We start from the raw sequence: 65,413 nt of genomic DNA on the forward strand, positions 1-65,413 counted from the left end.
TAATAAGCTTTTCCTTCTATTGCTGTGGAATATTACTTTAACGAGGCAAAGGTGTGTTACATTGGTTTGTGTCGCCTTTGTTTAATGACGTAAAGATGTGCCGCTGTTTCACCTTGCCTGCCTAAGGCACCTGACTGGTCTAATGAAGAGCTGAACGGCCAATAGCTAGGCAGTAGGATAGGCAGGGCTGATGGGCGGAGAGAATTTTAAAAAGTTTAAAATTAATATTCTGTTTGCTAAGAAGCCCTCAAAGAACTTTCAGCTCTCACAAATGTACCCTGTGAGCCTATTTCTCTGCTACACAGTTATCTTCTCACAATATGTTATCCTCGTGGGTAACAAATCTATCAATTTAATATATATTGGATCTTAGCCAGCAGAGGTGGCACACACACTTAACCCAGCACTCGGGAGGCAGAGGTAGAACTCTGTAAGTTCAAGGACAGCCTGGTCTGCAGTGCGAGTTCCAGGATAGCCAGGGCTGTTACACAGAGAAATCCTGCCTTGAAAACAAATATGTGTTGTGCTATGTGTGTGTGTGTGTATATATACGTATATATATGTATTATATATTATATGTGATATGTATGTATGTATGTGTGTATATATGTACGTGTGTGTGTGTGCTCTTTTCCCAGTTTTTTTTTTTAAACAAGGTCTGGAACTTACTATGTAACTCAGGCTGGCTCAAACTCATGATCCCCTGTCTCAACTTGCTAAATGTTGGGGATTACAGGCGTGTGCCACCAAAGTCAGCTAAATTTGATAAACTTTGAAAAGAAACTACCTCATTTGTTACAGTAATGAAATATTTATATTTATGGCACTTGTTCAAAATTACATTAGAGCATTTAATATGAAGAAGTGGTCATTGAATTCCAAATTTCATTCAGTTTTATGAACAATATGGGTACAGTTTTCTTTCTTCTTGTCTATTTTATTGATGTTCTATTTATTGGAATGCTACTGCTTGCTGAATTTAAAACGAAAAACTATATCCTTTTTGTCATATAATAATTTTTGTTGTATTTAACAAAAGTTCTGGTCCACAGCTATTGGAAATAACCTTTCATTCTACCAGTTTGACCAGTCTGGTCACCGTCCCAACCCCTGCTGGCCACTAGGTGGTGCTGAAGGACCGTCTCCCTGTTGCTCACACTCCAAGAGAGGGTGCACACTAGAGAAGTCTCAAGGTCACATAGCAGGTCCTCTCCAGACGCCCTGCAGGGAGCTCCCACGAGAATGCTTGCACAGTATTAATACACACCCTGTGGTACTTCTAGCTCCCTCAGGACACACCTATCTTTAAACTCTATTAGATCTACAAAAAAAAAAGAACAAACGAAAAGTCCAAATTTTCCAGTCACAGATACTCCAAACCTGGGGAGCCCAGCTGAAGTGTGCTAACAAACACTTCCCCATCCTGATACTTTTATAAACAGTCAAGACCTATTTATTTATTTATTTATTTGTATTTTTTTTAAAAAAAATAAATACCAATCCAAGTTCCCACTCCCTCCCCTCCTCCCATTCCCTCACATACCCTCCCACCTGACCCCCATCTAATTCTCAAAAAGGATAAGGCACACTGCCTTGTAGAAAGTCCAACTATATCTAGGCTGAGCAAGGTTAGTCAAGACCTTTTCAATGGATTCTTCCTCTGTGAAAGATGTCTGCACCAGATGGGGGAAAAATGAAACTGGACTACAGCCAAATGTAATACCACCTCGTGTATTAAGGTTTCCAACCAGGCACTGGGGACCGGGAGTCTGGTTTCCACCTTGAATATCTCTGCTCTGACCACATTTCCAGCTTGCCCAGACTCGGATTTCCACATTTCACTAACTTCCACTTTGCTTGCTCGGGTAATCTGGCAACCAGGCTTGTGGACTGAACATGGTAGAAGCAAACTCTGCCAACTGTGACCTTGAAACAAACCCTGTCTCCCTTCAGCTGCTTCATCAGAGTGTTTAACCACACTAACAGGAAAAGAAACTGGGGCACTCAGTAAAAGCCGAACTAAGTGCTGGGGCTCCGAGACCTGTATTGGTGAATACAGGAGGGTGGAGCTCTCAAAGGCAGCAAAGATGCTCCCCCAGCCCTTCCTTTGACTACTCCCAAGTTGTAGAGTTGCCATAAGCTAGTAATAAAATAAAGTGCAGGAGTGCAAATTGCTCCGCTCAGCACCGAGCTGACAAAGCAAGAGGCTTGTGAATGTGAAGCCACGCTGGGCTGCACAGATGACCTGTCTCAAAAGGAAAGCTAGCCCAGCAGATGTACTGTGATAACAGTCCCCAGGGGATTACATATTGATCTGCAAATGGAAGGCAAGGAGACTAGAAAAGGCCTGGATTTCTTTCAAAGTCTGCCCCCAATAACACACCTTCCCCAACAAGGCCACACCTAATCCTTCCCAAACTAGGAACAAAGTATTCAAACATATGAGCCTATGGGGCCATTCTCAAACCACCACAGAAAGTTCTGGAAAAGTACTTTGCCTCCTAATTGTTGAAGCAAAAACATCTAAGCATTGTGTTTGCACACATATTTCTACAATTCATTTTCAAACAGCAAGATAAAATATTGTGAAATGAGTAAAGAATGTTTCCTAGATTATTTGTTTGAAATTTTCATAAGTTTGAAATTTATGAAGGTGAAAACAAGTCCAAAGTAACTAGGAAAGGAATAGTCCAAGTGGCTAGTAAATTTAAGAGTAGGGAGTTGGGGGGGGTGTTAATAGCTCACTTGGCAGAGTGCTTGCCTGGCGATCCCCAATAGCACATAAATTGAACGTTGATGCTGCACATCTATAATCCCAGCACTCTGGAAATGGAGGCAGAACAGAGCATGTTCAAATACAGCCTTGGCTATATGAGAATCTGTCTCCAAAAAACAAACACTAGAGTTGGAGTGGGGTCATCTGTGATGTGACTGCCTTGGTAGAGGCCCTGCCCTCAGAACTGCCGAGGCTCCTCAGTACAGACTGGACAAGGCTTACCGTCCCTTCTTTCATTGGAGACTTTCCTGCTAAGCCCCATTACTCCGCAAAGGCAGTTCCTGGGCTAAGTCTAGCTAAGGAAGAAGGAAGGGGAGACATGGCAGTTGCTTCTGTAGGCAATAAAAGTCCAGGAAACTCTGGAGGTTTAAGATTCCCAACCCAAATGTATCCATCTTCCCCTCAGCCATCACTTTACTTTAACATAACAGACCACCCCTGTGGGAGAGGGAGTCCTTAACCGGAGTTTGCCAACTCTGACCTGGTCCCAGAACTGCTCTGCAGCCATTGAAGAACAATTCAAAGTCACCAGAGGTTTCTAGCTCTTATTTCTATGTGATTTTTTTTTAATTCCCCTAAATTCCAATGAAGTGCCTAAAACCTAGTCAGCCCCCTCCCCGATGGAGGTCGTGCCATCTTGCCGCAGTGTCAACCTGACTAGATTAAGAGAAATTCACTTAACTAGTTAAGCATGACAGTGTTTCCAGAAAGAAGGAAGATGCTCTTGCCCAAAAGGGTGGGAGGAATGAATATTCTCTCCCCGCTTTCTCTCCTGAGGTTGAACAGCATCTCCGCTTGCTCTTGGACATCAGAACTCTAGGTGCCTAGCCCTTCAGCCTTAGACAAAAAGCTTTACCATTAGCCCTGGCCCTCGGGCCCTCAACCCTTGTTAGCCTCGCTTCTCTGCTTCTCCAGCCTGCAGATGGCCTAAGCAGTTCAACTTTCAAGTTCAATTGTTGCATGAGTTCTAATTGGTTTTAATAATAAAAACCCAGAGCCAGATATGCGGGTAAATGCTGAAAGAGCAGAGAGACAAAGCAGCAAACCACAGAACTCCTCACCGGGAAAGGATTGGGCTCGTGTCTCCTCCACCTCATAGTCCTCTCTGTTCAGCCATATCACTTCCTGTCTGTACAGACCCTCCAGACCTCTATGGTTAACTAGTGACTAGCTCCACCCTCTGGTGGAGGCAAGCTTTGTTTGTTAGAGCATAACAAAATATCACCACACTCAATAATCAGGCAGACATTAATCCCAGCAAGCAGAGGCAAGAGGATCTCTGTGAGTACAAGACCCAGCCTGATCTACACAGCAAGTTTCAGGTCAGCCAGGGATACACAGTGAGACACTGCTTTAAAAATAAATAAATAAAATGAAATGGAATAAAATGAAATAGACCTTATATGAGATACCTTTCCTCTCATCTTTTGTTTTTCTGGAGAACCCTCACCAAAGGAGAGAGCTTTATAGAGACCATCTAAACAATGAAGAATATTAAGCAATATTAAAGTAAGTAGACCTCCTGAATATTTTAGGTCCAAAAGAACGGGCAAGGGGGTAGCTGAAGGAAGTAAGTTGAAAACTGAGAAGGTAGTCATTCTTGGAGACTCACAGACAGCAAAGGTGGACATGAAGGGAGGCATAGAAGCCAGAGGAACAAATGTCTAAATTCACGTCCCTCCCTCTCTCCGATTTCCTACCAGAGCTCTACACTGGCTGAGGCAGAGAAAAGCTGCCAGGCAGGAGTGTGTGGCCATGTTCATCCTGGGCAGTTGGCCAGGTATGAAGAATTAAAAAGGAATCTGAAAGGTTCCAGAAGGCACCCAACTCACTGTAAGAGCCTGAGTCCATCCCCAATGATGGAGTCATTATTGTTTGTGTCACAGTGGAAAGAGGCAGCAAGGTCAGAGGTTTTCTACTTTTCTTTTTCTCAGCATCATCTTCGTGAATAAAAGCTTCTCCTTACAGTCACAATGCGCAGGATCTCTGGCTTCCAACAGAGACCAGGACAAAAGGAAAACACAGCCTATATATTCAAGTATAGTTCCTCCTGGTCCCACTTCATTAGCTCTGCCTGGGGACAGAACCTGACAGGGCAAGTCAAATTTCTCACTTTAGTGTACAACACCAGTTCCCAATCTGTGGGTCGTGAAGTCTTTGGCAAGCCTCTATCTCCAAAAAACATTTACATTATGATTCCTAACAGTAGCAAAATTAGTTATGAAGTAGCAATGAAAACAATTTGATGGCTGGGGTCCCCACAACATGAGGAACCGTATTAAAGGGTTACAGCATTAGGAAAGTCTAGACCTGCTGATCTAAAGGCTCAGCAAGGGTTCACCTGAGCTTGCTGGAGGTGGAAGACTGGACAACTGCTGTTTCTGCTGCTGCGGGGAAATGGGAGATGACTGTTAAGAAACCCAACAAGATTATTCACTGGGTCAGATGCTAATCCTAGCTCATGATTCCAGACAGTGAAAACTAGGGCAAGGGTTACTTCAATAAAGGCCATTGCTAAATCAATGAACAGAGAATTCTGCCATTCTCCTGGGCCTGCTACACAAGGATGTAAGCAAATACGGGCTTAGGGTTTGGGAGTTGGACAGAGTTCAAATCTCACCCCTGCCACTTGTGCCAGTTATTCTCTGGAAACCTCGACATTTCTGTGTACTAGCTGTTGTTTAGTTCATTCCTTTCTCTACAACAAAGAAAATTAAACGGAAAAACAAATCCCCAATACCTGCCACTATCTACGTTTCTCCACCCTGGTACTCAAAAAATGAAAATTCAACCCTCACATATGTGTACCAGCTCTCCACAGTAAGGGGTAGGTTATATAAATGTTGTGATTCTAAAATTTAAAAAAAGTCAAGCCTGAGTCTACTTAAACTTCTTTTCAATGCTCAAAGGAAGGAGTCCTAAGTATTCTTAAGTTCCAACCACCTACACACCCCCAATTATTGCTAGAGTTCAAAAATAAAAGGAAAAAAAAAAGCTGTGAATCGGGCATGGCAGTGCATGCTTTTAATCCCAGCACTCCAGAGGCAGCATCAGGGGAACTTCTTTCTGCTCATTCCACCTGTTCTACATGGCGAGATCCAGGCCAGCTAGGGTAATACAGCGAGACCTCCCCATCTCAAAAGATAAATACACAACTATAAAAACAAGTTAGTAAATCCAGTCTTGGATGCAATTTTAGATTTTTTTAAAGACTATTTATTTATTTATTTATATGAATGCTCTATCTGCATGTATGACTTTATTTCAGAAGAGGGCACCAGATCTCACTATAGATGGTTGTGAGTGAGGCACCATGTGGTTGCTGAGAATTGAACTCAGGACCTCTGGAAGAGCAGCCAGTGCTCTTAACCACTGAGCCATCTCTCCAGCGCCAATTTTAGATTTTTTAATGTATATGTCCATCAACCTTCCCAAGGTGCTTTTCTGATAGAAATGGCTTGTATTTCAAGAAGCACCTTTATGTAAAGGGCTCAAATGTGCTGAAACTGTCAAGTGTTTCTAAGAGCCTCCTCTGCCTAGGAATCAATGGCTGTAGAATGAGCGGGAAGTCATTTCTCATATTCAAAAGCAACAGGAATGAATCACAGGTTAAAACACAAATCTGGAGAGATGGCTCAGTGGTTAAGAGCACTGGCTGCTCTTCCCGAGGTCCTGAGTTCAATTCCCAGAAACCACATGGTGGCTCACAACCATCTTTAATGAGATCTGGAGCCCTCGTCTGACATGCGGGATGTTGTATACATAATAAATAAATAAATCACGAATCTGGTTATGGATGCTTGGACACCAAAAATCCTTTGTTACTAAGAGCTCTGAAGAAAGCCTTGGGGCTTCTGAAATTATTTTTTAATGAGTTAGCCTTCAAACTTGAACCCCAGGACATACTTTAATACCTGGGGTATAAAACGGTTCAGGTGGCACTTCAGAGTTACACCAGAAAAACACAAAAGGAAACATAAAACTAGCTGTAACCGTGTGATAAAAAGAAGGCAATGTCACCCTTGACCACACTCTTCTACATCTTACATATCCACATACACATCCCATACTGAACCTTACAGCCTAACCATCCAGCCACGGTCTTTCTTCCTCATTGAACAACCTCCACCTTTCCCCCACCTGTCATCAACCCAGTGGTCTTCACTTTAAGGAATCTCGGATATGACACTTGTAAAAGTCAAGGAAAACTTAAGAATTGCCAAACTGAAAGGCATAATCACATGATCCCTGACCCTAGATTGGGAACTTTTGCTAGAAGCCATTGGGACAACAGACAAAATTTGAACCGGATGTCCAAGTGAAGGTGATTGGAGGGTTCTCTTACCATTCTTTTACCAATGTGTTTTTGGAAAATAAAGCTGTTGTGGTTTGAATATAAAATGTCTCCCACAGGTTCATGTGTTTGATCCCAGCTGTTGTCCTTTAGATTATGGAGCCTTTAGGAAGTGGAGCCTTGCTAGAGAAATTATGTCAGTGTGAGGGCTTTGAGGCTTTTTAATTTTTAATGCCTTTTATTTCATACTTGCATACAATATATTTATCCTATCACCCCAACTTCACCCAGATCTGCCCCTTTTCCTAATTCATGTCTTCATGAATTTTGTAACCCCCTAGTACAGTTTGTGCTGACCTGATTACTTACAGATGTCAAGACATCCATGGGAGCATGGTCGACTTAGCAGGGGTTACACCCTTACACCTGGCTCTCCCTCCCCCACAAGTTGCTGGATGAAAGCTAATGAGCACCTTCTTTCTATGCTGGGATGCTGCCTGGCTCCATCTAGTGCAGGCAAGCACAGCGCTGAGTTCCTGAGAGTGGTGCTCCTGTGCAGGCGAGGTGGTTTCACAGTGGCCTTCTCTAATCCCTAGTTCTTTCAATCTTTCTGCCTTCTCTTCCAAGATGATCCCTGAGACTTGGGGGAAGAAAGTTGTTATATGGATGTTCCATTTATGGCTAAGTACTCCACAGACACTTACTCTCTGTACTGATCAGTTATAAGTTTCTGCATTTACTAATGTCCACTGTACAAAAAAACTTCTCCAAACCAGGCGGAGGTGGCGCCCGCCTTTAATCCCAGCACTCGGGAGGCAGAGACAGGAGGATCTCTGTGAATTCAAGGCCAGTGTGGTCTACAAGAGCTAGTTCTACAGGACTGGCTACAAAGCAACAGAAAAAACAAACAAACAAACAAAAAAAACTCCGATGAAGACAGAGCTGAGCTGCACTGATTTATGGAAGAGCAAATTTAAGAGGGCATTTTTATACTATGACCCTTTAGCCCAATAGCAGAAATGTATCCACTTCTGGGGGCTATGAACTTCCTAGCCACTAGTGCTTGGTCAGATCTACAGAACCAGGTATGTTTCCTCCTATGGGTCGTTTCCCCTCACCTGCAGTAAATTTCTCCCTCCCCATTACACTATAAAGCAGGTTTGGGAACCTCAACTAATTAACAGGAGTCTCTGTACGCAAGCCCTGACAATGAGAACCCTATTGCAGCTGTTTCCATGCTCCTATACAAAAATGGAGAGCCCTGTCCCATGCCAGAAAGGGCGCATGAACACCATATGGACAATAGAGGAGAGGAAAGAGGTCACCAGGAGTGGGTTCTTGAAACCAAATAAAAACCTAGTCCTTCTTGTCAGTGATTTTCTAGCTCTAGGACCCTTCTCAACCTCAAAAGTCTATAATGCTTGCCAATAACTTTGCTCTTCATTCAGACTTTTTCTGTGCCTCCTCACTCTTTAACAGTCAGAAGAAAATAACCTGAACCCCAGCCTGCAACAAATTCTAAGGAGCCTGTGAGTAAAAGGTAGGGATAGGCAGGGTCAGGTCACTATTAATCCAAGACTAAGAGTGTAAGAGCAATTCTAGAGAATATGAACTGAGGAACTTACAGAAAGCAGGAGGGGTGGGATAAAGACTTCTATGTGGTAAGATATTCATCTAAATGGACATCAACAGACTGTTAAGTGGTACATAATCTAATGCAATTTATGCCATATTGTAAAATCCCATTTGTTCTATTAACTTATTTGACCCATACTACAGAAATTTCAATTAGTACTTATTTTTCCTTCTGACTGGACATTCATGTTTTACTAAACCCTGAGGTTGAAAATGGCACAAAAGTCCTAAGTTGTTCTCCATGAGTCCATCCCTAAGCAAGTCTTAAAACAGAAATGCAAATGAGCTCTCCACACAACTACGCAAATACAACTTGACCAGGATGAGAGTTTATAGATCTGGATGAGAATGGCCCACAGGCTCATGTATTTGAACAATTCATCCCGTCAGGCAGTGGCACTACTTGAGAAGGATCAGGTATGGCCTTGTTGGAGGCAGTGTGTCAATAGCTGTGGACTTCGAGGTTTCAAAAGCCCTTCTGGATGTGTAACTCTCAGCTATTTTACCAGCACACTGTCTGCCTGTGTGCCACCATGCTCCCCTCCATGTAGAGGATAACTAAATCTCTGCAACTATAATCAGGTCTCAGTTAAATGCTTTCTTATATAAAAGTTGCCTTGGTCATTATGTTTCTTCACAGCAATAGAACAATACTAAGACATAAACCAAGGCATCAAACTGCAAAGCATTTGCAGGAGGAAAAGAACTTGATGCTCTGTACACCTGGGCATTTGCATTTTTTCCACTTGGAGCAAGTGGATGAAAAAAATAAGTCTACACCAAGTCCCAGAGGCCTTCAGATTTAATACTGTAAAGCTAATACAGATTCTAGAACACTCACAACGGAAGGTTATCTGCTACTAAAACCCATTCGACAGATAAAATTGCCCATTCATCTTCAGGTGTGTGAAAATGGGATAACACAAAGGGTATATTTCTTGTTTTTATTTCAACACTTAAAATATTCACAGGCGAAGTACTCGGTTCATTGACACCTCCAGGGAAGATGTACCAAACAAAGAATACAGCATTCCACAGTTATAGAATTACACACTTCTCACTATATGCATGTTTTACACTACAGTTTATCTGGAAAAAACACCTTTCTTTAAAAAAAATTTTAGTGTTTCTCTACATTAAATTTCCATAAAAAGTGAACCACAAAGAATTCCAGAAGAGATACTAAATATCACTCAACAGTTCTTAAGATTTTCAAGCTTTCATGGCAAGCACTGTGTTAACATTCCTGTCAAGAACACTTACATACATGTTCAGTCCCCATTCCTTCCCTGGAGCCAGGCCAGGATGCATTTTCCTCCACGATTCCCTAAGTTGCTATCTCTAAGATATTATGCAGAGGAGATTGGTTACCACGGGATCTTGGCTTGGTAATGAGGTAGTATTTCCCAAGATTTTAGCATTTGTAAAGCAAACAAAAGAAAATACAGTTTTTCTTTTTCAGCAATTTGTTTAAATGAAATGCCAAGGGCACTGGAAATTGGCTGAAGGCTGTTTTTACTCCAAAAGACAAAGAGGAAAACCCATTTGGAAGCCTTGCTACCAAACGTAGTAAAGGGCAAACCCTGAAGGTAGGTACGAATTATTTCAGCATTACAAAATAAGTAGTAAGATATTTATGCCTCAAAATATCAAGCCTTCTTTCTGGGAGAACTCTATGATGGTCAGTGTTGCCAATTTAACAGAATCTAGAATCACACGAAAGATGGGCCTCTGGTATGTCTGGAGCATTATGTTGAGTCCTTGGAGGTGGAAAGAAAAAGACCTGCCTGTCCACTGTGGATGGCATCGGTTCCTGGGCTAAGCCAAAGATTACAATGAGAAGGAGAGGAACTGAGTATGCATTCATGCTCTCAGCTGCCTGACTATGGATGCAATGTGGCCAGCTCCTGCCACTGTGACTCTGCAAAAAAGGACTGTAACCTGACCTGAGTCAGAATCTTCCTCCTCCTGTGTGCTGCTCTTGTCAGGGCACTTTGTCACAGCAACAAAAAGAAAACTAAGACACTGAGGAGAGACAGGAATCGGAACGCAAAATAGATGGATTGTACCCTTTCTGTTCAGTCTGTCTGAGTTTTAACTCTCTTAACCTAATTCTCCTTTTCTACACACATAAAGAAAAAAATTAGTAACTCTGGTATACTATCTACTCTGTAACATTAGTAAGTGAATTTAGCTATAAACCTAACAAATTATGCCAGAGAAAGTTTTCCACGTGGAGATGTTATCATGCTAAGCAGCTAGTAATGCCTAGATAACACATGACAGCACTACCTCTACAAAGTGGAGGGCTGAAATGCATACAGACCTCTGAATTCACGGCCTAGGAAACTTACCTATTATTCCCTCTTCTTCTACACTAAAACTGAAGTTTCTTTTCTAACTACCCTTTCTCTAAATGGCAAAATACTTTACAAAATAAATTATGTTAATGAAATGCAACACACACTATATTCCAAATAAGAAGAGTAACCCTTAGGAACAAGTAAGGTATATACAATATTTCTTACTTTGGTACCTATCAAGGCAAAATAAGTGAGATTTCTTTATCAATTTGTAATAACTAATATACTAAAGTTACCTAAAGAATATCTGTGAGAGAGCAGGTTAATTATACAAGGCCTGGCAGGTGGATTTTTAAATTAAATCCTTGACAATTCTATAAAATTTTTAGACAATGGGAACCGAACCTGGTAATAAGATAATGCAATTCTGATATGGCAGCCCTTATTGGCAGTTAGTATTTACAAGTCTTTAAACCATTCTTGTTACTTATTATTCTACCTACCACTGTCATATTGCTGTCACCAAAATATCATGTGCCTACCATTTAATTTCAAGAGAATTCCTTTCTCATCACAGGCCAGGTCCCTTCAGTGTGGTGAGTTTCTTTGTAGGCACTCTTTCCCTAAGGAACACTGCCCTATTCACTGGGGCAACAGCCCTGAAATCTATGCCTGCCTATCATTGTGGTTAAATGAAAACCAATCAACAGTGTCAAATTTAGTTAGCATGAAGTCTAGGAGTCTCTTGTACAGATTAAATAGCCAAATCTTAAAAACTGTACACATAACTTACCATGACAGTAAAGCTCAGTGACATGTGTACATATAATCCACATTCATTATTAGAATATAATAGTAGGCCAAAGTTTCACGAGTTTTACTAAAGTCTAATCTAGTCTAATAAGGTGACTTTACAGACACCATCCCAGTGTGAATAGTGTACTAAGTGAAAGCTCACCAGTACATCAAAGTCACTATGTTCTGTAGTCTAAGCAACACCTACACAGAGATATGAGTAATGACATACACTTGCTTGACATTCTCATACAAGTCATGTTACCAAACTACTATCTGCTAATATTAACACAGTAGACTTGGAAGGCAGTAACAACAGTTTGACTTTCCAAACCAGCATAATATACCCAAATACGGAGTGATGTAAAAATTGAACATGAAATAATACGTTATGAGGGAAACTGAAGAAAAAGTAAAGTTTTGTTGTGTAGAACAGACTTCAACAAATTTGGTTGAAAAGGAAGATACTGAATATTGCATTTTGCAAAGCAATTCTCTAAGAAACTCAATGTAATATAAATCCTTCTGAATATGCTTATGAAGGTTGTTCTTTTGGCCTTAAACAATAACTAATCTTTTGATCAAAAAAGGCTACAACAGTAAGATTGTAATGATCTGGCTTTATTTTACACTAGGTAGGGGGGCACAAAGCAATCCTCTTTAATAAAGTTGACATTTAGTTTCACTCAGAACATTTTAATAATGCACATTTAAAAAAAAGTATTCACCTTACAAATTGTTCTGCAATCCAAATATACAACAGCTTGGAAAACAACATTTAGAAAGCAAAAGCCAATGTAAAAAGACAGATTAAAACAACAACAACAGTACAGTTTGATATGGCTCAGATTTTACAGCTTTCTTACTGCATCGTCTATGTCAGAAATCTGTTCCTTCAGCTGGCTCCATTGCTCCATGTTTAAAGAAATACCTAAACAAAGTATAAGAAATACAAGGTGAAAATCAAGCTGCCTTGGGGATTTTGATATTCCCAAATCCTTTATCAAAAGTGACATTTTACTTATGTATATTTTTTAGTGTTGAGGACAGAATCCAGATTTCACACATGCCACATACACCCTCCTCTAGTTCTAAGCTACTTCATCAGCCTCAAAACTGCCATGTTGAATGGCACAAGACTAGACTATTGAGGTCCTGTGAGAGATCTATATTGAAGTATTAAAATCTTTTGATAACCCCAGGTTCAAGTTTGTATCCAGTGCATCTGCATACTGTACTCTGACGAAAAGAACTAATGATGATTTAAGATATTTCACACATGTGCAGACTAAGAGTCAGGACCCAGATTAGCATAAGAGACTGCCATTATCCACTATTTCATCTTGTCACTGTCAACAATTGTCCCTTATTTCCACCTTAACTCAAGGTGTTAGGTTCTGTGTGGGAGTTCTTCCACGAGCATCCATTTCACTCTGGGAAACTGCCTAGAGAGTGACTCCTAAGAAGCATGGTAGAATGCAGAATACAGATATAGGTCTGAGTACACTCTGGATTCCTACCAGGGGCAAAGCCCAGGCTCACCTTCACTAGCTGCATTTTCTAGGCTTACTTTCCCAATCAGTAATTGATACTTACTAAGAAAAATTATAATATATTAAAATGGGTAATATGAAACCTTAGTATATTAACATTTAATATACAATACATAAGCAAACAACATATTTTCTTAGAAAACTGCTGAGGGACCATGAAATTGCAAGGAGAATACAATAATGAACAGCATGTAGTAAAGGCTGATGCCAAGTTCCTTCAGTAAATGTTTGAAAGAACGAAATCTGGCATTAGCCACCCAGAAAAATCCTGAATGAAAACTAAAGACAGGAATTAAACAGCAAACATAAAGAGGAAGCGTGAAGTAAGTGCTATCTGCCACCTTTGACAACAGCAGAATAGTACTGGAGAAGGAACCATATTTTGTCCTTTTATTAAAAATCTGTCATTTATTTCATGGGTGCACACATGTGTACATGTGTAGCCCACCTGTCCAACAGACTTTACAGCAGCATAGGTAGTATCCACTCTCTCCTTCTACCTCTTGGGCCCTGGGGAGCCCTGGGGAGCATCAGGCTTGGCACTTCTTTACCTGCTAAGACACCATACCTTACTGGCCCAAGATCAACCTAGAGCACTTAACTATACAAATTTAGGTTGTGTAGTAGTTAATATTTTTTAGAAGCTTTACTAATACACAAAAAGTCTATGACATTTTCGTACATGTAAATAATGTATTTTGATGGTGTTCACCGCCCACTCCCTTCTCTAGCACCCTCTTTCCTACTCCTCTTGATTACCTTCCTCTTCCTAACTAGCGTCCTACTTCTGTGTGCATGCCTTTAACAACAGGTCTCATTAGTGTTGCTCCCTAGCGCAGGAGTGACAAGCTAACAGTTAATCTTGACTATCAACCTGACAGAACCATCATGAGCACAAGGCTGGGTGTGTCGAGGAGGGTGTTTGCAGACAGGCAGGTTAACTGAAGGAGGAGGACCCACCCTAAATGTGGGTGACACCATCCCACCTAAGACCCCAGGCTTGATAAAAGGGAGAGACCAAGCAGCAGGCCCTCATCTCTCCACTTCCTGACTGGGCCCCATGTGCCTTCAAACTGAGCCAAAATAAATCCTTTCTCCCTCATGTTGCTTTTGTCCCATATTTTATCACAAGAAAAGTAACTTAATACAAGTCGGTTCAACCAATGTTTTCTAGCTGCTTGGTGACAGAATAAAATGTTTCTACATGCTAAGAGGCTTGCAACTGGGTGAATCACCAATCTGAAATGGACAGAGACCTACTTGAAGAATTCGATCCTCAAGAAGAGTCTGGTGGAGCTAAATACAAAGGAAAACACTAAACCCAGGATTTTTCTGTTTCTCATTTTAAGATTTCCCAAGTAGTAACTAATCTGCCTAAGAAATGATATAAAATCAAAAAGAAAGTAAGTTAACAATCAATTTAAAGTGGATTCATTACATTTCATTTTAAAAGGATCAACTGAGTAATGCCAATTTTTGACCTGTATTCACCCTGCATGCAGTCAACACTAATATCAAACTGAAGAAATAAAACTTTACCTTTTCTCCCTGGTTTCATTTCACCTTCTGAGTCCATCCAATATTCTCTAATATCAATTAGAATTTTTCCTTTAAAGTCCCGAACACTGACGTATCTCATCTTCCCAATCTAGCAAAGGGGAAAAAGAAACTCATAAAGAAAGCAATTCACAACTTGCTGCAGGTTAATGGCACTTATAATCCTGAGAGTAAGTACTCAACTGTAACCAAGGGAAAATCACTGCTTAGAAAGACATAAGGAAACAAAGCAAATCTCCAATTCCCACATGGGGGAATAACATGCGCATGTGTCCACATATATGACATCCTGACAATCACTTTTAGGCGTCTTTCTCATTCTTTGCCTTGCCTAGAAGCTCACTGTTAAGGTAAGTTGGCTGGCCACAGAGTACTCAGGATCCATCTGTCTCTGCACCCCAGTGTTGGGAATATAGGCATCTACAACCAAATCCAATTACCTGATGCTGCTGCTGAGGACTCAAACTTAGATCCTCATGCTTGCACAAGTACTTCCACCTACTGAGCTCTCTCCCTTCAGCCTCACTTTTAAATTTATGGAAATTATTAATAAAATAACACAACTGATAAAGTAAATAGAACAGATGCCCTGTGACAAAAACAGAGACATGCCATGTTCCAATAAGGCCACTTTGGGGTATAGAACTCTCAAGTACTACTTAACAGACTGGGTAGATTCTGAGAAATGCATGCTCAGACGAAGTCTCCTATGTGAACATCAAGTACATGTGAGACAGCATACATACTGTGGTACCAGTCCTATAGGACCCATATTGTAAACGTGCTCTATCACTAACTGAAACATGAAGAGGTACATAATCATACATCCAAAAGACTGGAAGTAGGGTCTCCCAAAAGGTATTTGCATATCCATGTCCTTAAGTGCACTATTAACAACAGTTAAGTAGATAAAAACACAAACAGAATGTGATTTACACATGCAATAGAACACTAGTCAGTCTTTATAATGGACATCCTGCCACATACTATAGTTCTGTGCTAAGTGAAATAAACAGTCATAGAGTAACAATACTATCTAATTCAACTTAAATGAGATGTCTAAAGTATAATGCAGTCAATCTCAGAAATCAAAAAGAAAAACAGCTCAGAAGGCAGAAGCAGATAACTCTGTGTTCAAGAACAGCCTGTTTTACACATAGCAAGTTCCACACCAACCTGCCTACTAATAAATGAATGAAAGAAAGAAAGAATGAATGAATGAATGTTGGCTTAACACAAACTGTGTTTTGAGCTTCCCCACTTTCTAGATTCAGTAAATGTAAGGACAGTATGGTACTAAAGCAGATAGACACAGATGGAGAGAACTGAACAAGAGGCACCTTAATCCTTATCTCACACCATACAAAGACAATTTTGTATGAACCAACACGAAAACTAAAACTATACAATTCCTTACACAAAAATATTGGCAAAAATGTTGTATCCATGAGGTAAGCGAGGTATCATTAAAAAAAGAAAATAAGCATTAATCACACAGGAAAATACTGATATAATAAACTTAAAAATTAAAGCTTTTCCTTAAAGAGAACTCAAGTAAGATAAGATTAACCATATACCTAAAAAAATGCATTAGTTCAGTCTCAACCACAGGAAATCAGGTCTTCTAGGTGAGCGTGATAAGCAGGTATAGGTTTGCTCCAAAAAGGCCTTGGGCTCAACTTATCTATCTACAACACAATTCCTGCATCTATGACTCAGGGATCATTGAGCAAGAGGGGACAGAAAAATTAAGAGCTGGAGGAACAAAGTCTTCTGTAAGATTATGTCTCTTAGAAATGTCAGAGACACAAAACACATGAAATCTCATCAATGTGGCTACCCAAACAAGACCTGAACAAGGATACAAATAGACATGCTAAGACAGAAGCATGAATGTTCAGGAGGCCTCAACCCTAGACAAAGAACTAGAGGCAACCAAGGAATACTGAGAGTGGAACAAATAGTCTTCCCCAGAGAAGATCATCCCAATTAGTTATCCAGTACCAATGACCAGCCCTGAAAATATACATACAAGTAGCATTATACAGACTAAGCATGTTGTATTTATATATTTAGGTATATAAGAGAAACGAGTGAGTGTGTGTGTGTGTGTGTGTGAGAGAGAGAGAGAGAGAGAGAGAGAGAGAGAGAGAGAGAGTTTTAACAACAATTTAAGAAGAAGAAATAGAGGTCATGAATCTGAAAGAGAAAAGGGGAAAGAGGAAGGGTTGGAGGGAGGAAAGAGAAGGGGGAAACTAAAAAATTTATATATTTTTCAGAGCAAAAATAACAATCTAATGGGCAGAACAAAAGAAATTCAGGACTTAAAAATCTGAGGATGGGGGGGTAGGGAAGGTAGCACATTTGAGACTATTGCAACATCAAACATGGTCTCAAGGTCATTTCTCAAAGGAAATAAAACTTAGCAGCAGCAGTAATCATTCTTATCTCTATGTGTATGACTGAATTAAAATTTAAACAATACCTATGCTAATAGACACATGATTTTATTTTCAGATATGTTAAAAAAATAAGAAAACAAAAGATCAAGGGGCAGAAGACAAAAAGGACAACAAAGACCCAATGTGAGACCTCATCTCCAAGATGGAGACCTGACACCTGTCAAAGGCTCTGACCAGCAGAGGCTTGCCTTGCTCCTGTCTGTGTGAATCCAATCCATTTCATTACATCTCCTGAGTTGTTTCTTGATTCATTTTAAACTATAATGCTTTTAAAGAATTTCATTTTTTTCCTAAGCTTAAAAATAAAAGATCACTATATTTAGTACAGCAAAAGGTAACTTATATCCAAAATACAGCCTTATAATTCAGTGTATCAACCTAGGTTGTTTTGTTTTGCTTTTAAATAAGAAAAAAGAAAAAGAAAAAAACTGAAAAGAGACACTGTTCCCAAAAGAATGTAAAAATAGTCAAAGAACATGATCAAATATATATATATGTATAAAAAATCAATGCAAAATAAAATCACTTTGAGTTCCCAATACATACATTTTAAACTAAACCGAATAAAAAGGAAAAGACTAAAAACACAGAAGATATGCAGCAACTGGGATCTTATACTGCCAATGATAGAGTAAAATAATACAACTTACTTGGAAGATAGTTTGATGGTTTTGTATAAAGTCAAATCATATACATATACATATATATGTATATATACACACATATATACACATAAATATGTATATATATGATTTAGCAAATATTGTTGTTACCCACAATAAAGAATACATGAAGATTTGTACTAAGAATATTCACAAGATCTTTATTCCTAGTAGCCCAAGACTAAAAAAATGTTTACCCAATGTAAATGGAAACACAAATAATAAAATAATCCTAAGAAAGGGCATTTTAGTATACAACACAGTATTAGGAAGCAATCTTAATAAAATAATTACTTATCTGTAGGAATATATGTACTTTCTTGATAAAAACAAAAAATACAGAAAATATAAAGCCATTTAACAAAATAAAAACCAACAAAAGACAGTGGGCTTACTGTCTCCTCTTTCAAAACCCCATCCTTTATCTATCTTCCTAATGCAATGATCAAGCCACTATTAGTAATAAAAATGCAGGTCTCCTCTAGTACTAAGCAATCAATAGGTCTCTAAAAACCAATGTGAAAATAAGAACCATGGCTCCTCCTAAATACACACTTTCAAAAAGATCCCTGTTGAATGTCCCTAGGCCCTAGGATTCACAAGAACCTTTCCACATGAGGATTTAAAAACCAACATGATTTTTCCTTAGTGAGAAAATCATTCCCCAAAAATAAACCCCACCCCACTCCCACCCCCAAAAAAATCTACAAAATAACAAAGCCTTTAAACTGTGGTTCCTGGTTTCTTTATAAAATTAGGAAGTAGAATAGGAAAGATAAAAATCTAGAGATAAGCCTATTGTGGTATCACACACACTTGTGATCCCAACTTTGGAAGTTTGAGAGGTAGAATAACAAATTCAAAGCCTCACTCAGCTACAATAGCAAGTTCCCAGCCACCATAAATAAGAGGTACTATGTGAAAGTCCAAACCAAATTAAAAGGATAGAAATGAACAGGACACAGTAGCTATGTCTATAATCTCAGCACCTGAAGGAGGCAGGATTGCAAACTCAGCCTATTCTATACAATGAGTTCCATATCATGTTTGATGTTAAAATAGTCTTAAATGTGCTACCATCTCTAACACCCCCTCCAGCCAAATTATATATATATTTATATAAATATATATCCATTTTTAATAGGTCTTTTAATAGTAAAACTCAAATGACCCTGTAAGATCTGCCTTTCATTCCCTTCGCGAATAGCTGATACTCAGCTAGACTTCCCAGGCTTCCACTACAAAGGCTCCGTAATTCATACACAACCCAAGCTCTGTCCCACTTCAAGATATTAACTCAATTTCCTGCTCTTGAAGGCGCTTCCTTTGTCCATACACTTTGCATAGCTGACTTAACCTTCACATCTAAGATTTAGATGACACTTTTTAATGAGATTTTCACACTCACTGTCTCAAATAATCTGACCACTACTTCTCAGGCTTTATTGTAATGTTTACTATGCATGTGTGTGTAATTATGGTCCCCTTAAACTCCATGAGGTTACAGATCACATTCCATGCGGCTTACCAGAACTTGGAAAAGCCTGAATGAAATACAGAGCACAGTAAGCATCCAATTTATTGCTCAAAGCAGTAATAGTCTTTAATTCCTCATCACATACCTTCACCTATGTTCTTGATCAAATTAACATACTTTGCCTCTAATTACACAGAAGACAGGAAATTTAAACCTGTAACTCAGTAATTCTACATTTTGTCTTTTTCTTGCTTCCACTACTTTACTTCTAGTTTTCTTGATCTCATCTTGCATCCTCATTCTTCTCTCAACCATCTGAAAACTACTCAGACACTGTCACCCACCTCCTCTCTCTGGTTTACACTTTCTTTGGTGGATGGCTATTTTGTGAAGCATGTGCAGACTCCAACAAGAGTAACTCCCAGTCAAGCCTTCCAGGTGCTCCAGAAGACCCTCAAGTGACATTCACTGTGAGTTCTACCTCTTCACTCATGGGTCTGTCCTCTGGAAATTACCTTAGCAATTTCTCAAAACATCATTTCCTCACAAAGCCTCATCTCACAAGTAATTCCTAAACAGTGAAGCAAATGCTGAGATGCTAAAAACACCTAGTAAACTCAAGCTGTCAAACAAGGTCTTTCTTTGGTTTCAAATCTCTTCTATTCAACCCATTTTCCTCTTCTTTTTCCAGCTGACACTCCTACTCAAGGCCTAAACATGCTACTCAAGCACTTTACATGTAAGCTATATCCCCAGGCTTCTGCTTCTTATGAAGCATAAGTTAGGTCATTTTTCTCAAATACTATCAAACTTTTACTTTTGAGACAAATACTCAGACCTACTCAAATCTGCTTCCCAAATGTGCACTATAACATTTAGGTTTGCACTGTTTAAATATAGCAAAACTAAAGACTTCTAGACTTTAACAATAGTCCAGAACTGAACAATTTGCCTTCATTTCCTACTTGTTTGTTAATAATCATTAGTCTGGGACTGGAGAGATGGCTCAGCAGTTAAGAGCACTGGCTACTCTTCCAGAAGTTTGGAGCTTAACTCCCAGCAATCACATGGTGGCTCACAACCATCTATGGTGGGATCTGATGCCCTCTTCTGGCAAAAAGTCAACAGGGCACTCAAATACATAAAATAAATAAGTAAAAAGTTTTTAAAAATAAAAATAATCAGCATTAGTCAAGAGGATTACAACACAGAGACTACAATGTGCTTCAGATTCAAGACATGTCTAGTGTTCTTCAGCTCAAGCAAAGCTGCTGCCTCTAAATGCAGTCCAACTGTACCTGAAACATGTTATCATCCCTGCTGCTGCTACTCTGCTTGGAAGATGCCAGCGCTCTAGACGTCTCACCAGGCTTTTGCTTCTTCACAGGCTTTTCTGGAACCACTTGCTTTTTCCTCTTTAACTTGAAAGAAAAGGTAAGAACACACACATGTCAAGTTCAAAAGATTTCATTACCTTTAAAGAGTTAAAGAACCAAAAAGTTTCTTGATTCATTAAAAGAAATACATGAAAAAAATTAACATGACTCTAGTCTGCAATTACAACTAAATGTGTCTCTAAACTCTTCTCAGAATCTCCAAAGATACTTCAGATATTACAATAGTGATTTTGTGGACCAGAATTTATACAATACTTCTTGGAAAGTAGCCTACAATGAGCAAACTTTTGGAAACCACAAATCTACCAAAAGTTTTCCTTTACTTTAAAAAAAAAAGTATGGTGGTACACCCTGTAACCCTGAGGTTCAGACAGCAAAGCTGAAGATCAAGGACAGTCTAGGCTATAGACAGTGACTGTCTCAAAAAAAAAAAAATAACAATAGCATATCTATGACTAAGATATAAATATTTATTAACTCTTTGTCAATTCCAAAAGGAATCTGAACTGTTCTCAAGAATGTATGCTTCACTTCCAGTCTAGTCTACACAGCAAGCTCCAGGCTGCCAGGCATACACAATGAAGCCCTGTTGGAGGGCTGGGAGAGGGGAGTGTTGCAACACATGCTTAGGAAAGGGAAGTTATTTTATGCCAGGCACTGAAGCTCAACAACTCAGAAACTTCAACACAAAGAATACTGAAGATAGGCAGTAATATGTTAAGACTAGCACTCAATCTTATATTTTAGAAGCAGCACTAGCATAAAAGCATTAAAAGAAAAAAGAAAGAAAAAAACCATGTAAGTTCCCAGCCCAACAGTAGAGGGCAGACATGTTCCTTCTTAGTGGACAAGTACAAACTACTATTTCAACGTTACTAAACTTACTATGTTAAATTTGATAAAGCTAGGTTAAAAAACGCACTTAAGTAAGCTATGAAATAAAAAGCATGGACACATTTAATATAAATGCGTACAGAATTAACAGTACTATGCAAAACAAACTACAAAACTCAGCTCAGCTAGCAAAAGGCAATTTTGTGGACCAGTGCATGCCCAGCAAATAACGTCACTATAAATTACTTACATAAACATACTTAGATGTCACACTGATACAAATTTTAAAGTGATTTCTTCAAGAATAGCTCTATGTATGAAGATTGAACCCTTCTTCATTTTAACCTTATAAATGGTACTATAGTCTATCTCCACTTTCATAGGCTCCAACTTCCCCAAATTTCCCCTATAAAGAACTTCCTTCTGTTAGGTAGTACAAAGTAGGCAGAAAAACAAGATAGATAGATAGATAGATAGATAGATAGATAGATAGATAGATCGATAGATAGATAAAATTAAAAAATTAAAAATTAAAGAAAAAGGAAAAAAGAAAGGAAATGAAAGAAGCAGGGAAGAGGGCAGCTGTTGTTTTAAAAAAAAAATTCATAAAACAGGGTCCCCAGTATCCCCGGTGACCTTGAACTTCTGATTCTCCTGCTTCCATCTCCACAGTGCTGGGGATCAAACCTAGGGCTTCCTGAGGTAGACGAGCAATCTACCAAAACTGAACTACATCACCGTCCCTGCTTGCTGCTTTTAAACATTTGCAAACCATAGGTCAACTAACTACTCACTAATAACTTTTTCCACAAAATAAGTAAACAAATAAGGATGAATGCGATTTGTTCGATTTCCAGGATATGAACGTTTACCCAGATATAAATTTCTATCAAGATACAGCTGTGTGGAAGGAAGTCTTGACCACAAGATGGGCTGCTCCGTTACACTTCACCGATGTGATCAACTAAGTGGAATGAAACTGACAACACTGTGTCATCTACTGCAGAAAAAGCTTATTGTGACAAAATAGACAATTTTGTGTTTGCTGTGCTGGATGACTTTAATAAAAGCAATTATCTTTCAAACTTAAAATGTATTAAAACTCAGTAATGTACTAAAACTCAGTAATGAGGGGGGAGCAATGACTGAGAAAGTCATCAAAAAATGCTTTCATTCAAAACTTCAGTCATGCAGCCCAATAGTGATGACTTACTATCTACACATTAGGCAGATTTTTGGAAATTTTATTTATTACTATATTTTGTGCGTACCAAACTTGTGATGCTTGTATGTGGTACATGAGGTCAGAGGGCAAATTTGGCATAGCTGGTTCTCTTGGTATCGTTGTAGACGAACAGGGACCAAACTTAGGTAGTCAGGTTTGGTGGCAAGGGCCTTTCTTTACCCACTGAACCACCTCAACAGCCTAGACTAAGCAGATTTTTGAATGACACAGATTTCTAAATAATGGTAAAGTAGTGTCTTCAACCTTATTAAAATTCTAGTGCTCTAGAGTCTAAGAAAACATTCCTGTGACTTTAGGTTACTAAAGGTGCTCAATAGAAGACTTGTCTGAGCTGGGCCTATACTCATAGCTACTCATGAGATTAAGGCATACAGACAAGAGTCCAAGGTCAGTTCGGAGAACTCATTGAGACCCTGTCTTAAATAAAAAGTAAAGAGGGGGTAGGAACATAGCTGAGCTGTGAGCACTTGCCTGGGATGCACTAGAACCTCAAGGACAGCACAAAGACAACCTCTAATACCTGGTTTAATGCCTACAGATGAGTTTGGAAGCTCATACTCCACTCAAGTGGTCCATCTGCCATCTACCTTTACAAAACTACCCTTGCAGATTCTCTCTCTTACATTCTGAATCACGCATTGGTCGCACAATTCCAGAACTCAGGGAAATCTGAGGTGGTTGGAGGTGGTAAAGAATATGTAGCAAAACATATCTAAAAAGACTACCTAGTTTTTCACTTCCAAACTGGATTATAGAGGAATTAATGTACTACAAATTTGGTACAATAAAACTACTTGGTACAGTAAAATTTACCTTTTTTTCAACCTCGCTGTCAGAATCACTGCCTGAAGAGCTTGAAGAAACAAGTTCCTTTGATTTAGGCATTCTGAAAGAAAATACATTACAAGAATAATTTACACGATGCTCTATTACCTTCATCTTAGCTCTCTTTCAGTCAAAAAAAGTTCCATGGCTCATTCTGCCATTTTGTGGTACTGGAGTCATTACACACTGGACCCATGTCTAAATTGCAAATAACAAGCACAGCCAAATACTCTGAACTCAGGGCAAAGAAATAAAAGCCATGTGCACATTCCTTCACCTCTTTCTCCAAGTCAATGGGTCTTTTCAAGAACAGATTTTAGAGGGGTTATAAAATTTATGGGTAGACTGCAAGAAAGCAGCTGAGAACAATTACTTTAAAATCAAAAGACATATAAGTAAGCAATTCCACTCACACTAGGGTAAGAACTGATGTAGAATTAGAAGACTAGCTCCAACGTAAGAAAAACAGCTTGTCTATGAAAGTGTGATACCTAATTAATTTCGCCATTATTAATCATCTCTTACCTGATTTGTAAACACTAACTTTCACCTTGTAGCCTGTACCATCAGAGTTCATAATGTTACACACAGTTCACAGCATTTTGCACTGCTTTTTCTACTTTAGTAAATAAGTAAAATTTGAGGGTTCTGTGTGCAGAGCAAAACCACCAGAGAGGCACACAGACCAGCGCTTGCTGTTTACTTAACGCCCAAGCATAAAACAAAGGGCAGACTATCTTAAGTCTAACCCAATTTTCAAGGAATCCTAAGACATGTCCTAATTCCTTTTCAAAATTCTTATACCAGGTGGCAAAAAGCTAATTACCAAAGTATGTATGGATTAAATGGCCTAATAACACAGCACACTTTGTAAAGAAAAAGACTTCAGATTTCCCCTCCCAGGTCAAAAAATTATAACCCAGCTCTCTAAACCAAACTGGCATTCAATGTAAAAACCTGTAACCCAGTTCTCTAAACCAAACTGGCATTCAATGTTCCAAAACAGAAGATCAAGGCCAAAGTGTGCTATCCAAATCCTGATCATTAAATTCAAAACGCTCAAATCAAGCCAGCACGACCATACTGAACACAACTGGCAAGGCGCATAACCAGTTTCGTTCGCTTTTCCTCTGGCTGCTCCATTTCACAACCCAGTCGCCAAAATCAAGTTAGTTTTGGTTTCTCAAGGTTGTTGTTCACGCAACTACCCAAAAACCTGTTTTGAAAAGATTATTAAAGTGAACATACACATTTTTTCATGTAAACTGCCACCTTATCTATCTGCCATAACGAAAAGCTGTCTAGGGAACTAAAATTGTTTCAAAGAACCACGTCATTGTCTAACCTAAATCTACCCAGTAAGAAAACAGTGGAATGGGAACGAAAGCCCGCCCTTCCCTTAAACTTTGACTTTTAACTTTCATTGAAGCTTTACTGGGTTGGTTTCTTTGGAGGTCGGGGAGCTTTGTGATTAGAGCAAATGATAACTAAAGGGGAGACTGTAGCGTTTACATGGGATCATTCGGTGACTTGGGGGGGGGGGAGGTGACAACATCGCAGGGGGCAGGGCACTCGAGAGTGGGAAGGCGCGGGGCGCGTGGGGGTCGCGGCCCGGAAGCTCCTCTAGGCCCCGCGGCGAGGGCTGGGGCTCCAACCGGTCTGAGGAAGGGGGCGTGGGGCGCCGAGAGCGTGCGGGCGAGGAGGGCCTTGCGCCAGCGCCATCTTATCCTCGCCGCCCCGGAGACCGGCCTTGTGCGCCGAGGCGCGCCCCCCGACCCTCACCCCGCCGCCCGGGGCCGCCGTCCCCGAGGCCTTCCCGAGCCGATGGTCCGCGCGCCTCCGCCCGGTGCCCCGCCACATTGTCCTAGGAGCGCGCGGCCACCGCTCGCGCCTCCCCGCCCGCCTGCCCGCCCGTCCGCGCCCACCACCTCGGTTCGGCTCCCGGCGCCGCCGCCACACGGGGCCCGGGGCTCAGGGGCGCGGGGAAAGAGCGGAGGCCCGTCAAGGATGCCGTTTCTCGCAACCAGGGCGGGCACAGGAGCGAAGGCTCCGCGGCAGCCCGGCGGGGAAACGGGGTTGGCCCGGCCGCGGCCTCGAGGAAGGGGTCTGGGGGTCCCGCGCACACTCACGCTCCGCTCCTGCAGTCCAACAGCCTCTAGCTCTCTCCCTCGCTCGTTCGGGACTGACAGAGAGCCGGAAGTGACGGCAACTTAGAGGCTCTGGCTCCGCCCCATGGCACGGAGGACACGTGACGGGGCGGGGCCTCTCCGCCCAACCGGCTACCGGCCCTTTCCAGGGCTTTAAAGGGACCGCCGCAGATCCTGAAATGGATGCTCCTAAAATGGGAGAGGGCACCACACCACAGTGAGATGCCAAAGAGATTGGGCCTGACCTGAAAGATAGTGAGGTACAAATGAAACATGAATGAGGGAACTTCGTGATTGCTAACTAAACGCTGTACTGAAATGAAGGAGCTATGTTGATAAAGATCGTGTTGACCCATTTGCCCACAAACAATCTTCCTGTTCCACCTTTAATCTGTGACTCAGGCTGCTAAAATCCAAAGGAAGCAAGCCAGAGGCTCAGGATTTAATCCTGGAAGGTCCAAAAAATCTTGCAGATCTCACACGCCACACAACCTTCTTCCTAAAATGAAGTTCTGGGGGTACAAAGTAGTTGTGGTTTGAATATCAAATGCCCTCTGTGGGCTCACGTGCTGGGGACCTTGGTTGTCAGCTGATGGCCTTTATAGAAGATTGGCTCCTTAGGGCTCTGTCCTAATCAGTGAGTTAATGCTCTGATATAGTCATAATTTGAGGACCTTATTGCAAGGCGGCGAAAAGTAAGTAAAACCTGGTTGGGGAAGGCCAGGGTGTTTCCTGGGGGAGGGGAGGCTCCATCTTACCCTGGCCCGGTCCTGTATTCCCTTTCTTCCAGAAGCTTTCTCCTCCACAGGTTCCCCTGGACTTGATGCCCTGCCTGTCACCATTGGTCTAGAATAACAGGAGCTAAGTACTGGAGACCATATCTGGGAGCCATACCGAATCTTCACCCCTTTACATTGTCTGCACACGGATACAGAGTCACAGATGAAATCCATTCCACAAGCAGATTGTTAAACATGTGTTTTCGATGGTTTCCTACTGTAGCCAGCAATGAATATGGAGCTGTTTATCACAAAGATTTACCCTGAAGCATTTTACGGATACTGACTATCCTAATACTCCAAAGTTGTAACATTGTCTCCTGTTACACAGCTACAAAGTTAATAAATGATTCAAACCCTGTCTTGACTCACACTACCTACTAAGGGTAAGGAAGTGCGCGGCCCTTCCCTGCTGAGTACAGTGCCCAGCTAGAGAAACAAGGGAGAGTTCCTTGTCTACGAAGCTCTAAACATAGGCAAACAGACACACAGGTTACCCTGGAGACAAACAGACGCACAGGTTACCAGGTTACCCTGGAGAAGATCGCTGTGGGCAATGAGGAGGGATCTGCCTGGTTCTGAAATACCTTCATCGGGACTGGAATTCACAGATACAAAGTTTCACTTAAAATTTGTGCCTGTTTTTACATTGTATAGGTATACTTCGATAAACATTAAAATAAAAAAATAAACAAAAAATGTAAACCATTGAACTGTGCCCTGGCACAAAGACAGTTGCTGCAACTGTAAATAGAGAACGGAGGTGCCTCACTCAAGGCCAGCCCGATCTTGGTGAAATTGCCTTTCAAGTCAACTTTACAGCAGCCGACAACGAAAGACCAAAGGGGAGAGAGAATAAGGGCCATCATTTTGGATTCTGTAAATCAAACTCTTCACAATTTTAAGATTCAGAATGTGGGGCAAAGGGGGGGGGGAGTCAAAGGGATCCAAGAGGTGCAGAAGAGCAAAGGGAGGGAGAACGACCTGGAAGAGAAACCCTGTTGCAGACCAAAGGTGCCAAAGAAGCAAGGGAGGGGCGGTAGATGAAAATCTGAGGGAGCGCTGGAATCTTCTACATAGGGAGTTACCGCAGTCCTGTGACTCCCACCCACTCCACCCACACGGAAGAAAAACGCTATACTATAAGGGGAGCTGCGGGGATGGAATAGAACAGTGTATGTTAAGGGAGTGAAAAGCAGAGAACGGAGGAGACTGAGTCATCGTCTTGTGCAAACATCCATCTCTGCTCTTCAGAACGGCTTGACTTAGAAGAACTAAAATACAACAAAAATCCAAATCAATTCTAGCATCTGGTCATAATAAAAATGAGCCCTACAGGACTGGGGAGATAGCTCGGGGGTAAAATGTTCACTGTGCACACATGAGGACCTTGAATAAATGCCCTGCACCTATGAGCTGGGTGTGGCAGCTCTTATCTGAAACACAGCACTGGAGGAAAATGGGGGGGGGGTAGACAGGAGGGTACCTCGTGCCATGGCCAGCCAGACTGGCTGAATGAGAGTTGCATCCTCACTAAAAGAGCCTGTCTAAAAACTAGGATGGACAGCAATAGAGGAAGACATCCAAAATCAACCCCCAGCTCTTATGCATGCACACACGTGTATACCCACGCATACATACACAACACACACACACAAAACAACACTAACTTTAATGGTGCCTGATGAAGTCGAGGCATAGAGTTCCCTGTCGACCTGGAGTTACAGGTGGTTGTAGCCACCCATTGTAGGTGCTGAAAATCCAACTCTACTCTTTTGCACAAGCAGCGCGTGCCTGTAACCCCTGAAACATCTCTCCAGTCCTTAATATTTTAAATCCTTTGAAAAATGTAACTTTGCTGGGCAGTGGTGGTGCATGCCTTTAATCCCAGAGGCAGAGGCAGGCAGATCTCTGTGAGTTTGAGATCAGCCTGGTCTACAAGAGCTAGTTTCAGGACAGGCTCCAAAGCTACAGAGAAACCCTGTCTCGAAAGAAAAAGAAAAAGAAAAAATGTAACTTCGTGGCTGGAGAAATGGCTCAATAATTAAGAGCACTGGCCACTTTTCTAGAGGACCCAGATTCAATTCCAGTACCACATGGCAGCTCACAACTGCTCCACTTCCAGGGCATCTGACACCTTAACAGGCATACGTGCAGGCAAAACACCAATAATAAAAAGTAAATAAAATAAAAATCTTTAAAGAAATGCAACTTCAAAATCCACCTAAATCATGTATAGAGCTAATGTTGATATGCTTAAAATTTCTGAGTTCGATGGTACTTGTGTGTAATCCCGTCATTTAGGAAATCTGAAGCAGGAGGGCTGCCGTGACTTTAAAACCATTCCAGGCCAGAAAGATTGCACTGGACTCCCCTGGAACTGGAGGTACAAACACTTGTGAGTTACCTTGGGTGCTGGGAATCAAACCTGGGTCTTCCAGAAGAGCAGTCAGTGCTCTTCACCACTAGGCCATATCTCCAGCTCCCAAAACCTTTATTTTATTTTATTTTATTTTATTTTATTTTTAACTGGGTGGGTAGAAATGTGTGGGCACATGAGAGCAGGTGGCTATGGAGGCCAGAGGAATCAGATTCCCTGGAGATGGGATTACAGGCAGCTTTCAGATGTGGGCTGCCCAACATGGGTTCTGGGAACTGAACTTGGGTCCTCTGCAAGAATAGAAAACACTCTTAACTCCTGAACCATCTCTTCAAGTCCACCTTTTATTAGTATAAGTTTGTTTCGTACTCATTTGTCCTGAGATTCTTGTTTTACGTGAGTAGAGGTCTCAGAACTCTTTATGAGGTAAGTAAGCATATGGAATAGCATAGTACTTGACTGGGAATATACACACACTTTTAATAACACATATGACAGCTTAAGTCTCTTAGTGCGCTATGAACATGCACATCTCCATTAACCTAATTTAGACTCCCACCTGTGCACTGCAGAGACCACTCAGCAGTTAAAAGTACTGACTGCTCTTCTAGAGGACCCAGGTTCAACTCCTAGTACCCACATGGTTGATGTAGGAGAGTCTTCTGTTTTGTGTTGATTTCATTGGTTAAATAATGAAACTGCCTTGGCCTTTTGATAGAGCAGAAAATTAGGTGGGTGGAGTAGACAGAACAGAATGCTGGGTAGAAGGCAGTGAGGCAGACACCATGGCTCTCCTCTCTGAGATGGATACTAGTTAAACTCATGCCGGTAAGCCATAGTCAAGTGGTGATACAGAGTATTAGAAATGGGTTATAAGAATATGTAAGAGTTAGCCAATAAGAGGCTAGAACTAATGGGCCAGGTAGTATTTAAATAAATATAATTTGTGTGTTGTTATTTCAGGTTATAAGCTAGCTAGCCAGGCAGCTGGGAGCCAGGCTGTGGGAAGCAGCCCACCACTCCTTTTACAACAAATGGCACCCATTGTGGATGACTGTATCCACATAAAGCCTGAGACAGCTTGGGAAGCAATTCTAGAACAAAATGACAACATTGCACATGGTTTCTTGGTAGCAGCATTCTCTTGGCTGGGCTCTGCTTGCTAGAGGCAAACACTCTCATTTAAGAGAGGCTTCCTGACTCAGCTTTAGCTGCAAAACCTTGCAGCTCTTTTAAGAGGTCCTACCACGAAACACTTAAATGGTGTTGATGAAAAACTGAACACATGCCTTTCAATTTTCAGCCGTAGCAGGAAAAAAGCTGCGTCGTTTTAAAATGCCAGCTTTCTGGACTGTCCTGCCAGGGCAAATTCTGACTCTTTTGAGCAGGCGGTCCCAACTACAGAGATTTTGAGTGTTGTTTCTGGACACACTGTTGCAGATTGCTTGCTGGCAAGGACCTTAAAATGCCATAGAGTTATGACAATAAACGTGGCTACAGCCGGTACCTCAGCCCTGAGGTTGAAATCGTAGAAAGTTAAGAAATGGGCTGGATCTAGCTGTCAAAGCCACGGCTTTAGTCCTACCAATATTGCTTGGTAAATTAAAGACTCATGTAGTCAGAAAAAGAGAGATATACAATAAAGAGAGATTCAAAGACGAAGAAAACTTCTCAATGTTTTACAGTGTGTTAAAATATATGCAGGTTAAAGGTTAAAACTCTTAAAGTTAAAAAAGAGAGAGAGAGAGAGAGTAGTTGGGTGTGGTGGTACATACCTTTAATCCCAACACTTGAGAGGCAGAGGTAGGTTAACCTCTGAGACTTCAAGGGGCAGAGGTAGATTGACCTCTGTGACTTCAAGGTGTGGTATCACACACCTTTAATCCCAAAGCTAATCTGTGTATCTCCACGAGGCTGTGGCTTACCAGCAAGATTCTAAACGGCATCTGTCTCTGATGGGAAAACATGGCTTTTCTCTGACTCTGCCCTTCTTTCTCCCAGCATTCAGTTTAGTTTTCCCTGCCTAGCTCTGTTCTATCCTATCACAGGCCCAAAACAGCTTCTTTATTAACCAATGGTATTCACAGCATACAGAGGGGAATCCCACACCAATGGCACTTTATTCCCACTTCTACACAGGATTTAGAAGGGGGAAGAGTCAAGACTTTGACCCAAAATTAGCTAAGAATAAGTTTCCTACACTAACTAAACAAGTGATTGTCAATGACGGTCATAGAAAACTCAAGGAAGTCACGATTCTTGAGAGTTTAGATTTGTAGCAAAGGAGCTAAACCAGCAATGCACAGAGAGGAAGAAGCAAGAACTAAAGGAAGGACAGCTCGTGTTCTGGGAATCCAGTGCACATAGATGAGGTAGTTCAGCAGCCTGTGGTTCCACTTCCAGGCTAAAACAGGAAGGCAGATCTCAGCCCAGAGAGACTAGAAGAACACAGCTTCCTCCAGAAAACCTTGGAGAACCCTAGCAAGACTGGCTGCTGAAGGGATGGTAGCACCAACAGGGTCATCTGTACATTAAAGGATGTGGTGTCTCTGGATGTCTGGAGACACCTAGGATGGGCTCGTCTGGATCATACAGAAGGAAAAAACAAACGGAAGGCCTGTCCCCCAATGCAGACATTCTGAGGAGCTGGAAAGAAAGAGAGCGCAACTCACAGAGCCAATGTTTATCTCTGCTCATTCATTCCTTGAAGTTCTAACTGCCAGTGGGGTGCTATTGAGAAGGAAGACCTTGGAAGATAATTCCGCAGCCAGAGAACGAAAATGAAAATTCATCTCCTAAACAGCATGAAACAGGGAGGGAAAACTGAAAATGGCATGAAGCCTGTCTCCAATGGCATCTTTCCTCCAAAAGGCTGTATCTCTTGCGCCTCCACAAATAGTGCCACCAACAGGGGACATTCGTAGTGAAACCACTGCACTTGCTCTGTCTTATCTGCTGAGAAACTGGAAAATTACAGCGGAGACAGAGGAGGAAGGCACCGGCAAGTGCTATATGTTCACCTCGTGTTACATAGGTTCAGGTTTGATAGACTGTTTCCAGGTCAGAAAGTCAGCAGCCATCAGAAACCAAGAGAGTAACATTTGCTCTGTATTGTGAAACAATGTCCTCTGGGCATGACATGGCCATTGCCCTTTTAAATCTCTCAAAGCTGTGGTTACCAGCACAGGGACTGGACAGCACATCCATGTTCCATATTAGGGGGAGGGCCCAATGGTTTTATAGGCAGTTAACAGTCGGTGGGGGATGGGAGGGAAGAGGCTTCATTCCTCCCATTCTCCCCCCCACCCAACTTCCCCTTCTCCCATAGGATGTTTATACAGTTGAAGATTACTGGGTAGGTGAGAGACGTTTTCTTCAGTGGTATAAGCACTCAGAAGTTGCCCCATATTCCCGTAAATAAACCCTCATTCGATTAGTAACCATAACCTAACTCATTGGTTCTGCTAGCTAGACTTAAGGGGAAGCCTTCTTTTTGGTCTGCCACCATCGCCAAACCTGGGGTAAACTCATGATCATCTACCCTGGGAAAGCTCATGCAACACTCTGAGAGCAGCTGCCGGCAAAGTCCCTCATCTGGAGCCTAAAGGAGACAGTTTTGATAGACTAAGAAGGGAAAAGGAAGATCTGTGGTTATTCCCCAAAAGACAGACCCAAGAATCACTAAAATTTTCGCAAACAAGCTGCTACAAGTTCATACTTTACATGCTCGTGGAAAGTAACTTTCATAGTCCAATGTGAAAAACTTTTCATTCCTAAGGTTTAATGCTCCTTACACAAATAATTACAAACGCGTGTTCTATGAAGGTCATACGCAATGAGTAACAGAAACCATATTAAGGAAGCATTTAATTTTCAAACTGCTGAGCATTTTTTTCCCTAAGGTGACTTTTGTGAATCCGGTACTAAAGCTTTTCTTAGCTCCAGTTTTCATTAGAAATACTGTGTCGCTTTTTATAGGAGAATGCACTTTATAACAGCAAATACACGCGTGTACCGTTGTGAGGGGCGAACAGTGTACGTCTCCTATGAGCTGTGCCAGCGTTATTTAATGTGCTATAAAATAGTGTGGTCAGTTTCTAGTAATGCCATAACTCGCATCTCAAAGGGCTTTCTCCTTCAAGAGTCGTCTTGGAGACTGTACAAGTACCACAATGGTTCTGACATTGGCCAAGGTTAATTTTTTAGAATTCTTTGAGAAAGTAGTTGACTTGAAGCATCATCTTTCTGTGTCCCTGTGACAAGAAATGCTTAGCTTTTGAGGCCATTTCCCGCTTGTAAAACACTAAAGTGTTTTCTAGAAATCAGACCAGTAAAGTGAGTAATGAAGACATTGCTAAGAGAATGAGCTTCTAACGACCCCTAACCGACCCCACTAAAGAGTTGGGTTTTTTTAAGGAGCGCAAGTGTGAAAGCAGTGTCTGAATAAATAGGCAATCTCTCGAAAAGACACCAGGCAGAAGTTCACATGTGGTATTACTTGCAGAATTTTCACAGCCCTTCACTTTTAACATGCATACGATATTGCCACGCTTGTGTTAGTGGAACCAATTGAAAACACCAACCAATATCACTTCTCCTTACTTGGGACCCAACGCTAAGCTAGCATTGGCCAATCGTACCCCTAGCAAGGTCCAGAGCAAGAACAGTGGCCAACACTGCCGTGGGTCCAGTTGAAATAAGGACTTGATCTGCTACAAGCCCTGCAGATGCACTGACCAGGGACAAGAGACCTGAATGACATCTATACTAGTAAACCCAAATAGAATACAGTTGGGCAGCAACACCTCTGGGCTGCTGTGAGTTCTACACAGCTAGATAGGAAGCTCAACTCCAACAATCACAGAAAGGAACAGCTGGGTCAGTGTTACAAGGCCATTTGATCAAATTTTGAGAGCTTCATCTTCAGTAACTGTTGCTTGAAAGCAGTCGACTTCCTCACTTTCTGTTTTGCAGTGTTAACTGTGATCAGTGAACCTAGACAGACAGACAGACTGGTACCTCAGTCTTCTCAAAGCTTTGCTCTTTAGTAACACATCTGTATAAATATCCTTGTTCCTGGGTTACACCTGCCTGAGTGTCAAGAATTAAGTAAACAAACTGTTAGATGCGTTCCTTGAAATGACAACACAATGTGTCCCAATGTCCAAAGGAAGAAACTGCCGCCCACACTGTTGTTGCTCCTTCTCCAGCAGCTCCTTTTCACGCTTTCAAAGGACTGAAAAAGGCCAGAAAGAAGACAAGAGCTAGAGCACTGCCCTCGTCACCACAGGTGGTTCAAAAGAGAACTGGGCTATTTCACAAACAAGAGCAATGAACCATCCCCACAGGTATGGACAGCAATTAGCATTTTGAAACCATGAACCATGCAGAGTAATGTCAAGATTCAGTTGATTATTTTCTTTGATGACATTTACCAACAGCTCAAGTCGAAAACAAAAAAAGAAAAGAAAAGAAAATTTAAACTATTCAGCCGGGAGGTGGTGGCACATGCCTTTAATCCCAGCACTCGGGAGGCAAAGGCAGGAAGATCACTGTGAGTTCGAGGCCAGGCTGGTCTACAAGAGATAGTTCCAGGATAGGCTCCAAAGCTACAGAGAAACCCTGTTTTGAACAACAACAACAAAAAAAAAAAAAACAAAAAGAAAAAAATTTAAACTATTTCAAAGTAATACCTCATCCCAGTCAGAAAATCAGAATGGTCACCATTAACAAATTTGACCAAAAACACATTGGATAATGTGGAGAATGTGGGAAAGAGGAAGCAAAGGAAGCCTTACCCACTGCTGACAGGAAATTAGTACTGAGGTTTCTAAAAAAAAAATTGAAAATAGAGCTGCCAGCTGATCAATCTATACAACTCTTGGGCAACCCCAAGAACTCCACAACCTTACCAGACAGATACATGCATATCTGTGTTTATTTCTGCTCTACTCGAAATAGCAAGGAGGTGGAACCAGTCTTGATGCCCATCAACTGATGGATGGATAACGAAAATGTGGTAGATAAAAACACGGGAAATTCCTTTAGCTATGAGGAAAAATGAAATTTGCAGGAAAATGGATAGATTTAGAAAGTATAATATTAAGTAAGGTACTACTCAGATTCAAAAGTTCAAACAACACATGTTCTTGCCCATAGGCAGTGTCTATCCGTGTGTGTGTGTGCACATGCACACACACACACGCATGTGTTAGGATAAAAATCTAAAACTAGAAAGGAGATCAAGAGAGTAAAAAGAGGTGATGATGTAGGTAGGATGAAGAGTGACCACAAGCTTCTGACAGTTGAGTCGTCTCTCTAGCCCCCAGTTTAAGAATTCTTAAATTATTTAAAAATTAAATTAGAAGATTGGGTGTGGTGGTGCATGTCTGCCTTTAATCCCAGCACTTGGGTGGGGGTGCAGAATCAAGCAGCTGTCTATGAACTCAAGGCCACTGGAGTCTATTGAAATCCACACTAGTTAGGGCTACCTAGTGAGATGAAATTGTATCTCAATAAACAGTAAATACATACATAATTAATTAATTTAATTAGGACCAGTGAGATGGCTCATCATTAAGAGCCCTTGCCACCATGGCTGACAACCTGAGTTCAGTCCAGGGAAGCTACTTGAAGGAAAGGGGAGAACCAATTATCATGTTTTTAAAAGATAGGGGGCTATAAAGATTGCTCCATGGTTAAGAATACTTGCTGCTCTTTCAAAGTGTGCAAGTTTAGTTCCCAGCACCCACTTTATGCCTCTCATTAATAACCAACTGTAATTCCCATCCCAGGAGATCCAGTTCTGTCTCTGGCCTGTTGTAGGAAGCTGCTTGTTTGTTCCCGGCTGCCCAGACTCGAAATAACCACATCGAAACCATATTATTTGCAATACTGCTTGGCCAATAGCTTAAGCATATTTCTGGCTAACTCTTATATCCTAAACTAATCCATTAATCTGTGTTTTGCCAAGTGGCTGTGGCTTACCCGGTAAAGTTCTGGCATCTGTCTCTAGCAGGGCTACATGGCTTCTCTCTGACTCCACCTTCTTTCTCCCAGCATTCAGTTTAGTTTTCTCCACCTAGCTCTACTCTTTTGTCCTATCATAGGCCAAAGCAGATTCTTTATTCATTAACCAATAAAAGCAACACATATACAGAAAGACTTCCCACATCACTCGCCTCCACAGACACCTACACAGCAAGTATCCACACACAGACATATGCATACTAAAATAAAAATAACTCCTATAACATTAAAAGACATGAAATTGGAAGAAAAAAAAACAGAATGCAAGAGAAGGTGATTGCTAGGGTGCATGATAAAAATAACAGAATTTCCTCCTTGAGGGGAAAAAAAATCAATCGGTAAAAAAGCATTTCCTTCTTCAGCTGTGACTGAACCTCATGAAACGCCATCCCGGACGACACACCCTGTGCAGTCTGGCAGGTGTGAAAAGCAGGCATTCTTAGCCAAGAAGGAGAACTAAGCTGTTTTCACTTTGACTCACCCTTGTTTGTGTGTGACCAAAATAATGCTATTTATAAAAGTTTCTGAAATCAAAGTGTTAATCCGTTCAGGGAGCCTTCGAGGCAGTTTCCTGAACGTTGCTTCGGTCTCTGCCCATTCAGAGCCCTCAGCTGTCATGACTGGGAGCCCGGAGGAAGAGGTGCAGGTGAGAAGGTGGGATGCGGAGACTACAGCTACCCTTGCCCAGCTTCCTTCCGTGTCCTCTTACAGAGGCAAACCACAGGCTCGGGACATTACCACTGCATCCTGCTGGTGCTGTAAATGTACAGCCGACGCTATCAGCCATAGCATTGCTGCTGTTGTGTTCGGCCTGCTTGTTATTGGGTAGAAAGTATGCATTGTATATGCATGCTGCGCGCTAGCTGTTGAATAAACAGGAACTGTTTCTTTAGTCCTAGAAGATGAAGTCAATAACAACTGAGCTTGACTGACCTGGAAAAGTGCTGGGCCAGCCATTTGGGAACAAAAGCAAAGCAACTGCTACCGGTGTGACGCTTCCTTCCACAGAGATGAAAACTGAGCCAGGATCCATGGTGACAATGACATTTCTTTGTAAACATACTAAAAGCCTCTAAACCGCGTACTCTTAAAGTGGGTGAACTTATGCTAGGTGAGTTCTATTTCCGTTTTCTAAAAAGACGGTAATTAAAGAGTGGCTAGCATGTGCCGGGATTCTGAGTTAGATTCTGGGTAAAAAACAAAAACAGACAAACAAAAACAAAAAACACACAAAAAATGTAAAGCTGGTCCTTTTGAGTCTCCAACTATGTGTCAGATGTGGTCCTAAGTCCTTTGCAGATATTCTCTGCATTTCTTAAGAGAACAAGGAACTCTTAAAGATGAACAGATGCACAGAGCCCCTTGTTCAAAATCACACATCTAAGACTAGATAAAATCATATGATCTATCACTTAGTAGGTGATTTTGTGTTCACATGTCATGAATTAGATGCTCAGTTAGTTATTTCGTGTGCAAATGTCATCAGTCGGTTGGCCAGCTGACTGACTGGTTGGTGGGTTTGATGCTAAGGACCAAATCTGTAACTTCTCACAAGGTAGACAAGTTTTACCTCTGAGTTACAATTGCACCCCCCACTACACACACCTTTCATTTGTTTGTTTGTTTTGAGATGGGAATCTCACTAAGAGCTCAGGCTAGCCCTGAACTCTCTCTGTAACCCAGGTAAGCTTCAAATTTGCAGTTCTCTGGACCTACTTCTTGAGTAACTGAGATGACAGACCTGACCCAACAGGCATGATATTTTGGTTTTTTTTGAAACAGAATCCTAGCACATAACCCAAGCTATCCTCAGACTTTTGGTCCTCTTACCTCTGCCTCCCAAGCACTGTGATTACAGATATTTACCACCATGCCCAGCTCAAACATCATCCTTTCTTACAGTTCAGCTTAACTGGGAATATGTATCTGTATTCTCATTGTACCCGTCGGACTATTGTATCTAGACTGTGTAGCAAAGAACCACAAAAAGGAATGAGCCCACATCCGTGAATGACAACACACCCCAGAAAACACTTCATATAGACAAGAAGTCAGCTTCTCTGTGTGAACCACAAAGAACTTTAGTTATGTCTGGTATAATGCCTGGAACCACTTGCCCTAACTAATAGACCAGAGCCATCGAACCCCAGTGCTGGCCGTTTAAATCTAATGATAGCTAAGATACAATGCACAGAACACTGGAAGCAACAATAGAAGTGAGGAACCTCCCTACCAATAAAGTAAGTGATGGACCGTAGGGCTAACTCAGCAGAGAACACCAAACGGTGGCTTAGGCAAGTCAGAAGCTTGCAGGCAAACAACATAGGAATGAAGGACTGTCTGGAAGATGCTATTAGAGAACCAAGCTACCCCTAGCACCCTATTTCAGCAGTCATTCTGGGAAGAAAGATTAGAATAACAACAATAGTGTACGCCAGTCAAATCTACTCCCGTTTTTTATTAACTGATTGTTGATTGTAAGACCCATTCTCACATAGCCCAACCTGCCTCAAGCTCACTGTGTGTCTTAGCCAGGGTTCCATGAACAAAAGTGACCCGGGGAGGAAAGGGTTTATTTCAGCTTATGCGTCTGAACCACAATCCATTATGAAAGGAGGTTGCAGCAGGAACCTGGAAGCAGTAACTGAAGCAGGGGCCAGGGAGGAGTCAGGAGCAGCACCTCCCAGTCTGAGCTAAACCCTCCTACATCACTCGTCAATCAAGAAAATACAGCACAAACTTGTCCCCAGGCCAGTCTGGTGGAGTCATTTTCTCAGTTGAGGGTGTCCCTTCTACAAGGACTCCAGCATGCGTCAAGTTGACATAAAACTAGTCAGCACACAGTGTAAAAGGATGACCTTGAACTTCTGATCTTCCTTCCTACAGGCATGTGCCACCATGCCCAGTTTCTGTAGTACTGGGGATAGAACTCTAGGTCTTGTATATGTCCCAGTCCCTTCAGATCTCTTCTGAAAGAGCTGTCTCTGAAATCCCTCTCAGGAATGACCATTTGACAAGAACTGTGGCTTACTCAACACTTTCTAATCCTTCTAACTCTTCCAAACAAGGCACCATCTGAGGACTAAGCACACCAATATATGAGCCTATGGGGCCCATTCTCCTTCAAACCGCCATAGCCTTCCTCTTTTAAAGATATCTGTGGAGCTGGGGAGACGGCTCCACAGTAAAGAGAGCTTGCTGCTCTTGCAGAGGACCAGAGTTCAGTTCTCTGCACCATGTTGTGTGACTGGCCTCCATGAGCACTACACACATGCATACATTCATATACCTAGACACGCATACATTTAAGAAAAATGTATTTGTGATGACATTTAGGGTCCTTCTGATTAATTCAGGAGAATTCTCACCATTTCTAACCTTTAACCTAATTATACCTGCACATCTCTTTTGCTGTATATGGTAAAATTAGTCTCAGACAGTAAGCATGAATATTATTTGGCTTAGTGCATTAATAAGGACAAGAAAAGAGAGGGTGAGATTGGAAAATAGAGAAACATGGCTTAGACAGTCAGCTAGAGGAGTATAAACTGTTTGGATATAAGAATACAGTGCAACAGCACAGAGAACTGGGGAAATAGTCCTGAACTATGAATGGGTGGGTTTGAGGGGTAAAGGGTGGAATCTAAGACCAGGAGACCTCCTGAGGGTTTATCTCCAAGTGAGACGAGAAGATACAGGATTACTCACAACCTTGGACACATCATCGAAGCATTTTGTATCTTTCTATGGTTTTCTCAGTGACAAAACAAACAAACAAAAACCTCTGACCCTTCATGAAGACTGAGTGCTTTATGGCCAGGATACACCAAGAGAAACAATAGAGACCCCAAGGAAATGCTAGTCTGATAATCACTCATGGTAGCTTGAAAGAAAATGGCCCCCAAAGGGAGTGGCACTATTTGGAGGTGTGGTCTTGTTGGAGGTAATGTGCCACTGAGGGGGTGGGCTTTGAGGTCTCTTGCTCAAGCTTCCCTCAGTGTAACTGTCAGCTGACTTCCTGTTACCCACAAGATGTAGCACTCTCGGCTCCAACATCTGCCTGCTTGCCATCATGCTCCTTGTCGTGATGGTGATGGATTGACCTCTGAAACTGTAAACGAGCACCCCAATTGAATGTTTTCCTTTATAAGAGTTGCTATGGTTATGGTGTCTCTTCACAGCAATAAAAGCCCTAAGTAAGATATCTCCCTGACCCGGAACACAGAACACTTTGTTAGGACCTCCCTACTCCTTAAATTGTGTGTCCATAGCATCTCTCCTCTTTACCAATTACATTCTGAGAAACGTATACAAACAACATATTTTCTAAGAATATACTAAGCCTTGTGTGTGTGTGTGTGTGTGTGTGTGTGTGTGTGTGTGTTGTGTGCGTTATCCTCATCAACTGTGACAAAACACTAGGTTAGAAGTAACCTGCTGACATGACAGAAACGTTTGCTTTGGCTGACAGTTTCAGGTGGGTTTGGTTCTGTCACAACACTGGATGGTTGTACCGGCTGAGGTGGGAACACACGGCAGGTACTCAGAACAGAACAGGAAGGAGAAAGAGAATGCAGGCTAGAAACAGAGGCAGGTAAAACGTTTAAAGGCTAATCCCTCGTCACCTACTCCTCATTAGCCAGACCAAAACAACTCCACAGCCTTCAAAATGACACCACAACCTGAGGACCAAACATTCAAACACAGGACTGACCTCCTCAGATTCAAACCATAACAAATCTAAATAATTGAAGAAGGAATTTTTTATATCAAGACACAGTCTCATGTAGCTCAGGCTAGTCGATAATTTCCTATGTAGCTGAGGATGACTTTGAACTTCTGATCTTCTGCCTCAACCTCCCAGGTTCAGGAATTACAGACTTACACTACCATGTCCAATTTATGTGGTAACGTGACCAAATCCCAGGGCTCCCTACAAGCTAAACAGACACTGTAGTAATGAAGCTACATTCTCAGTCCAGAGGAAGGACATTTTAAACTACCTAATTTATGAGTCTTCTTAATATAACCCCAGCAGGCCCCTTCATTCCTGAGTCTAGACAATTTCAATGAAGCAAGACATCCCTTCACCTGGGGGAGCTCTCAGACAAAGGGTGGAGTCTCTCCTACCATTTGTTCTAAGTTAACTTTCAAGACATCAAAGTTCAAGAGTCTGAAGCAGATATAAAAGGAGGTCTCCCAGTGGGTTTCTCCCTGTAGTGAGCCTGCAGGATCCCCCTGAACAAAGCCTCTTTGGGGATCAAGAGAGGAACCTAGGAGGCTTCACACCCCAGCAAGATCTTGATCCTGAGGATACCCCTGCATAACTCATTCACTGGTTTGGTCATGAAATGAAGCAGAATGTGAAAAATAGTAAAGGCACCAATGTCTAAACAGGAATGCTTGTTCTTTCTACATTTCAAACATACTTCGCCTCAAGTCCTTCTCTGCTGTGGGGGCCGCTGCTATAAGATAGTAGGCAGGGTCCTTGGTCTGCATGTGCTGGATGCCAGTGCCACCCACTCCAATCCCAGTAATAACCCAACACTGTCCCCTAAGTATTCCCAAACACCCCTGAAGTGGTAGGGAAATAGTCCTTGACCCAAGCCACAACTTCTGAGAATTGTCATCATTCAGGTTCTGTGTGAATGTGAAGTTTCCAGAACATCACAGAATGACTGCGAACTCTGAATGAGATGGTAACTGGATTCTTGTGGCTGAACAAAGAGCATTCACCTTTCATTCCCACTACCCTAGCCCAAGCTCCAAAGACATATTACGACTGTATTTTTAATATATGATATGGAAGTTGATGAATGAGAATTGGGGGTAAGAGACCTGCTACGCCTCTCACAGAGACCTCTACACCAGCACCCACCTCCACAAACTCCGAAGCAGATACTCCCTCGCTCTGCCATTATTGGCTGAAAATGATGTCAACGATCGCAATTCATCGTGTTTTTTTTTAATTTAATTTATTTTATTTTATATGCATTGGCAGTTTTGCCACGGGTGTTGGGTTCCCTGGAACTGGTGTCACAGACAGTTGTGAGCTGCTATGTGGGCTCTGGGAATTGAACCCAGGTCCTCTGGAAGAATAACTCTTAGCCATTGAGTCATCTCTCCAGCCCAACTCATCATGTTTTAAACTGTATAATTTAGGAAATTTCAACAGTCTATCAGTTAAGAAATTATTTTTTAAGGCTGAACCTTATCTGTACACATAATATAAAAAATTGACATATGTGAACTTCTAAAATATGCGTGAGTGTTTATATTTACAAAATCATTTCGCACAGCAACCCAACAATAGAGTGTTTATATTTACAAAATCATTTCGCACAGCAACCCAACAATAGGAGTCACTGTTCTCTCTATGGAAAACAGCAATACAATGGATGACCGTGTACCTTAGATGCTCTGACACCAGGTGCTCATAACAAGGTGGGAAGTGACTGGCGTCTTTTCTTGTGCAACCTACATCCATGATAGTGACAGAAAAAAATAGGTCCTACACTGCCTCTGCACAGGACCAGGACCAGGCTTCTCCCCTGCCTCCAGCCCCATCCCCTCCCCTGCTGGTTTTGCCTGCAGCTGCTGCACCCGGCTCTCTCTTTCCAGTAGCATCCATTTTTCATTGCTTCAAGCTGGACCTCTGAGCATCTGCAAAGCCGCTCCCCCCACCCCACCTCCTGTACATCTGGCTGAGTGATTAGCTCTGGGACAGGACTGAAATGGACCATAAATTCCCAGAGAATGTCATTGTTTCCTTGGCTGTCTTCCTGAGGAGAACTCGGAGAGTCTGCCGTTTTGTAGATTCCCTGGGAGAGTGAGCAGAGCAAATAGCGGGATGACTGGAAAGAAAGCTGCAATTGGGGGAAATGGAAGTGGTTTTAAAACCTGCACTTTTTAAGGGCGGGATGAATACCTTCCTAATACTTTTTAAAGGGGGTGGCCCTTGTACATTGTGTTTCCTGCTAAGCCTCCCATTGGTTATTCCTGCAGCCTTGTCCCTGTAAGACTGGGCTCAAGTGCCCTGTAAACATCTACCTTACTGCCAAATTTTAGCGAGCACAAACTCTGTATGTCTTTGGACTTTACAATATTTACATTAAATTAATTAGGGTTCTCCAAAGAAAAAGAATCAATAGAATATTTGCTCAGGGTTTAACAGTTCAAGTTGGCAGGGTGGTTCAGCAGGCTGGAAGCCCAGAGAAAAGCTAATGAGGTCACTCAAGTCCAGAGTGGTCAGCAAGGCAGATTTCCAGCTTCTTTTTTCTTAAGGTCTCTGAAGGACTGGGTGAGGCCTCCCCACAGTATGGATGGTAATCTGTTTCCCTCCATCTACTGATTTCGATGATCATCACATCTGAAAACAAGAGCATTCTAACAATATCTAGCCTGAGGATTGACCAGGTGGGCACTAAGATGAACTGTCACAATAGTCCTACAAACCTATCTAACAGAATAATAGGACTAAATCTGAGTCGGAGCTGAGATATGGGCACCTGCCCCTACAGACTGGTACAGCGGTCTGGACTCAGAGCCGCTGTGGAGAGATGGTAGAGTCAGCCTGCTGTGTGTCTTTGCACTCACAGCCTGTTCAAACTACAACTCTACAGGAACCCCGAGTTTCCTTCCCAAATGATCGCAACACAAGGACAAGCTCCTCCCACAGGGTGTGTTGTTGATCTTAGCTGCTACTTCATGGCAGAGAGTGGCCCTCCAAGCGGACCCACATCACAAGTTACTGGAAGCATTAACGTCAGGAACCTGGAACTGTTCTGGAAGGGTCATGAGTTGGAGCCAATAGCTAAGCTAAGAAAGCACAATATAACAGAGAGCTGGTAGACAGGGCCTACAGCTGACACTCATAAATACTAAGTGTAATGATTCAGCCACACAATATGGCTGACACTCCCAGGTTCCAGGGCCACGCATGTGCGGAGAAGCCCTCAGGAAGAAGTGCCTAATGGCCCCGGGAATCTTAAAGGACCCCGTGGGACCCATGTGCAGCTTGGTTGCATCATCTACATAGGCTGTAGCTTTTGTGAGCCCTTGCACGCATGCGTGAGCTCCATCATTCACTAGGCAATCTTTAAAAGCTGGGTGTGCCATCTTCAAGCGCTCTCTCTCTCTCTCTCTCTCTCTCTCTCTCTCTCTCTCTCTCTTTCTCTTTCTCTTTCTCTCTGCACACCGACTTTCACCAGGTCTGTACCCTCCCCCAATAAACTCCTAAGCGGGTTTGTTGCGTGTTCCATGTTTTCTTCTCACTCGCGCCAGGTAATTTCACTAAACACGCTACCAGTTTCTCTATATGAAATGGGAAGGCTGGACCTGGAGAGCCAAAGCTGTATTTTTCCAGCTTTATAGTTCTTTCTTCCCATCACCCCACTGAACAGCAGGGTCTGATTACAGGGTGCCCCACCCACAGCCAAACTGACAACACGCTGGTATTGTGTACACAACACACAAAGAAGCTACAGACTGTACCCCTGCCTCAAGCTGTTTCAAATCTAATGGAGGAATGATTTGGGGATGATGAATTCAGAAAGAGGCAGATGACAGTTTAAGCGTTGTTCAGCGTTATCGGCACTACATGGAGCCTGGAACATTCCGAAAAACCTTTAACTGTGGAGACAGTACAAAAATCTGTAATCATTATGTGTTTCAAGGGACAGATACATAATAGCCACAGTACAGCACAAGGATTTTTAGGGCCCACAAATGTCTCTGTATGACGCTATATTGGTGAGACATATGGTTTCAGGCATTGTCAATACACAGGTGGACAGCACCAAGGTCAGACACAAGGTAGTCTGGGAGATTGTGATGTGTCGATGGAGGTTCCCTAATTCTTGTAAATGCCCTGCACTCATGGAGGGTGGTGGCAGTCAAGAAGGTACTTCACAAGAGGAAGGAGTTTCAGGTGCTTCACAAGAGGCAGGCATTTGGGGGAGGGATGGGGTGTGTATTCTCTTAGTTTTACTATGAAACTGAATCTGCTAGCAAATAAGGTTTTTTTTTTCTTTTTTAATATCTTTTTTAACATCTGAAAGTTAATGGTTCCAGGACTGATTCAGGGCTGATACCTGTGATTTCATCAAAGACACATCTCTTCTCAACAGCCTGTCAGCATCCTGTCCTTAGGTTTGTCACTAGTGGTCACAAGATGGCTGCTCCAGCCTCCAGCTCCCTCTCTTCATCCGAGCCTATGGAGGAATGTGGAGAGAAAGCACACCTGATGGGCTATTTGCCTGATAGGTTCTGATTTTCTTCCCCAGGAAAGCAATCTTAGAAAGTGTACACTAGATGCCCCTCTGGTCTTTTCAACTCTTATGCCAGCACAGGCCCCACCAGAGGCTAACCCTGCTGCAGGGAAACAGAAAGGCTACTGTGACTTATCTGTGAATGCCTTTGTGACCAAAGAAGGAAGAAAATGGCTCAAAGGCTGAGAAAAAAATTGCACACATATAGAAATGTATGTGTACACAGAGATTAATATGTTCACAGGGAGAATATGTATTTCTTTACTAAAGGAAAATTCAGGTATTCATATGTTTACAAGAAGAAAAACATATTTTTTTCTATACATAAAGTCAAGGAAAAATTCAGATTATTGCATAATCATAGGAATTTTAGATATATATGTGTGTCATATATACATACACACACATAAATATTCATATATATATCAAGGGAGAATTAAACAGAACTTCACTCTGTCAGGAGGATAAGTAATTTTTCTCTATAGGTTTTCTTAGTTGGACTATCCACAACAAAAGACTATTATGAAAAGAAACCTAAACAAGCTTATTAATGTGGACTGCACACGCCACACAGAAGAAACCTCAATGAAAAGAGGGGTTAAAAACTCTGGCATCTTCAAAAACAAACAAACAAACAAACAAAAAACCGACAGTAAATTTGTAGAAAAAGGACAGACAAAGAAGAGGGGTTTTCAGCTTCCAGCAGTGGGGAACCATGGGGAGGTGAACACAGAGGCTGCCAAGAGGGGTAGATTTGACTGTAGAACCCTTTGGTTCTTCTCTGGGGTGGTGAGAGCCTGCAGCTATCTGGGAAAAGAGAAAGTACACTTTTACCATATTACCACACGGAGTGGGAAGGGGGAGCTTTTTTCTCTTTGCTTTGGTAGGGATAGATTTTTTTTTTTAAGACAAGGGAGCATACTTGTGAAGTGACCTGTTCTAGTTTCCTTCGCCTCAGGAGAAGGATTTGTTGAGCAAGGCACAAACAAGGAGCCTGGAAGAACAAAAGGGGGAAGGGAGCTTATCGGGAGGAAAGACGACAGCTGGAGGTGGTCAGTTCTCGCTGGTTACTGTCTCCCATCTTTTCCTTTTAGGGCATAACTCCAGGTGACGGCATCAGGGCTATATTAGGCTGTAGGACACGCAGCTGGTGCTCGCTGCCGCTGCCATAGAATTGTTGGCTTACTTCTGAGGACAAATCCCCCATGGCTTTTGAGGTCACCAGGTCTTCTGTGTTGCTGGTGGAGTGAGAACAGAGGAAAACCAGCTTGTTTTTACAGCATTCATTTACTGTTTTTCTTAGTTATACATCCTATGGTAGAGTTTCTAATTCACAAATTCGGAGAGAGATTAGTGATAACTACGGATTAAATAAAATGATTGTAATGAAATTGTATATAGGTTATTTTAAAGGTATGAGTTATTAAGCGACCTTGCTAGTCCACTCCAATAATCTCAGCACACCAGAGGTAGAGGCAGGAAGGTCTCCTCAGCTTTAAAATCATCCTGGCCCATGGCAAGCCCCTTTTCTTCTCTTAAAATAGCAATGGAACCGACGAAGAGGAAGCGTGGGAATTCTCCATTCCTTCCACTAATTAATTCAGTTCTCATGCAAATCAAGGGTGTCCAATCTTCTGAAATTATGACAAGATCTGATGGTTCACCTTCTTAACTCTTCTGAGGCTGGTGAGCCACAGGTTGGACACACCTGTACCAAATAATGGGGTAAAAAATGGTCCAGGTGATCACTTTTCCAGGCGCTGGCCCTGGAAGCTTGTCCCTTATCTCTGAAGGCCAGTCTGGCTCCTCCAACCCTGCCACATCTGGCTAATCTCATCCTATGCATAGTAAGGAGTGCCCAGGCTTTGGAGAAAGAAAGTGCTAAGTTTACAACTCTGACTAGAGAGACTTGGTAAATCACTAAAGTGCCTACTTCCCTTCCCTATTAAAGGACATGGTGCTCATATCCCCCCACAGGCCAACACTGGAAGGGTTGAAGGCAAGAAATACACTGAGCGCTCAACCCGAAGCCTAGCACGGAGCACTTGCCGTGTGTGACCGTTGAAGCACAAATACGATCTGACTTCCCTAGAAAAACTGTAACATTGAAGCATGGACTGTGTCTAGTGTCTGGTTGGCATCTTTCTTCATTGGCAGGTCCCTCTCTGATTGCATGATATGCCCAATGTCAATTAGGAATGAATGGATGCTATCCCACACTCGCTAGGAGGGCTACTATCCATAACACAAAAGCAAAACAAAACAGAAAATAAGAAGAGGCTCAAGACAGCTGGGCGACACTGGAACTTCATGCACGGTTGATGAGAATGCAAAATAGTGTAGCAGACTGGGAACATGATGGTTCCCCATAATTAAAAACAAATATTATGCCGTCCAGCAATCCCACCTCTAGGTATGTACCTGAAAGAACTGCAGATAGGGCCTTCAGCAGACTGTGTATGCCCCTTCCACTTCAATGTTCCTCACTGCGGCCAAAAGATGAAGGCAGTCCAATGTATTTATGGATGGATTGATTTAAAATATAGATAGTGAAGCATTACTCAGCCTTAAAATGGGGGATTCTAACATATGCTACCATATGGATAAAATCTAGATAGCACGATATTATATGAAATAAGCCAGTCACAAAAAGCCAACTAGGCCATTGACATGGCTCAGAGGATAATGGCACCTACTCCCAAGTCTGATGAACTGATCCACATGTTGGAAAGAGAGGAGGCCTCTAGTGGGTAAAGTGAGCTCAGCACATGTACTGTGACATGACCACTCATGCACCGGCAATTAAGGGGCCATCTAGGATACTCATAATCACGGAAACAGACAAGAGATCTGGGGAGATGGGCCAGGAAGATAGCTCGCTGGGTAAGGCCTCATTGTTCAAGCATAAAAACGATTGTTTAAATGCCAGAACCCAGGGAAAAGCCAAGTTCAGCAGATGCATCTGTAATCCAGAGCTGGGAGTGCAGCAACAGGTGGATCTCAGGGACTCGCTGCCAGTCTAGCTGACGCCCCAAAGCTCCATGTTCAGTGAGAGACTGTGCTTCAAATAATTAATAATGATGATGATGATGATGATGATGATGATAAATAAATAATGAGGTGGAAAGTAAAAATGAGACCCATCATCTACCTGGCCTCCACATTCATGAGGGGTGGTAGAAACGAAGTAGCTGAACAGACATCATTTTAATTCTGCAAGATGAAAGAGTTGGAGCTTGGTTGGAGGATAATGCACATATACTAAATATACTAAAGCACACTGATTTAGATGATAAATTTTATGTGACATGTAGTTTGCCTAATCATTTTATTTAGAGAGGAATGAATGTGGTATAAGTGGTATAAGTTGTCCTATGCACCAATCTTGAAAATATTACACTAAGTAAAAGAAGCCAAAACAAGAGACCACAATTATATGGCTATGCTTGTAAAGAAAAATCCAGACAGGCAAAACCACAGAGAAACCTGGTAGATTAGTGACCACTGTTTGGTTGGAAGCGTCACCTCAGCCCCTAACATCCTTATCCAAAACAGTCTGGAATGTTTGGCTAGGGCTTCATCCCAACCCCCTGGCATCCATTTTGGAATATTGGGCAGGAAAACTCCATTTTAAGCCACCACCCCTGGGAGTTGCCTCAATCCAAACTCCACCTCCAAGAAAGCCCTGCAAATGGTGAGCCCTCCCCGGAGAAGGTCCAGACCACTCTCACAGGCTGCTTAAACTGCCCCACATAGAACGAACATATGGGCTCCTCTTTTCCCTCCCCGGTGCTCATTTTGGTTCTCCTTTCCCCCTCTCCATGTTTTCCCAGGGGCCACCCAGGAGCGCTGGCATCCATTAAACCTGGGCCTTTTCTAATTCGGTCTGATCTGGTGTGATTTGGAATATTGCATGGGCAGTTTAACGACCAAGGAAAAGAACTTAACAATCACCAAGGGTCGAAGGGGATGGTGTGGCTGCTAAGGGGTACATGGAATCACTGGGGGGATGATGATGTACCAGGCTACACATTGGAGAAAGATTCCAATGGGTTACTGCACAGTTGGGATCTAGAGCAAACGAAGATATTCAATATGCCCGAAAGAAAGGATGCTGAGTGCTTTCATCACAAAGAAATGATAAACGCCGGGAGAGACAGACTTGAACACTAAGCCATGGATAACATGTGTTAGACTATTTCTCATACTTCAAACACGTGTGTACTTTGTACATATGTATTTTTTTTAAGTAAAATAAGTAGAGGGAAGGAAGACGAGACTGCCTGGGGTCTGAAATGCTGTAGGAAAAAGTTCAACTAGGTCATCTTTGCGAGTTTCAGTTTCTGTCCCAGGAGCCTTAGAAATGTTCAGGTTCACTGCCTGCTGCAGGGCATCAGAAGTGTGGGGCTTTAGCAGCTAGCCGGAAGACCCATCTCTCTCTGGAGACACTGAGAGTCTAACCACGAATCTCCTCAGAGCCTAAGAATAGACCTAGTACAGCATTCCCCCTAGAAACACCCTACAGGGAAATTCAGCTCGCTGCTTTCCTAGTAATGATGTAATTACGCACCACTCATTGATAATGTGCAGAAACAATCACAGGACGGGATAAACAAACAGCTGCTGAGCAGGCTTCCTGCAAAATGCTAAAGGCAAACTTAAAAAAAATCATTTTTAAGATCAGTTTTTGAAAACCTAATACGGTAATCCCAAATGTGAGGCAGAGCAAACGGGGCCGTTCAGAAGTGACAAAGACACATTCCGTAGGGCGGCATATAGTCAAGGCCGTTCAGTGAGGAAACCTGAAGCTGGAATGGGGCGGAAGAAAAGTGTGATTCACTCTCTGGCAGGCATCCTTCCCAACGCTGGCACTTCGCAGGTTTGAAAACACCTTCTGTCCTAACACATTTCACACAGAGCACAGATTCACTTTGCTCCTCCTGAAAACAGAAGGCCAACAGGAGCCTGAAGCGCTTGTTCAGGGAGCAGCATCCAGTCAAAGCTGAGCTATCTTGATGCAGTGGACCACCCAAGACCACATCAAGGCCACCCACTGGCATTGTGAAAGAGCCTGATGGGGATTCTAGAACCCAGGTTAAGAACTGCAAACCTGAGGGTTTGAAAACTAGCAAACCATCTCTGAAGCAGAGATAAAAACATAAGTAACAATGTAGCGCTATAACAAGCACTATTTTGTTTCCCGCCTCCTCCTTGTCTTTGCAAAGGTGCTGCTGAGCTCTTCCCATCCCAGAAGGCAAAAGGGAGTCTCAGGCCAAGGGATCTGTCATCTGAAGCCATCTGCACTCTCTGCAGCCTATGCATGCGCCAATTGAGGCAGGGCAGGCAGGCAGCATTCTCTTACTTCATAGATTGTATACTATGTATCATTTGTCTTTTTGAGACAGGGTCTCTGGTAGCTTAGCCTGGCCTCCGACTTACTGTGTAGTTGAGGATAACCTTCACCTTCTGTACTCCTGCCTCTACCTCCTGAAGCTGGATCTACAGGTATGCCCTCCTACACCCTGTTTACACCATACTAACCTAATCTGTTTCTACATATTGTCTTCTTCTAGACATCTTGTATAAGTGACACCATAAATATGTGAGGGTTTTTTTTGGTCTAATTTCATTTATGTTTTCAGGTCTATCCATGCTGTTGCATAGTCAAGGCCTTGGTTCCTTTTTATGGCTGAGTAGTATTCTTCCATATTTGCTCTACTTTTTAAAATTCTCTCTCTCTCTCTCTCTCTCTCACACACACACACACACACACACACACACAGAGAGAGAGAGAGAGAGAGAGAGAGAGAGAGAGAGAGAGAGAGAGAGAGAGAGAATATTTTATTCATTCATTAGTTGAGATGGAGTTGGGCTGTTTCTAATTAATTTTGGTCTTTGGGCTCTGATGATGTGTACTTTTGTATATAGGTTTTATGTTTCCAGGTCTCTTGGGTACCTGCCTAGAAGTGGAATCACTGAGTCATATGGTGAGCCCTGTTTAGCTTTTTGAGGAACTCCCAGAGCAGCTGCCCCACCGCGCACCCTGCAGTTCTTATTCTGTGGAGGTGGCAGATTCTTCTTGGTTCTTGTTCGTATTCTCTCTAATTTGACCCCAACCCAAGATAAAGACCTGGAACCCATCATGAGACATCAAAGAACAAAGCCACATGCCAAACACTGGAGTCACAATTTCTATGCTTATATTTTTGTTGCTGTTGCTTTGATTGTTTTCGCAACCCATGTAGAGACTTGAGGTCGGTATCTCTGTCCCTATTTCATCAATGACAAACCTAAAAAGCAGTTGCCGGCTTTATGTCACCCCCACCCTGGACCCTAAAAGCAGAGGTTCCCAATCTGTGCTGCAGAACTCTGTAGCAGCCATAACACTTACAACCAAACAACAGACTCTTAAGGCCCAGAAAGCTCTACTCTTCCTTCTAAACTACTTTAACTACTTTGGAGTTCTGTGAAGAACCTGACAGTCTTGTCCACTCTGTCTACCCAGGGCTTAGAACAATACATCGGTAGCAGACAGTAGCTGTTCAATAAGTATCAACCAAGTGAACGAATTTTTTTCTGATAAACTAAAAAAATTGCCAAACTAAGATGCTTTCAACATTTGTTGTGCCAAGGTGTTGCTTCCCAAAATGACTAAGAAAAAACTGCACAAGAGATATATTAAAATATAGTTCACAGGGGGAAAAACTGCTACGCATTTGCATTTGTGCGCACACGCGTGCACTCACACACACCCTTCACCAGGCCCTTGTGAGTCAGACTTTCAGGTGGGATTTAGATTCACTCTTACCCCTCCCCAGATGATGCCAGCAGCCCTTTCTACAGAGTCACTAACCACGCCCCTGTTCAGAGAGGCACTGACCTGGGGGTAGCTCTGTCTAAGGCTACCTTCCTAGGCTGGGGAGATCTCCCTCTGAACCAAAGCCACAGCTCAGCAAATCCACAACCAGGAATGTTTTTCTGGATTCATTGCCATTGAGTCCACTGGCTGCTGCTGGCTTCACAATTAGACTGTGAAAGCTGCCCATACGAACATGGTGCTCTTTTCACAGACGCAAACCAAAGAGTAAGGAGAGTGGGGAAGGAGGGTCCTCCTGTGCACACACGGCTGCGATAAGAACCATCACAAAGGCCCCTGAAGGGCTCTAATCAGAACTCGGGCCTGGAATCAGACCCTTTACAAAGGGCTTTACAAACTGTACCTTGCTACTTGAGTCACAAAGACGTGTAAGAGCAAGTGCCTGGTACACTGCCCATCACTGAACTGACGTCAATTCCCACAATAAGTCCATAATCAATGTTCCCTTCAGCTCAGAACAACTTGTGTCCTCCCCATTTTACCTTCAAAGACCCTTTTCTGTCTGCCTCCCTGAGTGCACCCACAGTTGCCATGACACTGCTGCTTCCTGCTCTTCTCCATCAAGCCTGTGCCCGAGGAGAGCCATTCCGTGTCATTTAGGTTGACAGGAGCTTTCAACATGCCTGGTGACTATCCACATCAGAAAGGGGCTACAGGTCAGTTTCTCTACTTCGGGCTTGCTTTCTTATTTTTAGCTCATGGGGTCAGAAGTTATAATGGTGTGCAAAGGAGAAAACCAGCTCCTTAATCACTTTTCCGTACTTGCTCAAGTCTCACACACCCACTTCGCGGAGGAGCAAAGAGGACTTTCTCATATTAGCAAATCAAAATCTACAGTATTCAAATCTTTGTCTACAGATCAAGTAGATCCACAGAATGAGAAGCCCGGGTATGGGAATATGGGCGAGCAGAGGACAGGTGAGTGTAAGGGACCAGGGCATAAGGAGGAGACGAACATGGGAGTCAGGACGAGCGCTAGTAGAGCCTTATTGACCACACATGAGATGGGGTGGGGAGCAAGCAAACCACGGGCATAGGGAACTTGAGCCTTGCAGGTACACAAAGATCATCAACACAGACTTTGCTGCCACAGGCGCGGTCCTCCAACCAAAAGCCACAACCGCACTACAGTCAGGCGTGAGCAATCTCAGTTCCCACCATTCACCTGCATCATTTGAATGCACGCTAACTTGCTCTAAAGCAGCTTGATACAAGTGTTGTTCACTATTGATTCAGCTGGAGCTGGGGTACGGGAGCTCTCGAGCACTAGTGTGTCTACAGATTGCCTAGAATGCTCCTGACAATCAACTTGGGCTGTGGTTTTAGGAAGGCCACAGACGGTTATGATCCCAGAAGTTCTAACAATTAGTGCCAGACAGATGCCGTGAAGGTCCCATGGACATGCACACAGCATGATATCCTTGACTAATTGTTTCATGCTTTCCATCTTTTTCCTGTTGCTCATTTTCCAGCGGATATGCCAATGTGTCCACTGCCACTTGGCGGGGGTATGAGCAGAGGGAAACTAAACAAGACTAAAGGAGCTAGAGACAGGCAGGCAGGTGACCTCTCTACCAGGCTGCAGCTCTGTGTTGGTATTGCCTTAGAGCAGACATATGTTAGGGTTGCCCCCAGACACAGAATAGCATCGAACCCCGAGGAAAGGCCACGCAATCCAAAGCACCAAGTTGACAGAGATGAGGGTCATCCCAGGAGCACCCTTGATGAGCTGGTATGTGGGGGCGGTCCTGTGAGGTGCCTGCATGGACAGAAGACTCAAAGATCCAAATAGGCCTTTACTGCCAACACAATTATCACCATAACCACCACCATCACTAATGACCACCCTACCACAATTAGTACAACAGCACAATCATCACCACAAATCACTAATTGTGTAATTCACAATTAGTGAATTACAGTCACTAATTGTCACCAGAATCACCACCACCACAATCACCACCACCACCACAATCACAACCAGCACCACGATCACAACCACTACAATCACCATCGCAATCACCAACACCACCACAATCTCCAACATTACCACAATCACCACCCCACCACAATCAATCACCACCACCACAATCAGTCACCACCACCACAATCATCAACACTACCACAATCAATCACCACCACTACAATCAATCACCACAAGCACCACAATCACCACCACCCACCGCAATCACCACACCACCACCACACATCACCACCACCACCACAATCACCAACACCACCACAATCACCACCACCACAATCACCAACACCAACACCACAATCACCACCACCCACCACAATCACCACCACCCACCACAATCACCACCACCACCACAATCACCACCACCACCACAATCAGTCACCACCACCACAATCATCAACACTACCACAATCAATCACCACCACCACTACAATCAATCACCACAAGCACCACAATCACCACACCACCGAAATCACCACCACCACCACCACAATCACCACCACCACCACAATCACCAACACCACCACAATCACCACCCACCACAATCAATCGACACCCACCACAATCAATCACTACTGCTACTGCACTCTTTAAATATTTAAATTTTTTTTAAAAAAATGTAGTGTTATGGTCAGGCTCTTTAGATGTTCCAAAGTGCACTTTGGTCCCCAAAGTCCTATGCTAATGAGTATTTGAACTTTTAGTTCATAATTGGCATGAGGCCTTTGGAAGGTAAAACAGGATGAGAGGGGTTCCTGAGGGTGGGGCCCTAAGGGTCAGCTTAGTGGCTACTTAGGCTGAGACTCCCATCACCAAGTTCTTTCAGTCCCACCCACACAGCACCCTGCTGAGTCCCCTCCAGGCAGAAGGTGCTCACCCAAATATGGCCCCCACGGGCTCCTCAGTCCCCAGAACTATAAAACTAATTTTCTGAGATGTTAAGACAGGGATCACCAAGTATAACCCCCGGGTTAGATCAAACTCATGATCTTCCTGCCTCAGTCTCCTCGGTGCTGGGACCTCAGGCATGCCCCCACCATGCCTCCATCTTTCTCTTCTCCTTGTTCAGTTTCAGCAGCAAGAGCTGGACTTGGACAGGGGGTGACTTCACGTCTACCTCCCTAATCTTCTCAATGATTGGGTCGTGACTTCATTTCTTACCACCCCCCCCCCAACCTTCCCAGTGATAACATTCAGCATTCCTAGACTCAAGATCCCTACAACTTCAAGTTGTAGGGAGTCTACTAATTCCCTATTTTGGAAAAGCTTTAAAACTTGCCAGACTTGGTGGCATACACTTTTAGTCCCAGAACTCGGCAGGCAGAGGCTGGTGTTTGAGGCCATTGTGGTTTATAGAGCAAGTTCCAGGGCAGTTATACAGTGCAGGCTACACAGGGAAAGCAAAAAAGAAGGAGGAAAGGAAGAGAGAGAGAGGAAGAAGGAAGGAAGTTCTAACAACTGTTGCATTAAAGTGGATAACTTATCCAGTATAAGTAAGTTTCAAGGAGTAGCACCGGCCCTCTTAGAGGCCACGCACCTCTTCCTTCCTGAAGTGAGAGCCCACAGACCAAGATAGCAGCATGCCCTTGAGTAATGTCCCTCTCACATTTGCCAGTCTGTTATTTCTGGGCAGAAACTTGCCCTACTAGGTCCAAAACGCAGCAGGGTCTGTCCCTGTTACCAGGCCCGTGCTCCACCAGAGTCCCTGAATCCCTGTGGCAGCCTGCTCCAGGGTTCCCTGAGGAGAACAGGGGGCTCTTCTCTCTTACAAACCCAGCAAAGCAATAGAATGAGCTACCTGAAAATGACTACCAACAGCTAACATGGATGACTCAAATCACAACCACTGCCTCGGCCTGCCCCCACTTCCCCTTCCCCTTACGTCATTTCTGAGAGAGTGTGTGAGGGCCTCTTACCTCACCAGTCCAGCTGCTCTGGCTGTGGCACGTACAAGAGAGTGTGACCCTCGCCACACCAAAAGACGGACTGCCAGCTCTAAGGGAGTCCAAACGTCTAGGGTGGCTGGCATCAGTCATGTGGACTCTCTCTCTCTGTGTTCTCTCTCTCTGTGTTCTCTCTCTCTCTCTCTCTGATCTCTCTCTCTCTCTCTCTCTGTTCTCTCTCTCTGTTCTCTCTATCTCTCTGATCTCTCTTTCTCTTTCTGATCTCTCTCTCTCTCCCTCTCTCTCTCTCTCTGATCTCTCTCTCTCTCTGATCTCTCTCTCTGTTCTCTCTCTCTCTCTCTCTCTCTCTCTCTCTCTCTCTCTCTCTCTCTCTCTCTCTGATCTCTCTCTCTCTCCTGCAGATCAGGATGTAAAAACTCTCAGCTACAACTCCAACATCATGCCTGTCTGGTTTCCCACGGCGATGATTGTGGTGTAACCCTCTAAACTGTGAGCAAGATACCCAGTTGAATGCTTTCTTTTCTTAGAGTTGTCTCAGTCACTGTGTCTCTGCATATCAATAGAACAGTAACTAAGACATTTATTGTAGCCACAATAAGAAATTTCTAGAACAACCTACCTTTGAATTTCATGTGTAATGACATCATTTTTTAAAATACCTATGCTTTTAAGCTACTTTCAGCAAAGTTTGTTACTTACAGCTTGAAACATTCTAAATAATGTTTTAAGCATAATTTGTGACAGTTTGAGTACAGATATTGATCCAGCTGTTAACATAAAAAGATTTATTATTTCCTTGGTTTTTTGAGGGGGTGCAGTTGTTTTTTGTTTTGAGGAAGAGTCACAGTACATAGTTAAGGTAGAACTCGGGGTCTGGGAGATGGCTCGTCAGGTAACGTGTTTGCCAGGCAAACCTGAGGACCTGAGTTTGGATCCTCAGCATCTGTGCAAAAAGCTGGGCAGAGCAGTGTTTGTCTGTGGTTCCAGTGCCGGGGAGGCAGAGACAGGAGAAGCCCTGTGAAAAGATAATACGGAGAACAATTAAGGAAGATAGCAATGTAAAACTAGGGTCTCCACACGTGTGCATGCACACATGCACACCCTCAATTAAAAGTGCACATGCACATTTACACACACAGGATCTGTTCTGGAACTCACTGTGCATACACAGAGAGTCTGGCCTCAAACTCACTATGCACATACACACACACACACACACACTCACACACAGGGTCTGGCCTGGGACTCACTATGCACACACCACACAGGGCCTGGCCTGGGGCTCACTATGCACACACGCAGGGTCTGGCCTGGGACTCACATGCACACACACAGGGCCTGGCCTGGGACTCACAAGCACACACACAGGGCCTGGCCTGGGGCTCACTATGCACACACGCAGGGTCTGGCCTGGGACTCACTATGCACACACACACAGGGGCCTGGCCTGGGGCTCACTATGCACACACGCAGGGTCTGGCCTGGGACTCACATGCACACACACAGGGGCCTGGCCTGGGACTCACATGCACACACACAGGGCCTGGCCTGGGGCTCACTATGCACACACGCAGGGTCTGGCCTGGGACTCACTATGCACACACATACAGGGTCTGGCCTGGGACTCACGATGCACACACACAGGGTCTGGCCTGGGACTCACTATGCACACACGCAGGTCTGGCCTGGGACTCACTATGTAACTAAAGTTGGATGCCAAATGCTGTGATCTTCTTGCCTCAGCCTCTCTAGTGCTGGAATTACAGGAGTTGTACCATCATGCCTGGATTATAAAATTATTCTCTCTGTGTGTAGGAGAAGGCCACTAGCTAGTTCCCAGCCACTTAGCCTCAAAATAATCACACAGAAACTGTATTAATTAAAGCACTGCTTGGCCCATAAGCTCTAGCTTCTTATTGGCTAACACTTATATCTTAATTTAACCCATTTCTAGTAATCTGTGTATTGCCAGTTTACCGGCTAAAGTTTTGACATCTGGCTTGGCGTCTGTCTCCAGCATAGGCTACAAGGCTTCTCTCTGACTCTGCCTCCTTCCTCCCAGCATTCAGCTTAGTTTTCTCCACCTGGCTCTGTTCCCCTATAGCTCTGCTATAGGCCCAAAGCAGTTCCTTTATTAGTCAATGGTAATCACAGCATACCGAGGGAAATCCCACATCATCTCTGTTTCTCTGTCTTTGTCTCTCTGTCTCTCTGTCCATCTGTCTCTCTCTCTGTGTCTCTATCTATCTATCTTTCTCTCTCTCTCTCTCTCTCTCTCTCTCTCTCTCTCTCTCTGTGTGTGTGTGTGTGTGTGTGTGTGTGTGTGTGTCCAAAGAACAACTCTAGGGAGTCACTGTGTGACTGCCACCTTGTGAGATCCAGGGACAGAAATTAGGTCTTGAGGCCCACAGGAAAACACCTTTGCCATCCATCACTAACCCTGTTGTTGCTTTGTTTTGTTTTTTATTTTTTTGTGAACCTTTCTTGAGGACCTTGCACTCACTGCCTGCCTTGAGTGTGTACTACAGTCCTTCAATTTTTACTTTTTTTTTTTTCCTTCGAGACAGGGTTTCACTGTGTAACTCTGGCTGTCCTGGAACTTGCTCTGTAACCAGGCTGGCCTCACACTCACAGAAATCTGCCTGTCTCTGCCTCCCTAGTGCTGGGATTAAAGGTGTGCATCACTACCACAAGCTATAGGCCTTTTCTTAATAAACCTAACATTTTCCTTTACTTTTCTTAATAACTTCTTTCTTTGCCGGGCAATGGTGGTACACGCCTTTAATCCCACAATTTAGGAGGCAGAAGCGGGCAGATTCTGAAGCTGAGATTGACCAGCCTCATCTACAGAGAGAGTTCTGGACAGCCAGGACTGCACAGAGAAACTCTGTCTTCTTTGTGCTAAAATACCCTACGGACAGCAACCTGGGGAGAGATGATTTATTTTAGCTCACACTCCAGGTAATAAATAGTCCATCCTTGTGGTGAAGGCCCCCTGAGGAGCTTGAGACAGCTGGCCACATCTCATTCAGTCCAGGGCAGAGAGAAATGAATGCATGTAATTCCAGTTTACTTGTGTTCCACCGGATTTCTCTGCTCTCCCACAGTTCAGGGTCATCCCTCCCCCACCCCTTCCCTACCCCTCCCCTACCACTTCTCCCACCCCTCCCCTATGCCTTCTCCCACCCCTCCCCTACCTCCTCCAGGAAACAGTGCCACTCACAGTCAGAGAGCCACCCCACATCTCTTAACTTAAAAGACAATGCCGTTGCTGGGCGGTGGTGGCACAGGCCTTTAATCCCAGCACTTGAGAGGCAGAGGCAGGTGGATCTCTGTGAGTTCAAGGCCAGCCTGGTCTACAAGAGCTAGTTCCAGGACAGGCTCTAAAGCTACAGAGAAACCCTGTCTCAAAAAATCAAAAAAAAAAAAAAAAAACAAAACAAAACAAGACTATCCCCATAGATAATCCCCATAGACATGGCTACGGGTCAGTTCATGAGACCAACATCAGTTGGGTTTATGGAAAATGGATCTTTGGTCCTCTTCAGCCCTAAAGATTAAGAGGCAGGCATCTCCAGAGGTTGGGGGAGAAATGAGTTTGGCTAGGTATGCAGAGGAAAAGAAGGACAAGCTACACGGTGGCTGGCAGCTGATGCAACACAAGACTGCGTTACAGTAAGACACCATGTGACCCCTCAGACAGTGAAAACACAAGAGCACTCCAAATCAGCTGGGACCAACATGGCTGTGAAACCATTAACTAACTGTCCTTTGCTTCATTATACTGGCTCCTCTCCACCACGAATCTAGCAAAATCCTTGTCATTCAGAAAACCCTATGTAAGGAGAGGCAAAGCCTAATCTGGGAAAATCCCAGCCCATTCCTGACATTTCTTGTTTTTTCCCTACCTTCTCTCATGAGTGATCCTCCTCTCAATTAAAACGAGTTTGCAAAGTGAGTGATCTTAGATCCCAGATCACTTCTTGAGAGTCCATGCCCACTTCTTGCATTTAGTGTACACTACCATTATTTTCTTAGTAAACTCTACGTTTTCCTCTGCTTAATAAGCTTCGTTGCTTTCTAGTGTCCCTCTTTTGACAGGGAGCTAAGACAGGATCTAACTCTATAACTCAGACTGGCTTAAAACTCAGTGTGTGGTGTAGGCTGACCTTGTAGCAATCCTCCTGCCTCAGTTTCCCACATGTTGGGACTTCAGATGTGAGACACTATACGTGACAGAACCCTAACTCGGCCACAACAACAACAACAAAAATAGCTGGTAAGCAGGAGTGTTCCAAGAATTTTGTTTAGAAGTTGCAGTGTGGTTCAGTGGGTCTGACCCCCAGCACAGTATAATAAAAAAGAAGTTTTAAACCAGGCGGTGGTGGTACACGCCTTTAATCCCAGGCAGAGGAAGGTAGATCTCTTTGAGTTCTGAGTTTGAGGCCAGCCTGATCTACAAGAGCTAGTTCCAGGACAGGCTCCAAAGTTACAGAGAAACCCTGTCTCGGGAGAAAAAAAAAAAAAAAAAAAAAAAAACACCAAAAAACAAACAAAACACAAAACAAAAAAACAAACAAAAAGGGGGCTGGGAAGATGGCTCAGAGGTTAAGATGACTGGCTGCTCTTCCAGAGGTCCAGAGTTCAATTCCCAGCAACCACATGGTAGGTCATAACCATCTACAATGAGATCTGGTGCCCTGTTCTGGCACGTAGGCATACATTCCAGAATACTAAATACTAAATTTTTAAAAAAGAGTATTTAAAAAAAAAGAAGTTTTACTCAAACTAGCTTTCTTTCTTTTTTAAATTTTTTTAAAATTTTATTTATTTTTCAAACTAGGTTTCTTTTAGTTGCCATATTTGATGCCTCACATTTTCTTATTTTTAAAGTACTGACAAAATAAATAACAATTTTTTAATTAAAAAGAAAAAAAAAACATGTCTTATTGCTCTGCTAATCCTGTGATGTCATCATCTTCTCGGCCCAAGATGACCTGTCACTCCACCAGCAGAGGGGAGAGTAGAGACAAGAGCACAGGCCTTAAAGCTGCATTCTCACTCACGGTGTGGTCAGCGCATCACAGGATCACATCTGCTTCTCAGGGAATCCAGATGTCTTGATTGCAAGATGCCCAATCAAAAATGTAAAGGAAAAAAAATCAAGCAAGAGAGATTGGGCTTGGTGGTACACACTTGAAAATCCAGTGCTCAAAGAAGAGAAGCAGGGGGATCCTGAGTTCGAGAACAACCTGGGTTTAACAGTGAGAACCTGACTCAGAACTAAAAATGACAGTAAAGAAGCAAGGAGGCACATACTGGGGACAGCAAGGGGCCTGTGCTTCAGAAAAGAGTGTGCGCTCTGATGTTACAATCAGGACAGCACAAGGCAGCCAAGCACAGCAGCCCAATAATGAGTCCTGCTGGTGGAGCTGAACCCATGCCACACCTTCACCTGGCTCCTGTCATGGGTGGAGACTTCTAATTGTATTCTTGTTGTTATTATAAATTTACTGCTGCTGGTGGTGGGTAGCAGTAGAGCCTGCAATGTACAAAAAGGTACAAGCTGGACATGGTGCTCACATCTGCAATTTCAGCACAAAAGAGCTGAGGCTGGAGGATTTCTGTGTGAGACCCTGTCTCAAATAATGAAAAGGGAAGAGGAAAAAGGAAGAGGAAGGGAAGGAGGAGGAAGGAATTTTCCCCTTCTGCTCACTCTGAGCCTCTTGTAGGAGCATTAGTGCTCAGGGAACACCGAAGCAGGGGACTGCTCTAAGGAGAAGCAAAACCATCCTTTACAATAGACAAGGTAATTCTGGGGAATTCCCAGGACTGCAGGGTTTCTTTCTCCCGTGAGTCTGCTTGTGGCTGCGCTCTCGGTATGGTACACTTCAGAGCCTCTCGTGTGCCAGCTTCTCAGCAGATGAGAAGCCATCTTGCACAGCACCCGCAATTACCGATGCTGTCTAGGCCCAGAGCGAACGCTGGTTGCCATGGCACTGCTTTTAATTGTTCCTGCGCTGACACATCTTGTCACACTGTCACATGCTGCTCCCATGCACTGGGACCACATTTATCTCATCCTGCTATCTGCTGACTGATGCTTCAGCTCCGCACCAGAAATAGTGCTCTGTCACCCAAGGAGCAAGTGCCTGTGGGTGTCACTGCGTGTGGGTGTCACGTCCCTGCCTCCCTCATCCATCAGGAATGAGGGCTGGGAACACCTGGAAACAAGAGGCTGGGGTTCTACTCGCAGTCCTCCACGGCATGCCTTTGGGCAAAGGCTTTAATCTTGCTGGGCCTGGGACTCCAGGTGGAGTGTCTCCACAGTACCGTCCTGATGTAATCGATCCCCCTCGCCTTTTCCCAGCAGCACAGGCTCAGCTGAGCGCCAACATCAAAGTGCAAGCGAAGCAATTCCCGTAAGCCCTTGTACAGCCCTCCCAGGCTGCCGCTTTCTAAACCCCCGTCTAGTACCTCAGGGCTGTGAGGAATTTGTTTGGAGTTAATTCCCTGGCAAGATGCCACTTGCCGAGCCATGCCCTCTGATGTGCTAAAGGGACTGTGTTCTTCTCAGCTCCGGTCATTATTTGCTTTGAAAATGCTTTCTTCCCATAGTCCCCGATTAGCGCTTTAGCCTCCAAGTTAGCTCTCTAGCTGAAGAATGCGAGTTCTAAATTTAGAGGACTGGCCTGTGTAGGATGCGGGCCTGCAGACCTGGTTTCCAGAGTGGCGTCTCGTGGGAGCGAGAGCTGAGAGAACATGGCTGTTACCTGTCTAGCCAGCATGCAGCTGGGCTCGCTGGCCAGAGTACAGATGAGGTCATCTTTCCTTTTCTGCTTACATTGCCCAGACTCCTAGAACTCACGTGCTAGATGCAGGAGCTGGGCCCCCACACCTGCATTCTCTTCAATTCTCCTTCCCACCGTAGGGAAGTTATTTCTGGAAATTCCCAGTTGGGGTTTCATGCATAGCTACAAAAAAAAAAAAAAAGGCCTGGAAACTCGGTTGACAAAGATAACAGGGTGTCCAGGGTGTCCTGGTACAGATATCCTCATCTCAGGGCGGGGTGCAGGAGTTGGCTGGGTGAGGGACATCTTGGGCCTCAATCACAGTATCTTCATTGTTGTTTAGATCGTTTGTTTGCTTCTTTGTTTCAGGCAGGGCCTAACATGTTTCAGGTTGGCTTTCCATTCACTAGGTAGCCAAAGATGACCTTGAACTCCTGTTCCTCTTGCCAGAACCTCTTAAGATTACAGACGTGTAGCACCATGTCCTGCCAAATGATGCCCTGAGACTGAAAGCCAGGGTTTTGTGCATGCTAGGCAGGGATTCTCCTAGCTAGTCACATCCCTAGCCTGCACTGCTTGGCTTCTCGAGACAACGTCTTATGTAGACCAGGCTAGCTTCAACCTCCTGCTCCTTCTGCCTCTGCATCCTGGGGGCTAAGACTGTAGGCTTGTGGCCCCCTAGGCTGCTCATCCGGACACTATGGATTGCATATCTCAGTTTGCCTGCTAAGGAGTGAGGGAGAACTCTGGCAAAACCCTGGCTGGCTCTTGAAGACAGGATGCTGGGACAGATGTGATGGTCTGAAGGAACAAAGGAATGAAGCAGACAACTAGTGCTTTGCTCTTGGGTAGCAGAGATATGCAAACCAAGCTCCAGTTGAATGACTTGCTCATGATGTTCCATGTCCAAAGCCTATTATTATGGCAAAAAGATAATTGCATGTCCTTTCTGTGTCATGCCTGAGCGTTGGGCGGCAAGCCATTCAAACACAGCTCTCCTAGAGAACATACTTCTGCTTAGCTTATTATTATTAGAGTCCAGATTCTCTGAAGCTAGATGTCTGTTATATACACAAATGATTTCCATTCAATCTATACAGTAACTCCAAAGATTACAGCTGATTGCTCTCCAAGATGGTCACCAGACTTCTAACCCAGTTAGCTTATTTCATAATGCCTTTCCCAGCTCTGAGATAGGCACACAAGAGGAATGGCTTAGCAATGTGGGCATCACTTGACATGGGCTCTACACACACACACACACCCTTGAATAAACTGTGTAGCACAAGGTCCTGACTATTTTAATATGTCACATTTAAGCGACTTTTTAAGGCGCTTTCTTAAAGTTCGCATCTTCTATACCGTGGGGGCATCTCTCAAGAATAAAACACTGGGAAGGGGAGGGCAGAGAGAAAGCTTAGTGCTTAAGAGTTAGGTTCCAGCTAGGCAGTGGTGGTGCACGCCTTTAATTCCAGCACTCAGGAAGCAGAGGTAGGTGGATTTCTGTGAGTTGGAGACCAGCCTGGTCTACGGAGTAAGTTCCAGGACAGCTAGGGTTACAGAGAAATGCTGTCTCATAAAAGCAAAACAAGGAGCTGAAGAGATAGGTCAGAGGTTAAGAGCACTGGCTGTTCTCTCAGAGGTCGTGAGTTCAATTCCTAGCAACCACATGGTGGCTCATAACCATCTGTAATGAGATCTGATGCCTTCTTCTAGTTTGCAGGCAAACATGCAGACAGAACACTATATCCACAGTAAATAAATAAGTATTTTTTAAAAAAAAAAAAAAAGATAAAAAGGGAATGAAGAAAAAGAAAGAAGGGGAGGGGTAAAGGAGAGGAGGAGAGGAGAGAGGAAGCATTTGTTGAATTTGAGTGGTGAGATTACTCGGAGAACAGAATAAACAGAATAGTAAGAACCGGATTACAAATAACACAGGAGTCAGAGAGCTTCAGGTGGAACTTATGTGGACATTACATGCTGTTACAGGATTTAGATCTCACAAAAAGTATGGAAATCGGCAGTTGACTTTATTCTGAGTCTTTGTCAAAAACCCAATGGTATCCCAGCGCCTTGAAAGATCGAGTCACAACTTCCAAGAAATCGACTGGCCAGTGAGTATGTGGGGCACTGCACACACTTTTCAGCACAATCAAAATTCCCTAACACTTGTTCAAAAGCGTGGCTGCCTAGAGCCTGGCAGCAGCGGCAGACCTCTAATCCCATCAGGCTGAGGCGCTTCCAGGGCAATATACAAGACCCTACTTCGAAATAAAAAGATTTTTAGAAAACTGTACAGGGAACATAGGGCTGTGTAGTAGGACAGTGCTTGCCTTGTCAAAGAAAGAGAGAGCAGAATATGGACAGGTGAGGAACTGCATCTAGTATGGACAGGTGTGCCCAGGAACTGCATCTGGTTGCCACTGTGTATGTACAATGT

General features: G+C 43.2%; 1 protein-coding gene and 2 long non-coding RNA genes across 3 annotated transcripts; 1 reads left to right on the forward strand and 2 right to left on the reverse strand.

Annotated features, from left to right (window-relative positions):
• Positions 1 to 12,403: 12,403 nt before the first annotated feature.
• Sub1 (SUB1 regulator of transcription) lies at positions 12,404 to 26,080 on the reverse strand. The gene is made up of 5 exons (XM_048429611.2): positions 25,946 to 26,080; positions 23,805 to 23,877; positions 20,813 to 20,935; positions 14,896 to 15,004; positions 12,404 to 12,734 (listed from the first exon to the last, which is right to left on the reverse strand). Exons 2-5 carry the CDS (start codon positions 23,874 to 23,876, stop codon positions 12,655 to 12,657), a joined length of 384 nt encoding a protein of 127 aa, XP_048285568.1. The 5' UTR covers position 23,877; positions 25,946 to 26,080; the 3' UTR covers positions 12,404 to 12,654.
• On the forward strand, positions 26,073 to 27,103 carry LOC125397308 (uncharacterized). Its single transcript, XR_007231038.2, has 2 exons — positions 26,073 to 26,223; positions 26,772 to 27,103. It is a non-coding gene; the product is annotated as an uncharacterized LOC125397308 (long non-coding RNA).
• A 29,841-nt stretch (positions 27,104 to 56,944) lies between these two features.
• On the reverse strand, positions 56,945 to 63,095 carry LOC146891558 (uncharacterized). The gene is made up of 2 exons (XR_014997178.2): positions 62,660 to 63,095; positions 56,945 to 57,197 (listed from the first exon to the last, which is right to left on the reverse strand). It is a non-coding gene; the product is annotated as an uncharacterized LOC146891558 (long non-coding RNA).
• Between the last annotated feature and the right edge of the window lie 2,318 nt (positions 63,096 to 65,413).

This window comes from Myodes glareolus, chromosome 15, assembly GCF_982192425.1.
Source record: "Myodes glareolus chromosome 15, mMyoGla1.1, whole genome shotgun sequence".
In the NCBI taxonomy this organism is placed as follows: Eukaryota; Metazoa; Chordata; class Mammalia; order Rodentia; family Cricetidae; genus Myodes; species Myodes glareolus.

Coding starts and splice junctions, on each gene's coding strand:
- Sub1 (XM_048429611.2), bottom strand. CDS start 23,876: ATGCCTAAATCAAAGGAACTTGTTTCTTCAAGCTCTTCAGGCAGTGAT. Junction 15,005..20,812: donor GGGATGATAACATGTTTCAG/GTACAGTTGGAC, acceptor CCCCTTTGCTAG/ATTGGGAAGATGAGATACGT. Junction 12,735..14,895: donor AATGAAACCAGGGAGAAAAG/GTAAAGTTTTAT, acceptor TACTTTGTTTAG/GTATTTCTTTAAACATGGAG.